This window comes from Lampris incognitus, chromosome 1 (genome assembly GCF_029633865.1).
Source record: "Lampris incognitus isolate fLamInc1 chromosome 1, fLamInc1.hap2, whole genome shotgun sequence".
NCBI classification, from domain to species: Eukaryota; Metazoa; Chordata; class Actinopteri; order Lampriformes; family Lampridae; genus Lampris; species Lampris incognitus.
Genome location: NC_079211.1, coordinates 31,951,975 through 32,009,081, shown reverse-complemented (window position 1 = coordinate 32,009,081; position 57,107 = coordinate 31,951,975). Strand labels below are relative to the sequence as shown.

Here is a 57,107-nt window from a genome sequence, read left to right as displayed (position 1 = left end):
TTTGTTGCACACAAATGTCACCCAACAGACAAGGTTTTTGTTGATCACAAGGATGTGCGCCATGACTGTTTTGTCTCAAGTTGAGAGGTTTGTCTTTAAACAAGACTGTGACCTTTGAGATTGCGAGATCTAAATTCGGTGCCTTGTATCGTCTGTAGTATTTTTGGCTGGAAAGAAGCTGAATTTAAAAGGAGCAGCATGCAACAATACAGCTAGGAAGCTGGAAATGAGAAAAAATAAAAAATATTTGGACCATTTTTTATTGAAAATGTACATCAACGGAATCAAACTACAATAAGATATTGAGCAATTTGTAGTGTGGAAGGGTATATGACTACAAGAGGTGATGGCAGATGTTAGAAAAATGTATGGCAATTTCTGACACCAAAATGATACTTTTACTGTGAAAGTCACGTCCAAAGATCATATTTCATAAACAAGTCTCCACTTCAATACACAAAATATATCCTTATAAATTATATAAATGCACGAGTATTTCTCTATCTGGGGTTCAATTCAACTCCATCTCATTGTAATATTTGGCAAAATGGGTTCTGAAATTATAAGACAGTGCAAATATACATTAATAATATGCAACAATTAAATAGTACAGCGATAGATGTGAAATAGACCAGAAAAACATATCTATTAAGGGACAAAACAACATACTAGGCAAGTCATGACCACAAGTGATGATCATAAGTAACAAATAAAGGAGAGTGCATGCAAAATACAAAGAAGGCTGCTGTTTGTTAAAGCACAACGTGTAAAGGGCATTAAATGTGACCTCCATGGTATTCAAGCACGAGTCTCGAGATGGCATTGTTTCTCCAATTAAATGCTTCATATCAGAATCAGAATCAACTTTATTAACCAAGTGTGCACCCACATGAGGAATTTGACATGAATTTGATATGAATATTGCTTTGGCTTATGCATTTTTCTGACATAAAAAAGAAAAAAAAATAAGTTAGTGATTTGAGAAAGTTACCTGCACACCAGAGAGACTGGGTATTGCAGTTCAAACTGAACTGACACACATTAAATGTCATTACAGTAAAACGTATTGATGCATGCTCAATAATCCAGGTAAGGAACGCCCAGAATGTTGAATCAGCTCATCGGGACACAGATGTGACCAGATGAACTGATTCAATTTTCTGGGATTACAATAAACCATATAATATATGCTAAAGTGAGTTACCATTCCTCTCAATGTTGTATTTTTAGGTGAATAAGCCTTAATTTTTCAGGTGTGTTTTTTCTGTGCGTGTAAAATTTTGTAATGATGGAAGGCTTTGCATTGTGCAGGTCACACTGCAATTTTGTTTGCTGATAAAATATCCATTCTGCACACCATGGAGCAGCACAGAAGCCTATTTATCTATCTATCTATTTATTTATTTATTTGATTTTCCACTTTTTGTCAACTGTTGATTCCACAACATTCATCTCTATACATGCTAAAGACAGAATTGACGATTCAGCATTCAATTTCACAGGATTCCTCAACGTGCTTGGATTAGCTTGATTAGGTGGTCAAAAATACCATGCGAGTCCACACAAGGCCATGTTGAACAGATCAGATGAGATGGAGTATTAAAAAAAATTTTTTTAAAAGTGTTTATGCAGTGAGAGAGACAAGAAGAGGTATAGGGTGCTTAGTTCTTGCTGAAGCTGCAATCCCCTCTTCAGGTGGCCAAAACAGATTAAAAGAAGCTAGAGAAAGAGAAAGAGAAAGAGAAAGGGAAAATTGCAGGTTAGAAGAGATGCCCAAGCAGAAGTGCTTCAGTTTTTTTTTTGTGTTTTGCCATTCACGAGTCAGATTGAGAAGCGCAAGTGACATCAGACAGCAAGAGGAGGTTTAAGCTTCTTCATTGTAACGCCTGGCAAAAACTCAATGCTAGTGTATGCCTAAAACGATGACAGCATGTCATGATGACAGTGTGTTGCTCACTTCTGATGCTGCTCAATTTCATCCAAAAATTAACACACTTCAACAGCTTCTGTGTTTATCCAACACTATCAAATGACACTGCTTCTGTCTATATTCTGTTGACATCTCAAATAGGCAAAAATAGTCACTTACAATCTCATCTCAGAAATTAGAAAAAGAAAAAAAAAAAACGGAAAAAAATCGCATTCTTCAGAAAGTAGAAAGTAAGATTTTGTTAGTCATGAGATCCGCCACAGCCGCACAGCACTGGTAGACAAGTAAGCAGAAACTGCGCAAAGGAGCACAATTATCGCAAAGAAAGCACATTAGGGTTAGAGCATCTGTGAAATACAGACACAAACAAATTATATCTTGTTAACACATATTAATGCAGAGATAATTGTGATTAAGAAACCCAGAAAGGCGGGGGTCCAGAAAGCCTCTTGTCACAAGTGCAGTACTCAATACCCACAAAGGCTGGTCCCTTAGCAAAGCTCGAGGGTTGAGGACCTACTCAGTGCAGAGCCAGGGATTACTGCAAAGGAAAAGTGAATACACACAGACCAGTGAGTGAGGGATTAGGGAAGGAGGGAATGGCACACCCGATGACGTACATTTTCACCCTGCCACTTCCTGTGGTTCCAAAGTGACAAAACAATCAGAAAATAGCTGTGGGTTGACAGTCAGGACGGCACCCTTTTGAACAATCTTCAAGCCTATAGAAAGGACCCACGATTTCCTCAAAGTTCTCCATTTCAACACGTCAAACTAACAAATACACTTGAATAAAGTTTGAGTACAAACAAACACTTCTGAGCAAAATATTTGAAGATGCAAAGGGAGGCTCAAAGAAACTTCCCTTGAAAACCCCACAGTCCTCTAAAGATTCAAATAAACAAGTAGAGGAACTCGTTAAAACAGATTATCAGCAGTGACATTTAAAACATAGTGGCTCAAATGTGGGACACCAACTGGAATAATCATTCCTATTAAGAAATACAGCTGTTCACAAAAAAGTCTCAGTCATTAAGCACCAAATAAAGAATATTGCAATATTGATAAAACACAATGACTATGGCCACAATTGCAATATTTTGTGAAAATTGGCCTTTATTTTGTTGTTGTTGTTGTTGTGTGTGTGTGTGTGTGTAACACTGATAAAAAAAACACAGTATCGGTCCCTGCAGGAATATTACTAGGTTAAATACCTTAAAATATGCCTTCAAACATATAGGGTGAAAAAAAAGTAACAATTGCACTAGAAACACACACACACAAAAAAAAATCACATTTGAGGAAAAAGTGCAAATGTGAAGGCTAATACAAGTATGAACATGGCACATGACGATGAATAAGGTATGGGAGGAGGTGAAAAGAAGAGATTAACGTCTACTGATGTGTAAGGCTAATATGAACATCAACCAAGAAGAGTGCTTATTCTGATCAATAAATATCAATATATAAAATCAGCAATGAAAATCAACTTTTTAACATTAAACTGATGATGCATGAGTTCAATATTTTCTAGATTTTAGTTTCAGATTGCTCCTTTGAGCCATTTGTAGGCATTAAAATCAAGCCATAGAAAAGGATATCTTTTTACTGATTCTTAACATCTAAACATCTTGTAGAAAGAAAATCTCACAACGGAACTGATAACTATGTAATATTAACCATGTTTCATTTAAAAACATAAAACACGGCTGTAGATTTGTTAACTACTTGCAAGTAGATTTTTTTTCTGAAAAAGCTGTTATAATGAATAAGGAAAATAATAAATTATTGAATTAATTCTGGACACAGCATATGGGACTTTTTTCACCTTTCAATTGTGGCTGCACTGTATTTCACTCTGCCAACAGTGTCAACAGCTCAATTCTTTCAGGTCTCATGACACTGGATTGTCAGACCAGGCTGGGCTCCAATCCTAATCGGGTTTTTTTTCTAGATAAAAGGTATTTGCACCAATTACTTTCAATCCAGCTCGACACGAACAGCGGCTCAGTCGCATTTAATCTTTATTATTTCCTTCCCTGTCTAATCTAACCCATTTACCAAAACCCGGTTTGCAAATAGGGGCCTGCCTAGTTGATGCATGTTTCACCTTAGCCTCCACACATCACCTATCACAACAGTAGTCATGTAGGTTGAAGTTAAAAGCACGCTCATGCAAAGAATAACAGAACACATTGATAAAGAGAGACCGGGGCCCTGTTTACACCTGGCATTAACATGCATCTTGGGTGATCCAATCACAAGTGGACAGCTCTAAGTACATCATTTCACACCTGGCATTAAAATCAACTGTATTGTTTATAAGGGTGGGGATACCTGCAGTCAATTTAGACTGAAAAGGCCACTTAAATGAGTAATGAAACGTATCTGTCAATAAACATTCAACCCTCTTTGATTTTCTTACCTAGATTATTGAGCATGCATAAAGATACTGACATTAAAATGTGCCTCCACATGCATCTCGAGTGACCGTGATCAGATCTCACTTCCCCACTCTATATGCAAATAAATACATCATTTTCTTTTGCAAAGATGAAATGTGTTGTTTATTTTAACCAACGGCAAGCAGCAATGCACTTCCCGTGGTGCCTAGTCCGCCGGAAATTAAAAGTAGTGCAATTCTTTGTTGTTTTGCACTTTATTACGACGCCATTGGCATGCGAATGAGTACATATACCTCCTCTTACGCAAAGGACGTCAGTTGAGTAGGTGGTCCTTGAATGTGGCCAGGAAGATATTTGTGTACACACTGCTAAAAGAATGTGGCCATATGCGGCCCAGACCACCTCCGAATGGGGCCTGAACAATCGGCTCTCAATGCGTCCTCAGTGCATCTTCAGTGCATTCGCCTGTACTTAGAGCTATCCACTTTTGATCGGATCACCCAAGACACATGTCAACATTAATGCCAGGTGTAAACAGGGACTAAAGGACTCTCCTTAGGTAGGGGGGCTGAATAACGGCTTGTACAAAAACATACGAAAGACAAGCATCAGTCAGCACAAACAAACAAAAGGAGGAATGTGTCTCTGTAAAAAAAATAATTCCATGGACAGTAATGGCTGGGTTCTTCCACTGACCAGGGACATGTGTAGGGTTGTAATAAGGTAGGTGGGGGGGCATGAGGGCACTGCAGGGATGATGGGGTGATAAATCATTCACAGCAGGCTGAGGAGAGGGGCACTTTTCTACAGGAATCCTGAACTGGAAACGAGAGAGAAGGGCTGTTATTGCTTTCTTGGAGTTAAAACACAATCACTACACACAACTTTACATCAGTAACATCACATTTATATCACATTAAGATTAGTCACAGTATGCTTAGAACATGCATTAAAGGCACTTAAACTGAAAGCAGCTTCCAGAGTGTACAGAGCAACCACATTTAGATGAATCAGCTGAAGCAACAATACATGTACGACTCTTCCATATTCTTATAAAAACTGGTAAAGATGGGCTGAATCCATGAAATCAATATAAACTACATACAGCTTTACATCAAATCTTTCCCCTAAAGAGGTCCTAAAGCTTAAATTGTTTATCAAACTAATGTCATTCAAGTCTGTTTTCACTAGCTTGGGAAGCAGCATGTTTTAGTCACTTTAAACAGTGCTTAGGCTGAGGAGTTGACAAACTGCAAGACAGATGCCTTTTCTTCTCCCCCCTTCCCTCCAATACCCTCCCCTGTGGATGAGTCTCAATAAATCAAATATCTCAATGTGGATTTGGCTTTTGTATCTGCACAAGGAGGAGGGAATGTAGTCATATGGCTGTGGGATCAACAAAACATTATCATCCTTATAGATAAGGAGGGGCAATGATGCTGCTGGCTGCAGTACTGTGACCCTGTAAGACTCTGCTATGCCCTGAATGCTTCTTTGTGTGACAGCAGGGCTGGGCAGCGAAGGACTTGGATGGATCACAAAAGCAGATTGTTGTGGATTCAGGGGACAGATGGGTCAGTATATCAAATGGGGGTGGTGGCAGCGAAGGTGGAGCTGAGGGGAGGGGTGGTAATTATGCCAGTGATTTAGAAGTTGGCACAGAGACCACAAACACTGCCAACTCAAGGGTATGATCAACTCTACCACTGCAGCAGATGTCACCAATGAGTAATAAAGGCCTGTAATAAACTGTCAAATACCTAAATTACCGTCCCCATTTTTCATACCGTGTTGCAGAGAATTTATTCATACAACTTCAATAATCGGGACATAAAAATATATGCGAATGTACATGAGAAAAGGTTTAAAATATATCAAAGCTTCTTTGGATTATTCTTTAATCTACTGCAAGCATCTCCTGCTCTGTGATTTATGTTTGGTTACATTGTACATACACTGCACTGTAATGAACATGTGGCTAATATCTTTCACAGATAAATTTCCTGACTGCTGCTGGAAAGATCAAGGAGCAAGTCTTACCAGAAGAGATGTCACATGCAGCATACAGCAAGAGCAGGATGAGTTAACTGGAAAACATTATGGATGCAACATAGGTGACACATGCATTTACAAGGGTGCATTCACATCAGCTCAACATGCAGTACCCAATGACTACTGAGGAAAATGTAGATTTGTGCTTCAAGATTTACCACGGACAAATGTTTTTTAGAAACAGGAGACTCAAAACTCGCAAAGCCACATTTGGGCTCACTTGTGTTGACATTAGTTTTGAACAGTGACGCAAAGGCAATGTGAACAGAGGAGAAGAAGAGCCCACAGCCACCCTGTTAAAAATATGAATGTCAAGTCACAAGTAAGAGAGGAAAAGGCTTTATATATTGAATATTTTAAAAAAGGAAAATATAAATCAAAGAGAACCTTCTCAGTGCAAAATGTCTTCTTCCTTTCTAATGGGTGGGAAGGGTCACATCAGCTTGAACACACAACCAGGAGTAATTACCAACATGGCAAAACCAACAATGTCAGTAACAGCTTGGGAACCATACTGAAGGAACATATGCTCTAGACAAAGCCCCACGTCTAACTAAGATACAATACAAACAAGAAAAACACTAAGATATAGCCCTACATACCCAAATCTAATGGGGTGAGGGAGTCATCACTGAATATTAGACCTATATCAATGTCAGGCCTATCCTGAAAATCAGAGGTTATGTAGATGTGGTAATCTGTTTGCTGGATTTACATGAAGAGAGAACTAGTCAGTGTCTGTGTGAAAAGACTGACAAGGAGGGTTTTTTGTAAAATGTGTATGGCTAGCCAATATATTTCCCATGTAGCAATTAGCATGCATAAAACAAGACCTCAAAAAGAGGTCTCATTCACCTTAAGGTACTGTTAGGCCTTAATATCAAATATTTTTGTTTTCTAAATAATGCAATGGCTTAGGATAAGAAAATACATATTTTAGTTGTTGTTGGGGGGTAACATTTTCTAACAACCAAGAAGCCATTTTCTGTCCCTCTTTGGACTACAATGACTTTATATTCTGGTTTCTTTTCACAACCATTCCTTGCTTGGTGTAAATTCAGCATCATTTATATTTAGTGGCATCATACAGAATAAAAAAAAAAAATTCTCCACCTCTCACAATTGAAGAGCAGAAGGTAATAAATAGTTGGACAGACCTGGTACATACTTCACATTCCACAAAAATGATAATAACTAGGGTCAGCTAAAGCTGATTATTAATAAGTAGTGAGAAAGAAACCACTTAGTGCTTGGTGATATTAGTGGGACATACCAAACTTATGCAAAGTATGCAAAGTGAACAGAGAGCTTATGAGCATGTATTTTGTCAGCATACGGCTGCATATTTGAAATGAGGTTTGATGCACTTCATATGGCCTAAAAAGACATTAAGTTTGAGACATAAAACACTTTATACACACATTGGTAATTGTAGCTAGATATTGACGTGCTACCCCACTACAAACCTGTAAGGTCAAGGGTTGAACCAAAGAGATTCTATTGTTAATAGTGCTCAAAAGTTAACTTGGCATGGCTTCTAAACATGTTGGACTGCCAAAGTAATGACGGGTGAGTCTTGCTCTTCTTAAGTTCATAGTATCCAAGCTGTTCCAACCTTCATACAAGTGGTGGTAGGTATGTAGCTAGGCACCTGTGTGAGGACAAAAACACAGAGGAGGACAACACTTACTTTTTCCTCTCTTTGTCCCTCTTGAGTGTGGTAGAGCCCCCTGCCTGCTGGGCTTGGTTCTGCAGGAGCTCCGCAGCAGTCTTTTTCTGTTTGAACATGTTGAGTTCATCATCCAAGGCTTTCTTCTTGTCCTCTAGTTTCTTCTTCTCATCCTGGTGAAGCTTCTTCAAACGGTCAAACTTCTCGTGCAACTATACAGCAGTGACAGAGGGAGTAGAACTCATGAGTTGGACAAAATAGAAGCTCAAATCAGCTTTTGAAGGACAAAAAAAATTAGTGATTGACATGCCAATTCAGGTCATGGTAGACTTCAAATATGCAAATAAGCCCACACAACGGTGAGCAGGTCCACACACACATACAAATACAAATACATGATTATACATACCTCTTTCTCTGCTTCTTTAAGCTCAGCCTCCTTCTCTTTGACCCTCTGGACGAACATCTGCCTCATCTCCTCTTCCTTCTTCTGCAGCTCGCCCATGAACTCATTTCTTTTGGCCTCATACGTTTCCTGCAGACTGTGGGGAACAGGAAGGAGAATGAATGAAATGAGCAATGTGAAAATAACAAGGGCGTGATCATTTTCATTGGAATGAACACCTATTTGGCAGGAACACAAAGAAAAACTGATAATGAAAAAAAAAGGATGATAGGAGAACTGATGAAAGGTTAAGAGGGAGGTATTTAGTGGGAAACCCAATACAGTAAATGAGAGAGAGGCAAGTGAAGTGACACCCACAACACAAGAAGAAACATCTGAAACATTAAAGGTACAGATTCTACACAATCCCATACTGTAATTGCAGTTTTAGGTGGCTAAATTAAAGTGATTTCAAGGTGCATTGAAATATTGCCAAAACAGCCAGGGCTGTGAACTGTGTAAGCTTTGCCTTTTGGTAAATGTGTTTAGAATCATTTATGTTCGATACAAAAACTGAAAACAACAGAGAATTTTCCTCAGCTGTTGGCAAGTGGTTGTTTGTGAATACAGGAGTGGGCCTAGTGTGAAAATTGCAATGAAGCAGTGAAGAGTCAGTTATACTCTACAATATTACAACTTCGTAGACAGTGCTAGGTAAACAACATACATAGTTTGTACAAAATTATGTTGAGTAATGCAAGACTTTACAAAGTCTAATCGCACCCAGGTATGTAAAGGAGAATAAAACAGTAAGTGCTGACAGACTGATCTGAATTTGTCTCTTGATCCCTACAATGCCTAGGCAAAAGTGCCACAGTCAATTTGTGAGAAAGTAGACCACAGGCTTCTACCTGAAGGGCTTGCTATCAGGGTCTGTATCCTTAAAGCCCATCTCTTCCAGTTTGCAACGGCGATAGAGCTCATAATGGCGTGTGTGTGTCTGCTCTCGCAGGTCCTCCATGTTCACCCTTATCAGCATCTCTCTCAGTTTCACAAAGTCACAGTGATTCTCGTTTTCCACTATGAGAGAGATCACAACAACAAATGCCAATTTATACAACATGATACATGGCTGCTAATCTGTTAGTGGGGTAGTTAACCCCTTCTCTACATTTTCTGAGCTGAAAACATGTTAGTAAGTATGGGTCTAGGAGGGTAGAAAGGCTTGTCCTCATGATGAAGTAAAAAAAAAAAAGTGATGCATCGCATGGCTGCTTTTTGTTTATACTTTTTTTTATTTCTAAGGGAAATGCACATTACTTTCAAAGCCCTCTGAATTGGCTGCTTAATATGGGGGGATCAAACATGCAACGAACATGGGATCCAGCGTATTAGACCAATAAAATATGTGGCAACACACAGCAGCATTAGCCAACTAAATTCTCTGGGTAAGGGCGTCCAGGTAGCGTAGCGGTCTATTCCGTTGCCTACCAACACGGGGATTGGCGGTTCAAATCCCGGTGTTACCGCCGGCTTGGCCGGGTGTCCCTACAGACACAATTGGCCGTGTCTGCGGGTGGGAAGCCGGAGGTGGGTATGTGTCCTGGTCACTGCACTAGCACCTCCTCTGGTCGGTCAGGACGCCTGTTCAGGAGGAGGGGGAACTGGGGGGAATAGCGTGATCCTCCCACATGCTACGTCCCCCTGGTGAAACGCCTCACTGTCAGGTGAAAAGAAGCGGCTGGCGACTCCACATGTATTGGAAGAGGCATGTGGTAGTCTGCAGCCCTCACCTGATCGGCAGAGGGGCTGAAGCAGCGACCAGGATGGCTCGGAAGAGTGGAGTAATTGGCCAAGTACAGTTGGGGGAGGAAAAGGAGGAAAATCCAAAATGAAAAATTGTTTTCTGGGTAGACTTGTGAGAAACTGGGACAAGGGGTTCTACTACAGCACTGCCACCATCAATTTAACCCACACCACCATCACAGTTCTCTAAATCTACACTTTTTTTATCCTTTTCTAAATGTAAGTAAGCAGAGACGTGCTAAAAACAAGTTCTTATTTAAGCTTTAAGACTGAAAGAAAAATGTCTACAGTGATTGTAGGGCTTCACAGGGGATAACACTGGCACAAATGAATGTTTTCACATGTAACATCAAAGCTAATCAGTTGGATATGTCATAATTACACAGACTGATTCATGGGCCCATTTCTGTAAACGGCATAAAAACACAAAGCAGAAGACTGTTTACACACTGTAGCATGTCTATGAGAGAGAGAGAGAGCGAGAGATCGAGAGAGAGACTGTCACAGGCCAACAGACCACAGAGCCCAATGTCAGAAAAAGCCTCAGGTCATAATGATTGTATTTAAACTCCATGTGCTGGGTTTGCCCAGTCTTTGTACACAACTCCCCTCCCCCCCTTCCTACACACAGACACATACTAGATAAGTGAACCAGACAACAGCTGAGATATGCCAGGATATAGCAGAACAGAAGTATCGTACTGATCAATACTAAACCATCTAAATTTTACTTTTTTGTGCTGCAAAGGAATAGTGTTAATGTGACGTTAAGCACAGAATCATTGGTAAACTACATTAGTGGACATGTTATTTGTGTCCATGATAAACCAATTGTGATGGCAATATTCAAAATCTCTGCAATAAACAGCTACAGTCACTGTTAAAAGCTGCCATAAGCTAATGCATAGTGCATGAGAGCAAGGAGAGGGCTGCAGATACATATTATGTAAGTGGTAATGGCGCTTCTCTTTCCACTCCACTGTTGTAGCCTACCTTCATCCTATCGCCTCCAACCAAAACCAGGGCCTATCTCTCACCCCCACCCTTATCCAGTCATATGGAGGAGGGAGAGAGACAGTACCCAATGTCTTTCATTTTCACCACTTTCTCATTTTCTTCTGTTAACCATTTTTGCGTTTTTCAGTGCATTCACACCATGAAACGCTTCATTTCAATGTTTTAGACAAGTGCAATGCAATTTACATTATTCTTGTTTGAATGGTAAACCTCAACCATATGCTTTTGCTGTTGGGAGCCAACAAGGGGTGAGTGGTAAGGTCAGCAGCGGTCCTAAAGGGAGGGATCTCCCTCTCATTTCCTCTACGGGATTGTGACTCCCAGCTTACCCTGCACCGTTCCCCAGGGATACTGCCGTGCCTTCACCATCTTGTTCCCGATCTTCACCTCCTCTGTGCTCCCCACTACAGCGAATGGCAAATGGCCCTGTGGAGCAGAAAGAAACGCACTGTATACGGGATGCCACACTCGTCTCTCTCTCATTACAATAAACAAGGTTATTTGTTTTACCGAAACCTTTTTTTTTTTTTTTTTTAGTTTGCAGGATTGAGTACACACATTGAGAAATGGAAACGGATGATCTGCTGTGGCGACCCCTAACGGGAGCAGCCAAAAGTAGTAGTGGTAGGGTTGAGTATACACACTGCAGTGGAATCTAACAACGAATAAAGCTCAGCAAGAAGGACACCACCATGCTGTTTATAGAACCCAAGGATGTGGTGGGTCAATGGCCGTCTACGGGGGGGCTACAGGAAAGACAAACGGAGCAAGAGCTGAGAGATGGAGGTCAAATCGAACCAGTCAACAATACTCAAGTCAAGTCAAATTGTATTTACATATCCACTAAATTACAATTTAGTACCGGAGGGTTTTACAGTCACGTAAAATTCATGCTTTTCCTCCGAATGACCAATGCCCTTTCCCACATAGCCGACTTCCTGCAGTGTGAGCTATCAGACTGTGCTGCTCTGATCACGTCACTCCCCATGTGGTGTGACTTCCTGACCTCCAGAGAAGACACAGATGGCGCTTCTCTTGCTACAATATCACATGTTGTTTATGACTTCATGAGCACCAATAATTAATATCAAAAAAACACAAGCAGGCGTCTGGGTAGCGTGGCAGTCTATTCCATTGCCTACCAACATGGGGCTCGCAGTTCGAATACCCGTGTTGCCTCCAGCTTGGTCGGGCATCCCTACAGACACAATTGGCCGTGTCTGTGGGTGGGAAGCCAGATGTGCGCATGTGTCGGTACAGGGGGTGGAGCAGCAACCGGGAAGGCTCGGAAGAGTGGGGCAACTGGCCGGATACAACTGGGGAGAAAAGGGGGGGGATCCCCCCTTCCCCCACCAAAAACAAAAAACAAAAACAAAAAAAAAACAAAAAAAACCCCAAAACAAAACAAAAACACAAGTCACAGGAAAGCGAATCAGTTCATCCGGACACAACATTTAGTTGGAGAAATGTTTTACCATTCATCCAAGTGACTTCATCAGTCTCAACTGACTGCAGGTATCCCCCAACTTTATAAACAGCACAGTTGCATAACAACCCGAAACCAACGACTGGTTTCATATGCAAATAGGCGTGACCATTAAATAGAGTTTCAACGGCCATACTTACTATTCATAGAGGATTGGGGAATAGTTGCAATCACAGCATTGTAAGATGGCGACAGATGTACTCTTAGTTGGTTTCGATCGTTATGCAACTGTGTTGTTTATAAGGGTGGGGATACCTGCAGTCAGTTGAGACTGACTGAGTCACTTGGATGAGTGATGAAATGTTTCTCCCACTAAACAGTGTCCAGATGAACTGATTCACCTTTCTGGGATTGGCTAACCTGGATTATTAAGCATGCATAAAGACAACACATAAACAAGATGTCATGAACTCAGTTGTATTTCCTCAACACTAAAACTTGAAACTGTGTAAACTGAGCATCACTATCTTAAAGTTCTTCACCTCTCTTTCATATATGGATAAACGGAAATATATGCTTGTGACTTTGGGGCAAAGTCAATTTCAACATGTTACGGTTCAACGGGTGGCCTCAGAAATAACTGAAATATACAACTGGTAAAGAAAGAACATTTTGAGCCTCACATTCATAGTTGAGTTGATCTCTGCCACCGTCTCATCATCAGTGGGAAACTGGTATATCTGGACCCCATTGCTGACCAGCTCACTTGTGATTTTGATCTTGAACTTGGTCAGCTCACTCTTAGAGATGGCATCCGATTTGGCGATGATTGGAATGATGTTGACCTGTGATTGGGCAGTAGGAAATATTGATGGATAAAAGGATGACACAAAGACAGTGTTGACAGTAATGCTTACAGATATGCTAAATAAGGAGTGGCGCTGAGTTGCCTTTTGGCTGCTATTTTCCACTTCTCAGTCTGTGTAGTCTAAATTTGGGAGAGTGGATGACATGTTTTAAAAAGCAACCATTACACTGCAAAGCAATTACTCTTGTCTTTTGTCCAAAAACCTCTGCCTTCACATCTCCCCTACATCATGCCCAGGATAATAGACTGCTGTTAGGTAAACCAAGCTGTAAAGTCCAGGGATTTTGTGCCAACACACTAACATTACTGACTTTAACTGAGGCCCAATCTGCCACATCCAGTCAACCCGGATATGATGAATGGGTTAACCTTGACTGGCTAACCACACTGTCACCTCACATATAGCTCACACTTGCTGCTACTCCTGGAACAACTAGAGAACATCTGGTCAAGAGAGAATATATAAATAGTATGGGATGGACTCACACACACACACACACACACACACACACACACACACACACACACATGCACACACACATGCATACACTCTGGTCTGTTTTTTTTTCTTCTTTTTTGTATGCCCAGGGTTGGTAGTGGTATGAGAAACAGTTTTGTTGAAAAAAAAAAAGCTCAAGATGTTGTGGTTCTTTTTGTATCCTACACAAGGTCTAGGCCTAGATCTAGCTTCAGGGAAGTTTGCAAATCAGCCATACGTGTGTTTCAGAAAAATCACACAGCCTTAAAAATGAAGACAAAAATAGCTCAGTGCAGAGGGCAGGAGGCCTCTCCATCGCATGCTTCACATCTCTTATAAAAGCTCGCCAAACATGGTTTTAATTGTCAACAGTCCAATGATTATACCAACACTTCCTTTACCCATGTTTGGTGTGGTCCCCGTGGAGAAAAAAAAGGGAGAAATAGAGACTGACAGCAAGCAAAAAGAAAAAGAAAAGAGAGATCAGGCAAAAGAGATCCCTTTTGCATCAGTGGAGCATCCCCCAACCGTTCACTCCTACACAACACCAACTGTTTCAGCGTGCCCTGCCACCCACTCATCCCTCAACATTCCCTCTGCAAACCTCTCAGCACTCTGTCGGGCCCATCTGACCAGTAGTCACTATTAAACACAGCTGTTGTGGGAACACTAATGACAATGATATTTAATAATGTGAGTACTGATCAATCACTGTCAGCAACCCGGTGCAGATTAAAAATAGGGCTGGGCGATACAGACAAAATCAAACATCACTTCTTTTTTTTTACTGTATACCTCAGTGTTAATAATGTGACAACATTTTGGTGACCACTATTTGTGCTTTCATACAATATTTACTGTAGACGCATATTTTTTCCCCTTCATTATAATCAAGGGCTTTCCTTCAGACAGGAAGGCACCAAGTTCTGAGTATCTCTCTGCATGTGTGCTGATAATTACTTCCGAGAAGACTTTTCCTCTCTCATCGTCTTGTGAGATGATTGCCCTGTCTATATGCTAGCTACTCTTGTAGATGCAACAAGCGCCATCTTATGTCTCAAGCCAAACTCGACGGTATTTAATGTAAATTCATTTACATTGTTTTCATATTGCTTTTGGACCCAGTAAGTCTATCATGCTATCGTGAATGAAATTGATACAATCCAGTCAATTTAAATTACATCCTATGTAGATTACTCTTCACTGTATAAAAAGAATTGCTCCTTTACATTCGAGTAGCCAGTCCATCAGAATTACTGTACACCACTCACTGGTCTCCCTTGCCCATAATTGCAAGATTAAGGCGAACTGAAATATTCACTCTACAAGTGCCGACTTTGAGAATTTATTTTGCTGTAGGAAAATCAAATTCCACAGAATTCACTCACAAAAATATTTTGAAAAAAATTATCATTAGTAGGTGGCATGGTGGGGCAGTGGTTAGCACGGTCGCCTCATAGCAAGAAGGTCCTGGGTTTGAGCCCCGGGGTAGTCCAACCTTGGGGGTCGTCCCGGGTCTTCCTCTTTGTGGAGTTTGCATGTTCTCCCCGTGTCTGCGTGGGTTTCCTCCGGGTGCTCCAGTTGCCTCCCACAGTCCAAAGACATGCAGGTCAGGTGAATTGGCCATATTAAATTGTCCTTAGGTGTGAATGTGTGTGTGTGTGTGTGTGTGTGTCAGCCCTGTGATGGCCTGGCGGTCTGTCCAGGGTATCTCCCCGTCTGCCGCCCATTGACTGCTGGGTTAAGCTCCAGCATCCCCGCGACCCTGAGAGCAGGATAAGCAGTTTGGATAATGCATGGCTGGATGGATGATCATTAGTAATGTGGATATGATGACCATGCAGGCAGAGGCATTTATTTGTTCATTTCACTCAGTTGCATCCATTCACTCAGTTAAAAACAGTCTAATAAGATAGACGGTTGTATCACTTTACTGTAATGCACCCTTTAAGACCAGGAAAGGACAACATGTAAGTTATATCACCATATCACAATAACCAAAATCCCAGATGATATCTAGTCTCATGTCACGATATCGTGTCGATACACTGCCCAGCTCTAATTCAAACACTCACTATACAACACTGCCTGCTGAACGTGCACACAGGGACAGGCTCTGCTCTGGATCGGGCCATTGCTAGAGCTTGCAGGTGGATACAGCTGCCCTGGCAAACAGTGAGGCGGTTCATTGTTTGTAGGCCAGGGGGTCTATGCAAATATGCCTTTTCGGGAAGCGACCTCAGAAAAAGCAGACAGCAGTCACCTAGACGACTGCATTTCACAGCTGACCTACACCAACACAGAATGAATGCAGGAGCCTATTTGCATGCAAGAAAATGGCACAGAAGTTTATGACCCATATCTAGAACAGCTGCAGAAATTAAATGCAGCCGACAGTAAACAAACATCGCACCAGTGAATTCATATCTATGACCTGCAATGTGTGTCCTTGTTCAGTAGGATTTCAGTAGGGCTTTTCTGCTTTGCCCTTCTACCCACTAGTCTAGTAAGTAAAAGTAGAAGCAACATTTATTAACTGTCCGTCAATTAAAAACATTACACTCACAATGCGCCAGCCAACTGATTTAATCAAGTGTGTGTGTAAGTGGTGAAAGGAAGATATCCTTCGAGATACATTATTGAACCACGATAACTGTTGCAAAATGTGAAAGTAAAAAAATGTAGAGAAAAGGATAGGTTACAAAAAAAAAGAAACGTTTTGCTCATTTTATTTGACAAACTGTAAAGGGCCATTTTGTTTTTGTGAATATACACTAGTTTTAATTGATTGGAATTAACTTCAGAACTCCAAGCAGCACTATTGGCGGACACCAAATATCAGGATATCTAACTGTGGAATGGTACAGAATGAACCTGTCTCAGAGAGATAATCACACCCACAATCCACATAAACAAATGAGTTCTACCAGAAATGGTTATAAAGATATCTTCTGTGATTTAGGGCGCATTTTCTCACCTTGCTATCAAGTTTCTTCATGGTTACCAAGTCCAGGGATTTGAGGGAGTGTCCCGTGGGAGCGATAAAGTACAGGCAGGCATGGATGCGTGTGTCGTGGTAGTTATGTAGCGTGCGTTTGATTTTTAGTTCCTCCTGCAGATAGGCTTCAAACTGGGCATCAATGAATTCCACAATGGACTTGTAGCTGTCAAAGAAAGGCAAGTTTGAATTGTTAAACATATACCAAATGGGACAGAGAACAGCTCATGAAAACAAAAGAAGGTTTGTGCAGGATTCTTCTGAGTGCAACATGTACAGTTATATATTTTCATGACTTCAGTTTAACCCACTTGTTAGCACATCCACTTTGGTCAAACAGAAGTTATGCTTTGCATAATACTCTACTTTATGAGCCAACATCGTTTATAACGTAGGCATTATCCCCTTGCTGAAGGATTTATGGTAATTTGTTCTCTAAATGTGAAGTGACTGAAGCGAAGAGATAAGTGAGTAAGTTTCAATGTAAATGTAAAGACTCTGCTGAACTCACAGAAAACCTTTGCTTTACTAGAAAATCATCCATCAGAACAGAAGATGTACAAATGTACTCTTCATAGACCACATTAGGTTTTAATAGGAACACTGCTGCCAAACCAATTTTCATCCAGAATTGGGTGAATGCAAACACACACAACACCAACACACGCACAAACACATGAAACCCTCTGGCTTTCAGTGGCTGATTCCATGACTGCGACTGTATGTGCTTATGCAAAATGTAGCTGGCTGACATCTTGGTCTGCGAGCCACAATTTGATACAGGTTTTTAAGTGTGAACCTTAGAGGAGTCTTGCAACTAGCACAATGTTTCACTTAGGCTTTACTTCACTGGCCTGAGAGAACTATAGCTCACATGACATCATCCTGATGAGAAGAGTTCATCATCAGATGTTGGAGGGCAACATCAGGAACAAGAGTGTCCTATTGTTCACAATAGTGGAATATTCTAGATAGAAACCTCCTTCCAAGGCAGCCCAGGGAATAAACTGTGCAATGCAAGGAAGGGAATTGAAACTTCTGAAATGTCGGAAAAAAGAGGATAAAAAGCCAGACCCCAACCCTTCAAAAAACTCTCTTTGAAGCATTTGAGATCTGTGACCAGATTAAACCAGCATTATGTTACCAAAACTACATAGTTCCCCATTTGAATGGCATGAGTCCCATTGCTGGAAAAGGCTGACTTAATCCGACACTAAATCCACCACAAAATCATGATGTTTGGTTGCCCGTTGTTACTGAAAGACAGTATTTATCAGGTGGTCTTATAGTTTTGTTTTCGCTTTTATGTTTTGAAGTGTTTTAGTGGATTTAGGTATCAGAAAACCCCATCTGGGGATAAAAAAAAAAAGGTTGCTGATACCCCGTGTTATCACACAGTCTCCTGGGCAAAATCTAATAGCACTGCATTCATTCTATCTGACATCAAATAGACTATAATAACCAAGGAGATCTTCACAGTGAGCGATGTAAAAATTGTTTCTATTACAGGGGAATGTAGTCAAGGTGAATATTACTTATTTTAGGAATTCATATACGCTATTCTTGCCATTTGTGAGCTAAAACGTCTCTCATAAAACAAGGACCCTGAAAAATACCAAGTACCTAGCCATAAGACATGGAGAGTTCTCTATTTTAAAATGATTAGCGACTGACTCCATGGACTTCATTTTAAGTTTGACCTCTCACACCTTAGTACATTTCGTCTTGAAGAAATTACCGAGACCCAGAATATTTCCAGGTGTTCTCACAGTCACTTTTTCCATCTTTTATGACAAGCAAGAGGGGTCTTTGATAAACACACATTTTGACATATGATTTGCTAGAGATATACAGGACTCTATTGTGCAGTCAATTTTGGAACATTACACTATTGAGGCTTACTTGCATGCTAAAGACAAAAAGAGGAAGTCCACTAGTGTTGGCGTGATCAGATTCTCAGATTCTCAAAGCTCAGCTGTTATCATGTCTGTCTCCCTAGTGCAACTTCTATCATTCGGTCATGTCAGTCAGTATGCATTCATTAGGCAGGTCTGAACATTGCCGAATAGGACTTTGCTTTTATTGTTATCCAATAAGCTAGACCACATCCTGAAGTGGTCAGACTCATTGGATTGCTATGCGGGCCAAATCCGATTGGGGAACGCTCAAATCACTGCACCAATGACTTGCACACTGTAAGGCTTTTGGTATGACCTAACAGGTTAATAGACAAGGGAAACTTGTCAAGATTAAAGTGGACAGGGGTGAATGTTCCTCAGCACAAAATGAATTGTTACTGCCCATTAAAAAAGTAAACCTGCATATTAAGATACAGCAGAACTTTCGTTTCACCAAGACTGTAGAAAGAAGGGTTTCAAATCTAAATTAAAAAAAAAACACTACCCATAACACTAATGTTACGATTAAAATGTGTGCAACCTTGAAGTTCATTAAAAAAACAATGTAATTTTGATCTTTCTATGAGTTTGTGGAGAAATGTCCTTATTCTTTCTTGAGAAATGTAAAAGATGGTAGTCACTTCACCTGTCTTCTTTGTTGATCTGGTCTCCGAAGCCTACAGTATTGACAACAGTCAGTTTGAGGCGCACATTGCTCTCTTGGAGTTCGTAGGTGTTAGATTTGAGCTGAACTCCTGGCTGGTTGTGCTGTGTGGGCTCACCCTCAAACTTGGTATTGAACAAAGTATCCATTAGGGTGGACTTCCCCAGACCAGTCTCCCCTGAGAAATACACAGAGAGAAACACACCATTTGATGAGGCATGTACCATGCAACTCTTGTGCGGTGCAGCTGGATTAGCACTATTCAGTCAGCTGCTGTTTTTGTTATTTTGGATGAAATCATCTGAATGATCTGTATCTACAACCACCTGACACCACCCAACATTACAGAATCGGTTATGTTAAGATGGTTAAATAGCTGTGGATTTATACACCATCAGAATGTAAATAACACTGACAAATACAATTTATTCCCTCATAAATTTCACCACTTTAATCTGTCAGTCTATATTCATTTGCTTTATAGCTGAGAAAAAATACTTGATGTAACAAAGAAACATGGTAAGAAATGTTACAATATGATGTTGCATTAAGTAAGAAACATTACCTAGCTACTCCAGATAACAGACAAATAATCAAATGCTACCACTTGATATCTAAGCTCCACATTAACAGAGGAAGAAGCAGGCCACTGGTTCCCTGGTGGACTGATGCATTCTGACATCCATTTACAGTTGGAGGGTGTCAGCTGACTCAATCAGTTACCCTGCTCATCCTGAAAGTTAACCTATTTTTGCTCAAAAAAACACAATCTACTCTCTTAGCATACTAAGAGACCAGCCAACATCCAAACAGTGCACAATAAATGTTTTGCTGGGAGGGCTTTTGTGGAAAACACAGAGCCAGTCTCTTTGCTCCCATTTCCTGTTTCTGAATGCGCCACAGGTCACTGTGAAGAAGTTTTTCCATCTTTAGCACAACTTGGAAACGTCTCATTTGGAAGAGATCCAGTTTCAAATTGAGAGTGAGGGAAAAGCCTAATGTCCCAAGGATTGGTTTCAATCAAACCCTTAAAAATAATTAAATAATATGGCAATCTTGTTTGAGGAAATGTCTGTCATAGGACTTAAAAAAGACATATTAATGTATTTCATCCGAACTTGTAAAAATTTTGACAACATCAAGAATTAAAAAAAAAATACAGCACATCACAGTTCAAGGCCTCAGGTAATGTTTATGCATTACGCAACTGATGGCTTTGTGACCCAAACATGATAATTTGCAGACTGCAACCAAAGATGTTGCTTGGTTCCTGCATCTCCCTGAATCACTCCAAATCGAGTGCATAGACACAAGATACTGAAAACATTAATACTAAATTATGGCAATAAAATACATCTGAAACTGGCTCCAGTGTGCATGTGGATCCCCCATCCAGAAAGTTGAACAGATAGAATTGTCATATTTGGAGGTTGGTTCAGAGCCATGCTCCACAAAACCTGCATGCTTTCATTTTGCGAAGTGTCCAACATTTGCATGGCAATGTCTTTATGCATGCTCAATAATCCAGGTAAGAAAATCAAAGAAGGTTCATCAGTTCATCTGGAGACCAACGTTTATTGACAGATACGTTTCATCACCCATATGAGTGACCTCTTCAGTCTCAACTGACTGCAAATATCCGCACCTTTATAAACAATACAGTTGCATAACGACCGAAACCAACGACCAGTTTCATATGCAAATATGGGTGTGACCATTAACTAGAGTTTCAATGGCCATGTGTACTATTCAAAGAGGATTTGGGAATGTTTGCAATTACAGCATTGTAAAATGGTGACAGATGTACTCCTAGCCCCCCCCCCCCCTTAAAGAGGCCATCTATGTTAAGAGGGAACGACCAACCTGGATGGGGGGACCATCTTACAATGCTGTGATGGAAATATTCCCAAATCCTCTGTGAATAGTACACATGGCCATTGAAACTCTTGTTAATGGTCACGCCCATATTTGCATAAGAAACTGACAATTGGTTTCGGTCGTTCTGCAACTAACTGTATTGTTTATAAGGGTGGGGATACCTGCAGTCAGTTTAGACTGAAGATGTCACACAGATGAGGGATGAAACTTAACTGTCAATAAACATTGTATCCAGATGAACTGATTCAACCTTCTTTGATTTGCATGGCAAACAAACACCTGGGGACACCGATTCCATCCCATCTTGAAACTAAGCAACTTAGTATTGGAAATAGAACATATAAGTGTGCAATTTACCTCAATGTATTGCTTTGCACTACAGAAACATGGTACACTACAAAAGGACATTACCAAAATAATCAGTTTGAATTTGCTTTATTCCTTTCTTTTTTGTGATTAAAGTTCATTTTCGACCGGAGTTGTCACTGCTTTCCCTCTTCTTTCTCTTTTTTTGTGCAGGCATGTTTAAGTTTGCAAAAAGGTGTTTATGACATGCTAACTCATTTGTAAGGAGTTTAGGTGTGTGTATAAGAGTACAGAAGTCTTCTCCACCTCTTCCTTTTTGCACACATAAAGTTACACAGAAGTAGGCGCGGTTAGAAAAACACCACACCACCACCACCACCCGAGAGCAGACAAAGGAAGACCAATTCTGGCCACTCAATTTCATTTCAATTGTTCTGGGGACACTTCACTTGCTCTTTAAAGCAGGGTGTCTGAAGACACTCTGCTTTGTTTATCTACCACATTTACTACATGGAAATATTTGACAAGGTGTGGCAGACAGTACCAAAACATTATAAAAACAAAAGGTAACGTTCTGCACTTGAAAATGATGCTCATAAAACGAAAAATAATAAAGTATATTCTTAAATGACTAAGAAATGGACACAACATTTCCTAACTGAACCCATGACAGATTAATACCTGGCAACAGTTTTTTCAGGTAATCCATACCAGTCAAACATGATCCAGTCAAAAGTGATCAAAGTAGGCAAAACACAAAGTAAGATGGTTTACATCTAATGGAAAAGCCTCACAAACACAGAGATGAATAATTCCCATTTCATCTTGTAAGGGTAGAGCAAAAGCATTGTGTGACATGTGATACTCACCAACACAGAGGATGTTGAAGCAGAAGCCGTGGTTGACAGACTTATTAACCAGTTGGTCAGGCATGCTGTCAAAGCCAACATGGCCTGAAAGAGGGACAGCGCGAGCACCCTCTCCCTGCAGATAAAAGTTACACATACATATTTATCAGACATACATCCGTATTTATCAAACATTACATACACTTGCAATGACATTAATCATAGTGTGACTAGCACATTTCTATTGACTTTATTTTGTATTTTTGCTGTATTTTGCTTTTAATATTATTAACGTGCAAACAGTTGGGTCTAACGTTGAATAAGTTATGTTCTCAACTTGATAATGTCATATGGACTATTATTCAGTGATAAAATGGGAACCAGTTTCCACCAATCATGTAACGGTTGAGTTACAGACTCAAGATTCATTTCCGGTTTCCTGTATAGTGACTGTCTGCTTGCTGAGAGTTCAAAACCACACACACACACACACCCACACACACAGAAGATGGTACTGTTCATTTGAAAACATCTCACATAAATGTATTTGAGAAAGACATAGAAAATAAAAGTACATTCCATAACCTATCAGAGAAGAACAACAGGCACTCTAACTACTCCAACATTGAGTGGGTGGGTGGTCAGCATTTCCATGTCCATGTATTCTAATCATAACTACAACTGCAGAATGAGGTGTTGGAAAAGCAAGGAATTTAAACTGCACAGCATGGCCAAAGGTTTTAACCAACTAAACCTCAACAACCCAACCATTACGTGGCTCAATATAACACAATTTTGCTTGAGAAAGTAGCGTATGGGTTTGAAGGCATTATTTTGAGGCAGGCCGTGGAAAAACATTTGGTATAAAGAAATAATTAAAAATAACCAGACAGTTGTGAATCACTTGGATAGCTGAAATCGGGTTTGAACAGCTGTTTGATGCTTGAACTGGACAAATAGCCCACTCTTCAGCTGCATGTGCAACATTCCAGAAATCCTTCCTGCTTTCTTCCCCAAGTCACACATGGCCAGCGTCACGGCGGTTTCATTCATCGAGTGGCAAAAACATATTACACTACACATCCTTGCTATTCTGGGGCATTTTCTGGGTTTGGTAGCCCACTCCATCTTTTTCCACCCCAAGAAGAGAAAATCCATGTAACTCTTACACAGAAAATTGTAGGCCTGTGCCTATATAACCTCAACGAGCAAGAATCTTTTTCTTTTTTTTTTTGTGCTCTGATTTCCCGTGCAACTAAATCAGACAACGCCCGGCCGAAACTAACGGGACCAACACGGGTATTAAATAACCTAACGGGACTGAGCAGGATCGCTATGCTGGAAATGGGGACGGTGAGGATGAATGGCCTTAGACTGGCAGTGGTAACACTGCGTGGTGGTGGTCGGTTCTGGCTTTAGTACGAATTAGCGCAAAGTGCTTCGATCAACGGCTCACAAAATAACAGTTTTTAGCATACGGCCAATGCCGATGAGAGAAATCAAGCGCACACGCGGCAATGACAATGCTAACAAGCATTTTCACAATTAGGAAGCATTAAGGTGTATCATTTTAAAAATTTTAAAAACTTAAATACTCATATTTCGTGAGCCTAATACAACATTGGCTTATTCCCAACGAGGCAGAAACATTTCTACGCTTTGTCAAAAGCAGACTTGTCATCACAAGCGGACCATAATTACACCCATTTACATCTAATACCGGGGTTAAACTAAATATATTTTTTGACAAATACTTTGATCATCAAATTCCAAAATTAGCGTGTTAATGATGACGAAAAGCATCCTTGATATAAAAACAGGCTACTCACTGCTTGCCTGGCTATCTCGGTAGACGCCATGGTTGTGTGTGGGACTGAATCTTTCACTAGCCAGGAAGCTAAGAGGGATACTGAAAGATGGCTCTATATCAGGAATGTACCATTTTCCCGCGGGTTCTCTTCTGGTTTAATGAGTAAGAGACCACCGACACATCTCTTTATATCACTTTAAAATCAATTTGAAACGACTTTGTTGGTACAGTAACGCGCCGCAATTCAATAAAGAAATAGCACGGCGGAAATTAATTCTTAAGATGGCAAGCGACCAAACTGAACCAATCTGACTCCCCCTATCGACTGTCCTGATGGATCCATCTGGTAGTAGGTCAGCGCCACAGATTCATATCATATTTAAGGTAAATTATTCTTTAAGGGGGAGTGTGTGTATATACATGGTACACTCTGCTTAATGTCTATATTCAACAATATAATGAAAAGTATATGAGTGAAAGCACACAAAGTTAGGGCGATGTTTAACTTATTTCAAATTGGTGTAGTGGCGTTGAAACTAGATGTTGTAGTAGACATTACTTTTTTTGTCGTAGGGTACCAATGGAAACTATCAAATCCGCAAATCCGAAGAAGAAGATATTACTATATTGCTAAATTAACTACAGTGGCGTCGTTAACTAGATAATGTTGCTCAAAGCAACACCACAAATGCAGAGCTGAATGATTGCAAACACTTTAATAGTAGGCTTGTTTAGGGTTAAGCTTTCAAGTTGTCAATCAAATTACTTTTGCTTATTCAAACATAAAACCTGTTCTATAATGGAAATGATACTGGATGAAGGCACCGCCCATTTGTGCGAACTGCGCGACCAATGGAGGACTCGGGTGTGGTTTAAAAAACAAGCCGCGAGCATCCAGTAAGGACGTTCGTACCAAAACAAACTGCCGCAGCGAACGAGCAGGCGGTCTGTGTCAGTTAATCAAGTTCTGTTCTCCACGGTTTAAGGTAACGTTACTGCTGCTGTAACTATTTCACCGCCGGCTTAACTCTTTTAATTCATGTTGTTTGACAGCTAGTTTGGTGACAGTTCATCCTCACTGTTTTTGTGACACGCTTATGCTATCTCAGGCTAACGTTAGACTGTTGACACCTGGCGTGTTAACGCATATACTTGGCGTGTCATTAGCCGAGTCACCCTGGGTCCCACAAAACATTGCTCAGTAGTGACAGACACTTATTTGTGATAGAACTTGAATTTTAAAATCGAAGTAAGGCGGTCTGGCTAGCAAACGATGGCGCTAGCCCAGTTAACTCGGTCGTAGTCTGTGCCTATGAACTTTGGTAGCAAAGCAGTGTTTGACTCTTACCACTTGCCGTAACGTAAATTTGTCAACTCTCGCTTGAATTGTCTTTACAAATGCCTTTTTTTAAGCATTCAACCACATGATCTTGTTAATAAGACTTTTAAAAGCCGATGGAACACCGGCAAAAACCGGGTAACCAGTCTGGCTACCCGCCTACATGGTTAATTAAGGACATTTCAGATGCCACCAAATCACACTCGTACCAAAGTTATATGGATTGTGTCGTTCATTTCAAGCCCCAATACAATGGGATCACTCGATCAGGGCCTTCCACCTTGACAATAATAGGTTTTTGCCTGTGAGCCTGAGCAGTTTCCTAGACGGATATCAAAGGGAATTTAACACTATTTTGGGGTAAATTGTATTTGTAGTTGGTCTGGTACTATAATAAACAAGTTCACTTTGTATGCAGGTAATATAGCCACCATGAGCTTTGCAGAGCGAAAGAATGCAAGTCTTGGAGCTGCACTGAAAACGGGACCTCGGTTTCAGTCTGTTTCAGGTACGCAATGGAATCTTTTCTTCTTTTTTTCATTTGTATTGCCTAATGTACTAGACTAAGCATATGTGGGTGTAATTCGTGTTAATCAACTTCTCTATTCAGTGTTGTGGCACTGACCCCCCCCCCATATAGACTACATAGATAACGCATACTTAAACATTCTAAAACTCGTTTTCTGCCCAGAAAATGTGCTGAAAACTCCTACAACTGCCAAAAAGATCAATACCTCACTGCAATCTGGTCGAAAGGCTTTGGGGACTGTCAACAAGATCGCCTCAACTCCTGCAACAAACAGACAAGAGAAGAAACAGATTGCCTCAACTCCTGCCACAAACGGACCAGAGAAGAAACAGACACAGGTCAGAGGACATGTTGAACAATTTCAGAGGAGAGAAATTGGCTCCCTTGCATCAATATGGAGATGTTTGTTTTTTCCTGCACCTGAATCATAATCTTTATCATCACAATATGTCCCTCTTGCAGGAAATCAAAAGAAAATGTGTTTCTCAGAACAAAGTGGAGGAATACCCAGAAATTGAGAAATTCATCCCATATGACCCACTTGGTAATATCAACTCCTTCATATTCACTTGTAACTTGCGGACCGCTGATCTTAGGAGTCTGTACTGTCACGGGATGAGTACCTGTTGTGCAGTCATGGTCCATAACCGTTTAATCTATTGATCATCACATTAGCCTTGGGTTTTATTCGGGGAGTTTCATTTTTCACAATGGATTCTTATGTGGCGCAGTGGTTAGTGCTGTCGCCTCACAGCAAGACGGTCCTGGGTTAGAACCCTGGGGTTGCCCTTACAGTCCAAAGACATGTAAGTAAGGTGAATTGGCCATACTAAATTGTCCCTAGGTGTGACTGTGATGGACTGGCGGCCTGTCCAGGGTGTCTTCCCTGCCAGCTTCCCGATGACTGCTGGGATAGGCTCCTGCGACCCTAAGTAGTGCCGATAAGCGGCTTGGGTAATGGATGGAGTCTTGTGCGTATTTACTGGATGCAAAATGGAGAAAATTGAGTGGGAGGGTATTCTAGGCTAGGTAAGCACTTAACTGAGATGTATGAACAACAAGAGCAAGAACCCAAGTTTCCTTGGTGGAAAGTTTGGGGTTCCAGGATTTTAATTGGGGAACACGGAAGTCTCGCTAATCATCTCCTTGGATTTCTCTAAAACAGATCGTGTGATTTTTGCCATTTGGGGGTGGTCTTAATTGCATTAAACCATTTTCTCCTCGATTTGGGTTCTGTTTCAGAGTTTCAGAAACACGGCGTACCGGCGGATGTGGTTCCTCTGAGTCAATTGGCGTTGGCCGGACTATCTTATGTCCCAAACACCTGCCCTCAGTCCAAGGAGGAGCCAGACATAATGGAGCCATATCCCATGCCGTCGCCGCCCATAAAGATTCCGGGGCATTCAGGTAGAGATCACTTTAATTCAAATATTGAAGTGAAGACTACGTTTTTGAAACTAACTGTTACCTTTCCTCTACATAACTGCTGTAGCGGAGTTGGACGCCTTCCTGCAAACTATCAACGAGTTGACAGTCGACTTCCCTCCAGAGTCCGAGTGAATTTCCCCAACTTATTTAATGGTGTTGTCTTTAGATATGTTTACTGCTTTCTCTTATTTAAAATAAAGTTGTCCCCCCCCCCAATGGCTTGTTTTTTATAATTTCATGTTTATTTGGTCTATATCCAGGCACCATTTGTTTGTGTGGGTGAGATTTGTGACTGGCTGTGAAGTATTCATTTCCTCGTTTTTGAGGTAGGTCACGTGAGGGTTTCTAACAACTGACTTATTGCCAGAGATTATAATGAACTTTGTATCACTCCCAACAAGTAAAGGAGGAAACGGCCAACACAGCTCCGAGATCAAGTCCGACGTTATTTGCGTTCATGGCGTCCAGCTCATAAAATGTGCCGAAGAGAAAAGTGAGGCTCTTTGTTGTGTTGAGTCATTATTGGAGTGTGTGCTCTGATAACCACGTCGGCATGTGCACCGGTGAGATCGCAGATGAGCGCACCCTTTAGTTGATTCAGCTACTGCTTTTGAGAGCCTTACGTTCCGTCAAAAATACAATGGGTCCTTTCGCTTGGATCAGATTTTGGTAGATACTTTCATATGTATGCATAGATTTAAAAAAAAAAAGAGGAACTTGATCCGTATGCCCTCAAGTTACTGTTGCTTAAATCTGAGAATGCAGTACGTAGACATAAAACGGGATAAGAGTCAAGTGGACGGAAACTATCACTGAGTTAAAGTTGCCAATACGACTCGGGCGGCATGTGCGAGCTCGGCGATCGGTCTTCGACTGACGGTTTTGCAGCCGAGCTCAGCGGAGACACGACGGTGTCCGAGCCCAAGCGAAGTGACTGTCAGGCGGCTCCGAACACGAAGGGAAGGCGCGGCAGGAGCGCTGTCCTCGGAACCGCGGTGGAGCGCCTGTCCCGATACAGCATGCCCGTCCTGCCTGGGTCCGGCGCCCCGTCGCGTAGGTCGCGGCTGCAGAGGCAGCAAGAGGTTTTCGACACAGGCTCCCTTCATAGACCTTCCGCGGAGGCGCCTGAAAGAGGTTCCCTCACACCCGCGATGCGTAAAAAGTACTTAAAAAAATTATTGTTGAATAACCCATCGAACAGTGGATTTAGCAGCGTGCTTTCCTCGGAGACGTCCAGCGCGTCCTCGCGGGATGAACTGGACGCACAGACCACCGACTGGGCTCTGTATCCGGTGGAGCACGCCTGGATGTTGTGCGCCGTGGATGGGAACTACGAAACCATACTGGAGTTCATTTCGGAGGATCCTCATCTGTTGACCAGGAAGGATTTCGTCAGTGGGTTTTCTGTTCTACACTGGTTGGCCAAAAAAGGACAGGGCGAGACTTTGATAAAGCTTTTAAAGTACGCTGAAACTAAGGGGATTGCCATGAACGTGGATTTGAGAGGCAGTGGGGGGCTCACGCCGCTGCACGTTGCCACTATGCACGGCCAGAACATGGTGATTAAAGTTCTCGTCGGCGCCTTCGGTGCTAATACCGATGCAATGGACTACAACGGGAAAAGGGCCTGGCAGTACCTGAAGGGAGACGCCCCGCCGGAGATGAAGGAGCTTCTCGGTGCTTGGGATGAAAACAGTGGTGGGTGTCAGCAGAATGTCAACAACAACAGTGCGACACACTTGCCCGCCTGTGAAGAGGAAGGCGAGGGAGGCAGAAATGAAGTAGACTGCCAAGATGGTACTGCAAGAAGCGGAAGCTGGCGTTTGGGCTCTTTCAAGAAGCTGTTCCAGCCATTTGCTTTTTTTAACAAAAGCTAAGGGGTTTGCACGGGACAGTTTCATATTTGTCCGTATTTTGGTGTATAACATGTATTCAGTCTTTTCATCTATTCACACGCTGTAACATACAACTTAAAACAAGTGGCCCTTAGTGTATAACGTCTCACTTTGATCATTAAAAGTCTTCCTTTGAGACTCTGATCGCATTTACAAACCCAGTTTGCTGCAATTCACTGTATTACCGGTACCCTAGATTTCAGCAATTTGGCGATAACGGTGCACTTTACGTAAACACTGCACAACATATCTGGAAGTTGGGTCGAGCTTCCTGAACTTACTTCCTGAAACACTGTATGGTTATGCTGCAATGCCTTACTGTCAAAAGACCCACCAGAAAACTTGGCAAAATGTACTGTTATGTACGCAGATTTTCTACAATTGTTTAAGTAGGCTTGGACACAGAACTAACTGGAGCAGGATTTTGCCCTCTATCTGGCCTCAGCATCTCTTCCCTCCCCTCATTTGTAGTGTTACCATAAAAAAAGATTGCTTCCAGAGAAACATATTTCCGGTTTGATCACAATCTTTTATTGTAGAACACAAGCATAACCAGAGTATCTGTACAAAAAGATGTCTGTTTCACATAGCCGATGCGTTCCTCCCCAGGTATGGGCCCAGCAGGTGGAGATCTTAGCAGCCGGAAGACACTAGGGGTGCAGGAACGCCAATGAGCCACATGTTTACAGGCCAAGCTTGGTCCTCCTCCAGTGTCTCCTCTTGGAGTTGTACCTGGAAATTAAAGACAAGTTTCCACACGTGATTAGTAAGAAGACCTTTTCCATTACTGCCAATTTATCTAAAGTTATATATAAAAAAAACAACTACAAAACACACAAACCTACAACTCTGTTCATAAACCACAGAAATTCATGGATTTATGGTTGTACTAACTAGCATTTCAATTTCCATTTACCAGTTCAGTTAACCAAATGCGTGTTTACTGTTACCAACCCAAATTTGGATCCCCTTGACATGGACTCCAGTCTTACAAAATTAAAATAAGCAAGTTTGAAATTCTCAGGAAGACATTTAAGAGGTGCATTATTTCACACCAATCTATCATGGTTAGGTGCCAAAATGGGCATGCAGTGTTTGTCCTAAGACATCAAGGCCAATCTGTCCAATCATTAACATGGATGGGTTTTTCCCAACTGTTAAAAACTAACTTAATCAAGAATCAATGAAAAAGTACACCATAGTGCTTTTTTAATTGAGGGGGATTCGCCTGCAGCCTGTGTACAAGATCCACAAGGAGATCCATTCTAACTGGGGACAAAAGTGACTTCATCACTCCTTTTAGCCGCATTTTCTCTCCCACCCATATTCTGACAAGTCTTACTCTTGATGCCTCCAGCTGTTCCTGCTCTTTAACCCCTTCAGGGGAGATATCTAAACGTATCCTCTTCAACTGTCCAACCAGTGGACTGCGTCCTAGTGCACGAGGTGGATTAAGAAAATTTAGCTAAACAAAGTTGGAAAAACTTCAGACTACATAAGGAAGGCAGAAAGGCACGAACTGATGAAGCCTCTTGGATGAGAGGGGAAACGTCTTCACAGATATATACCAAGTCCAGTTGGGCTTGATTCAATTCCTTTGGTTAAGACTACATAAGATTTCTAAAATATTTATACAGTCATATTTTGGTTTTAATTTAACTTTACTTTATTTGGCTGTATCTCTGGGTAAGTAAAGTATTTGAAGTATTCTTTTCCATATGTATATTTCATAGACCAATTTGAACAGCATTTGTTCAAATTGGTCTACAGCCCATACACTCAACTATCAATGCACATCAAGTCTCAAAATTCTACCAGCTCAACTAAAAGCAGATAAGCAATGTGAAGAAACATCATGATTCAACATCATTAAAATCACCAATCGAAAAAAGCAGGGAATTATTGACATTGTAACTAATGAATATTCAATTTCAGAATTTATAACAGTATAAAAAGTTCCAAAAATAAAAAAGACATTACAATAGGAGGGATAACCTTGATTGGGGCAAGACCATAGGCTAATAAAAATAGGGAAAAACAATTCAATATTAGCGCTTGGGATCAAATTTCACTCTCCAGTGTATTACTGTCCCAAGCCAATGCAGTCCAACAGGCCTCATTATTAAACTGTCAAAGCCAAGCTTGCACTTGCAGTATGTCTCGGCTACAGCGCAAGCTCATCACCAGTACTGTGAACAGGGATGAGTGCTCCATAGGAGTGATGCTCTAAGCAGGGTTAATGACAATACTCCACAAAACTGAAGTACTGCAATTGCAGACCTGCTTTACATAGACCTTTTTTTTCCCCTCCACTGACCGTGACAATGATTCAATGATTCAAACATGAGTCGGAGAAATTTATAAATTGACATTTGGGGAGATACTTCCATTTAAGCATTCAAACTGACAAACCATAATCATACTTTCATATCAAATAATCCCCAACACCAACGATTTCACCGCTATTCCAGTTTTTAAGGGTCTCCACAATATCACCATGACAAGTCTCCTCACTACCAGCGCTCTCTTGACACAGACACCCGTGGGTAAAAAAAAAAAGGCTCAACATTCAGGGGTGATTCTATTAGTCAACCAATAGTCTTTGCTAAGGCCTTTGACTCAGGCGTGTAACTGCTTGGTTGGAACAAAGACCTGCACCAGCCCTTTCTGGACCATGTTGCCCATCAAACACACTAAAAACAACCACGATTAAAATTGGTTAAAATAAATAAGTTGCAGTCTTTGAAATGGGAGAGCTTCTGTAAATCCTCGTCTGGGCGGTTCTCGATCACTTTTAAGTAGTCACAGCCAGTCCACGCGACGTTAACTATCCACACTGATCTCAGATTGGATCACAGGCAAGGACACTGGAACTGATCATCGAGGCTTGTAATATTAACGTAACGTCGGAGTATATATATATCATATACAAAGCCAGTCACTGAATACAAACCCCATTAAGCTGTATCGCAAGCACGATCTGGCTGATTTCAGCATGGTTATCATGCGACGCCAAAATTCCAGAAATGAACACCGGTTGCTAGTGGAAATGTCACTGGGATTGTTCCGTTGTAATCAGAACCGATCCAGTCATTGTCAGTGTACAAAATGAGACCACGGTTTCTGAGGTGGATCAGTGGCGCACATACAGTAAGTCTAACCGCAGAGATCCCGTAAAAGCTACACCCACTTGGTGTAGAAACAGCATTTGCAAGATGCCTGACCCACTGAGAAACTCACCTGATCTTGTTGCCAGTCTTCATTCGGATCCACTGAGGGATGGGCCGGTTCTGTTTCTGCTTCTTGGCGAGAAAGCGCTTGATCCTGAAAGTCTTGTGGGACGACTGAAATCAACACATGCGTTATTTAAAACCAAGTAACCACAAATTGTATGATGCCCCAATTTGACACACTAATAGGCTCAACTGGGAACTGAATAACTAAGACATCAATATGCCAGCATCCAAAATCTGCTCAAGTTACGGAGATACGAGTAAACGACATGCCTAACGTTAAAAGATGAATGTATCGGCTAACGCCAGGGCACTTTTCTACATTGATTTCAAAGACCTTCACACAACATACAAAGTTCCTAGGTACCACTATATAATTTACTGTATAAATATCATCACGTTGTGGGTTTAATACTGCTACTGACGGGGATGTCATGAGATTTCCATTTACCATTTTGTCAACAGTCCTTTCCCCACAATGGCGGTGGTCGAAAAGAAGGAGGGAAGGGAAACGGAAGTGATGTAGAGGAAGTTATCGAATGAACGGTGACCAACAGTTTTGTAGTTTCCAAACAGCGACGCTCGCTGGAACTTTTGTGGAGAACAAAAACATTTTCACCAGTCTGCATCTCCCTCGAAACTACATTAGGGCAAATCTAGTTATTCTCTCCATTGTTTGGGAAATAAAACAGAAATGGAGTTGCTCACTTCTGTGTACTTCAAACTGAAAGGTGATCTACTGTTTAGAAAGAAGCATTTTAAATAGTACATTCTTGAGTCAATTTGTCAAACATCAATCAAGTTGCATTTTAACATCTCAGTAAATTGGCAGCATTCTTGTTTTTTTTCTAAATACGTACGAGACTATTTGGACATAATTCAGGCCTTTTTTTGTTTTGGTGGAATAGATCAATGGTACTGAAACTCCCACTCAATTACTGCAATATTTAAATGAATTTATAGTTTAAATACATTCAAATGACTTTCCATCGCATTCACCGTCAACCAACCTATCTTGTGTATTGATTCATAAAAATAAGTAAAGAAGACTAGTAAAGAAGGAAATAAGACATATCTATTAAGAATCTTTTATTTCCAGTTGAGAGTGGCTATGGCAGCATCAACAGTAGCGATACGCTTTTTGTACAATTTAGTTAATCACAAATAAAAGGGAGGAGAATCTCAAATTAGAACGGTGAAGGCCACAAGATGATCACTCAGATTAAAGGCTGCTTGCAGATTAGAATCAAAACATGGCTCTCAGTTTCTGCATCATCAACAATGGCTATTTCTCTTCAATCACTGTATGAATGAACAAGCTAAACAAATGGTTCTTTGCTTATGAAGGGAAAAAAAACAACTATGCTCAAAATATGTCCTAAGGTACATAAAGAAACAGTTTTACTAGTAAGGTTGCCAACCTTTTTCTTTGGAGCATTTGTATATTTTTCTAAGATAAGCTATTTCCTTAGGCATAAACAGTCAATCAAGAACCAATTAATGTTCCATGTATGAAGAAACCCCCCCACTACAATGTATCCTCTACTTGACATGTAAATACAGTGTAGCTTTGATGATTGGCTTAATGTCGATATAGTCTTACACGGTAGCTATGCACGGATGTTCCCTGCAGTTACATTTTGAGTGGCATCAATGGAAAACTACACTGAAAGCTCAATTTATTACTTCCAGTGTGTTCAATGCTATACAGCTGAGAAAATACTGTAATAAGGTCACTTGGATTTCATGTGGTCCCAGAAAGCTTTGGCTTATCCTATTGTGCCCTCAAGCCAAACTCCTACAATATTCATGAAGTGCAAGGTTACCCTTACCTTTCTTAAACGAAACTAAACAGGGTCACAATCAGGCACTAAGAGGTACCACTGTTACATCACAGCCTCTAACTGATATTGGGAGCACTTGGGCTGCAACTTTTCTTGAAGGGGCACTACACATGGCTCTGTGGTGCCAGAACGCTGCTCCGAGCAATGCAAGCCTATCTCCCTCTGCTCACCTGACCTAACACTGCCATTTGTCAAAACTTCATCAGTCATCTCCTTTGTCATGGGGTCTCTTAGACTCAGTATCTGGCTTCCTGTCCCCAGTGTGGGATTCTCCCCCTCCACTGCTGCCACCACCCCCTGACACTCGATTGCGGCTTCTGGCTCCTGGCTGGTACAGCTGAATAGCAGGCCGATCCTAAAGACAAACAAATAACCCAAAGAAGATTATCAAGGATGAGTTTAAAAATGAAGAAAAACAAACCTGATGATGGGAAGAACTTGACTCATGACCTTGTTTCGTAAACGATCTCTTTTAACACTCTCCTCTTTTCGGTTTTCTTTAGCTGGCTTCTCTGGTCTTTCTGTGTGAGTGGACTCTCCGGTACCCTCTGCCTTTTTCTTCTCCCAAATACGGTCCTTCTCTTTCTTCCCCTCTTCCTCCCTCTTCCTACAGGTGTTCTCTCCATCTTGTCGTTCCCTCCTCCTTCGCCGATCCTCATCCTGTCGTCTGATACGCTCTTTCTCTTTTTGCCTTCGTTCTCTTTCCCTGTCTCGTTCCGTCTCCCGGTCCCGGAACTCTTTACGCCCTTCTTCATCCCCTCTGAGTGTAAAAAAGTATGGATCAATTCACTTTCAATTGAGCAACTTTTGTTTTTCAAAACAAGTAAAAATCGACAGTATTGCCTACTCACTTGCGCCCTCGGTCTTCTTTAGTCTCAACGTTCTGACGCCTCTTTGATTCCCCACTTCCCAAGATTCGGTCTTCTTTCATTGACTTCTCTGCTCTTTTGGGCTTCTCCTTTGGTTTCTCCGGATCAGCATCATCCCCTCTGATTGGTTTCTTCAGGAGCTGAACGGCAGTAAATAAACAATCACAGTGGGATATCAATCAGATCTTACTTTATTCAGACAAATAGGTAGGTCCATATTAAAAATACCAACAAAAATACAACACAGGACAACAACACAAAAATATAGCTAACAGCAGTTTAAAAGTCCACAATGATTAAAACCTATACAGATATTTGTTACAGTGTTTCTAGAAAAAAAAAGGAGTACCTTGTGTCACTTTGTGTAGGCTCAGTTAAAAGCATTATAATTACACTCTTGGTATCAATTAATCGACACATAAATCTATACATAAAATTCCTCAACACAGCATGAAAAGTCGGAACATTACTAGTCACAAACATATGACTTGCACTTGTCCATCTTGGAAGCTTGAGCAAGATTCTGAATGCATCATTATATGCTACCTGCAGCTTTTTTTGCTATAATTGTTTGCTATAATTGCACAAGTGGGCTGTATACAGTGGCGTACAGTAGGCCCTAAAAAGAGCAGTTTTAGCATCATCTGGACACATATGAAATTTGCGTGCCAGCATATTGGCTTGTGCATACAGTTTGCAACACTGGCGCTGCACATCATCGTCATCACATAGATCATTCCTGATGATGTGACCTAGATATCTTACTTTGTTCACTACATTTAGTGCTTGGTCTGCCAAGAAGAATGAGGGAAAATTTTGCTTCTGATCCTCCTTGGTTTTAGCTATCATGACAACGCTCTTTTTCCGAGTTAAAATTAATGTCATGCTGTACACCATAACTTGAGCAAACTGAGCAGTTGCTGTAAGCCAGCACTATAAGGAGACAGGACGACTACATCATCAGAGTACATCAGATGGTTAATAAGACTATCCCCCACCATACAGCCAGTCTTACACTCTTAACTTTTTAGAGAGATCATCTGTATACACATTGAAGAGAACAGGTGACAGCATTCCACCTTGTTGGACCCCATTGGTCACTGGGAAGAGTGCAGATATACTCTTACCCCACCTAACTAGCATGGTTTGATATGAATACCAAAAATGCAAGATCCTTATCAAGTAAGAGGGGACCCCTCACTCTTGTAGTTTAACAAACGATTTAGCATGATTAACTCTGCCAAAAGCTTTTGATGCATCCAAGAAACACATAAATACTGTAGTGTTATGTCTTCTATACTTACTAACAACTTCTTTCAGTGCATACATACACAAATCTGTGCCATGTTTATTTTTAAAACCAAATTGATTGTCAGTAGCTGACATGTATTCTTGAAGCCTATCCAAAAGAATTGATTCTAATACTTTAGAAAGTATGCTAGCCAGAACAACTGGCCTATGATTTTCTATGCTGGATATTTTACCGGTTTTGTTGATTACTGGCACTAATAAGACAGACAACATACGAGTCAGGTAGTATGCCATGGATTAACAATCCAGAAAAACACATAGCAAGTAACACTGAGATTCTATGGCTAGCATACTTCAGATTTTTGGCAGTTATTTGGTCAAGGCCACATGCTTTGTTCACTGACAATTTCTCAATGGCATAGCACAATTCATCAGGTCTAATAACCACATCATCGTTAGAGACATCACCAACATTAAATTTATCCCTCTTTACACAATTAAAAATATCCCTATAGTGTTTTCTCCACAGTTAAGCAATATTTTCAGGCCCAGTAATTCCATCAATGCTGGATGACAAGGGCATCTTACTATTATCAATAACCTTAACTTCCTTCCAAGAAGTCATAGACATCATTCTGCTGAAGCTTTTTGACCATGGAATTTGCTCTCATGGCCTGCTCATTTCTTTTACTAAAACGTACAGCATATTTAAGTCTAGCGTTAGCGTGTTCCTTGTGTTCACACTCTGGCCCATGCCTAGCTTTTCCTGATATGACCCAGTTTTTAAAAGCTTCTTTGGCCTCTACATGTAGTTCAGCTACATATTCATTCCATCCTGGCCTGACATTATGTTGTTTAGACCTTTTTTGGCAGAATGACTTACGGCAATTATTTAGACAATTTGCAATTTTATCATACATTATACATAGATCACGCTTGTGGTTTTGGTTCTTACAGTTAATGCTGCCACACAGAATAGCATCAAATGGTATATCCATATTACTTAGGCTCTTACCAGTCAGTGAATTATAATGCTTTAAGTCATCTTCTGTAAGCCTAGACCAATCTACTTTCCCACTTTGTTCATGGCTATCATAACAGGTCAACTCAGGTAGACTCTCCACATTTAACATCATAGACACAGGTATGTGATCTGTTGTGGCCAGACCATACAAGATCTCCACTTTCTCCAAACATTCATGAGCATCGGCTGTATATAAACAGTGATCCAGCCAGGATGTTGTATGCCATGCTTCACTGGTATATGTGTAGCTATCTACTGGCAGCAGCAATTTACTAGAAAGAACCAACTTGCAATCTTGACAAAACTGAATTAGGTGTTGAACAAATAAGGAATTGTTATTGGCAATATCAGCATTCATGTCTCCCACAACAACTATAAACGTATATGCACTTTCTTTAATATTTGCACTAATAAAAGTGAGCCTATTAAGGTATTCATCCTCAATTTGGTAACATTCATGAGTGTAAACATCTAAAATTATAAAGACATTCTCTTTTCTCTGATTGCTATGCACCAGTCCACCTCTAATCTAATCACACTGATCAGTGGATCATATTTCTTGTGCCAGAGAATGGCCACTCCCCCAGGTATTCTGCCACATACTATCCTCATGCTTAGGTGGACTCCCCTGCCCCATGGAAATCATTATTAACAGAATTAAGTTTGTCTAAATCTTGTTTAGCTAATAATGTCTCTTGTATACACAAGGTATCAACTTTCTCCAGAAGCGTGTCTATAACATTACGCTGCGCTTTGTCCCCTGCGCTCTGACCAAGGCGCAAGCCATGCGAGTTATGTGGCACAACTCTCATGAATTACAAACTATATTTCTGTGTATACTGTATTTTCAGGACCTCCCCACCACCAAACAATCAGAATCACCTTTATTGACCAAGTGTGCCTATGCAGGCAAGGAATGTGACTAAGGTTCACAGCAGCTTCTAGCACTTGCATACATCACACACACACACAAACAAAAGAGGAAAACAAAAAAAAAAAAAAAAAAACCCGAAGAAATTAATGCAGCAACAAACATTGGAACATTGGAGACAAGCCTCAAACAAGTTGATTTTGTAATTGCTTTACTGTGCAGTGCCCACCTTAATTTTTGGTTCTTCCTTTACTTGGTCCTTATCTTTCTCTGAGGGTTTGTCAGTTTTCTTCATCTTTTCGGCCTCTTTGCGGTTCCTTCTGTCCTCCTCCCGCCATTTGCGACGCTCCTCATCACGCAGGCGCTTGCGCTCAAGCTCCCTCCTTCTCCTCTCCTCTTTCTTTTCCTTTCTGAGCCTCTGAATGTCATGAAAAACGTTATTAACTCAACCTTTCTCATGCAAAGGTCAATACTTGCAGCATCATGATACAGAACAGTTACCTGTTTGTTTTTTAGAAAGTCCAGAAGAGGGGTCGTTTTCTTAGCTTTGAAAAGGGAAAATAAAGGTATTTGAATTATTTGAAATAGGGCTTCACGGCTTAATTCCTTCTAGTGCTGATAAGAGTGTTGTAAGGATACCAAATTTAGTGAACTTTGTTTTTACATACCAACAAGTTCCTTTGACTTTGCCTCTATTTCTTCCAACAGAGTCTCTGGTGTTGAGGTAAATTTTTCATGATCTCCATTATAATATTCCAGGAACTTTTTGTAATCGGGATCTAAAAGAAAACAGCAGCGTTGTCACGTACTGCAGGGATACTTCTCTGCAGCTTTAAACAGTGTCTTTATATTAGAACAATTAGGAAGCATACAACTGTATGTATGAAACATACATCAATAAAAGCTGAAGTATATTTGACCTATGACATGAGATATAGTACACTTTAGGGCTGTCCCGAATGCTATTATTTGGGCTACGGAGCTTCGGTCGTAATCAACAGCAAATATTTGGAGCTTCAGCAGTGGCAGGGGTGGTGATGGTGGTAGTGGGGGGGCCCTCAGGAAGGACACAGCCAGACATTTCTCCATTCTCGGCTGAGATGGACGGCATAGCCGTACAACACGTGTCTTTCAGTTTAATTAAAGACATTGTTAAGGATTCTGTTGTTCTACAATATTGTTGTTTGTGTTGTTATTTGTTAATAAAAACATTTTCCAAAAGGTTTAGTGTATTTGACGCATGTTTGTAATCCCGACAGATTTGGTTGAACAAGGTCCTATGCACTTCTTGTGACATAATAAAAGCGTGTGACATTTTTTTCTTCTTCCATTCGATCCATTATCCAAACCGTTTATCCCGCTCTCAGAGTCGCGGGATGCTAGAGCCTATCCTAGCAGTCACTGGGCGGCAGGCGGGGAGACACTCTGTACAGGCTGCCAGTCCATCACAGGGCCAGCCGGCCGGCTGACACACACACACACACACACACACACACACACACACACACACACACACACACACACACACACACACACACACACACACACACACACACACACACACACACACACACAACTAGGGATGATTTAGTATGGCCGATTCACCTGACCTACATGTCTTTGGATTGTGGGATGAAACCGGAGCACCCGGAGGAAACCCATGCAGACACGGGGAGAACATGCAAACTCCACACAGAGGACGACCCGGGATGACTCCAGGACCTTCTTGCTGTGAGGCAACTACGCTAACCACTGCACCCCACATTTTTTTCTTATCATGGATAAATTATAGACCTACATAAATTCTCATAATAATAGGCTCCAAATCTGAGACAATGCCCGACAAAGTGCAATGTAATAGAAGCACAAAAACAGCCTACTAGTGCCAACAAATTTAGGATTTATATTTACAAGATTCATATTTATTTATAATTTCTTTATTGTCATTTCTCAGTACTCGCAAATTTTGTCTTCTGCATTTAATCTTTCCTTATACATTAGGCAGCCGCAGTGTAGCACGCAGGGACCAACTCCAGTTCCAGATTTCAGTCAGCTATTAGTCTATAAGTCCATAACGTTTTACAATCTGAACCTAACAAGTCAAACAGATACAAAAACACCCAAATTTCTGTTACAGCAATACTTTTAATGAGACAGCCGTAAAAGTAGGCTTAAAAGTGTAATACTCCGAAATTTTTCTGACAAAGAAATCACATATCACTCAGAAATATTATTTTTACCAATTACAGACACGGTAAAGAATGAAAAATAAATGAATGAACTGTAATAAATAGAACACGGTAGCGCATTTATAATAACAGCACCACAGCTGAGCTCTTCCAGCATTTTGTCTTCCCTGTAATGGCCAACGTGAACTGAAGCATGACGTCACTGCTGTGCGTGAGAGGGATGTCACACGCCCAACATGAGAGGTTATATATTTCCACATTTTTACAGTGTAATTAAAAAGTATAAATATAGTATAATAATGTGCTGACAAAATATATTTTTGCAGTTCACAAAAACAAATATCCGAATCCCAAAATTGAAAACACAATACCTACCCAACGAACGAATATTCGGAGAGCCGAATATTTGGGTCCAGCCCTAGTACACTTTACACTAAATGTATCATTCTGGCTGTTTTTGCTGTGATTAGTCATGTCTCCAGTCATCACTAAGTGCATTAAGCTGCATGTACACTAATAAATAATGCATTTGATTTTTACGAAGTGATTGACTCCACTACAGGGAATGTTGATGTTCATGAATTCATGAAGGTAATCCACTAAGAGTTTGTGCTACAAGAAAAGATTGTTTGACTACAATGAAAGATTATTGGATTTCATTAACACATTTTATGTGGAAATTAGATGGTACTTCGTTAAATATATTTGATATTATTCTTACCTTCGTCTATTGTGCCACATTTTGCATCCCTTTTTTTACTTCTTTTCTTGGCAGTCTTTTGAAAGGGTGCAAACTCCACAATTGCTGGGTACTCTTGCCCTGTTAACAAATAACCGCATATTCATATCACTGTTGGCAGATTGAGGCAAGACTATTGCCTTCAAGTAATACTCACCGTAATCTGCTTAATAAATGATCTCCATACCTCTGTTATCTATGAATACATATCCATCAAATCGATCTCTGAAGAGGACAATATCCTCCTGATTTTTGAAATTAATGTACGCCCGTGCAAAGAGGTGGGGGTAAAGGCTAAAAGGAACAGAAAATATTATTAAGCGTAATATGTACAGCTGTCTTTCAGTTTGACACCTAGCTTAAAATTGACAACTGCACGTACAAGTAATGTACTGCACCTGGTGTCGTTGGAGAAGAACTCTAGATAGTCCACCTCCGGAAGTGGCTGTAATTGTTCCTCCAGTTCCTCCTTGGTTAGACTCGGCGGTAAACGTCTGATCACAATCTAAGGGGTGTTATTAAAGAGAACTGAAACATTCATGAGCAGTGAGAGTTAAGTGTAAGCAGGTGTGTGAACACAAAACTGAGAAAATCAAATGCCCGTAGAGTGAGTGGGCCCCAAACGGAATCCTCCAGTGGTATTTAGCTTCACAAACCCCAGTTAAGTTTGATGTTAAAAGCTTGTCCTGAGGTGTCAGGCTCTCGTCGAATAAGTTGGTGGCTAACAAACGTTAGCTCTAGTTAGCAAACGTTTGTCTACCTGAACTCTACCTTTGTCATGGCCTCTTTCTTTTCCTTTGGCTTCTCTGTCTTTTCTCCATCTTCACATTTTAGTTCCACCTTTTTCTCTTTCGGGCGAGTGTTTTCCTTGTCTTCCTTCATGGCTGAGTGGTTATTTCATTTCCAGTCAACTTGTGTTTACTTTTAAGTGAGTTAGCGATTGCGCTGTGAACGCCTTGACCTACTTCAACTTCCTGTGTTGTTAATGGCGGTTGGCAAACATGGGTGCACTACCGCCTACCACTGGTCTGGAGTGTGAATCTGACTTTACAGTTTCTCTTTTTACTCGTACTTTTCCCCTTCAACTCCTATCAATTAATGTTAACAACAGTTTCACAAATTGTATCTTATAATCTCTCTCCGTTTTTAACCAACCTGATAAATTATTGTTTTCAATATGATCAGTACCACGTAATGACCGGACAATGGCGCTGTGATACCGACAGAGACAGCGTCCCGGAAGTGAACGAATGACCGTCAATTCGTCAATAGGACAGTCGACACTTCACTATCCCATTCTTGAAAAGCTTGCGAAATAAATTGGCGAAGGTACCCCCAGTGCGCCTCTTTCACGGGCCATCGTTGACTTTCTACACGTTGTCAATATGTGGTATGAGATATTGCCTGGGTTCGCCGTCATGACGGTGTGTATGATCATTCCTGGCTTTGCGACCGCACAGATCCACAAGTTAACCAACGGAGGAAAGGTGAGGGGGCGATACTTAAACTGAGGGGCAATTTGTATTGGTTTGCGCTAATTGGTGTTTACCAGATGCGACACTAATGCGTATGACAACTGCCGACCTGTCTGCTGCTGTTTTGAATCGATAACTTAACAGGTGTGTGCTGGCCTCACGTAGCTGCTCATGCAAAATGTTACGTCAGGATTTCCTCTTATCTTTTATTTAGGAAAAGAGAATTGTACGATATCCCTGGCAATGGCATTTGATGGAGAGAGACCGCCGAGTGTCAGGAGCAGAGTACTATAAATCCAAGGTAAATATCTACTTGCCGCCTTATGCCTTTAAAACATAGATTTGCCAACGCCAAGTTGTGATCGCATGTTTTTTCCCCCCTTTCTTTGTACAGGGACTTGAGAACATACGCTGAGAGGAAAAGCACCACAAGACTCTCATGAGACCATTTTGTTCCAAGTTATTTGCTGTATATTAATAAATGTTCAGTAATCGGTTTTGGTGAGTTTTACTTGACTGTCGATAATAACAAAACTAAATACATGTACATGTGTGGATTGAAGAGGTTATGTTGCTGATACAAATGACCAAACATTTTAACTGAAAGTAACAAGTAAAGGATTTCCTTTGTATACTAGTGGACATTTGGTTAACCACTGAACTGGCTGGGGTGAAAGTGCATGCAGAGAGAGCAGGTTGAATAGTGTGAATCAGGATAACTTGTGTTTTACTTTGAACTCCTACACAGGAGGTTATATAATAATACTACACATAATATTACTACACATACTACAGAGTATGACACACATATGACAAGATGATGGGGGCATTTATTAATCATTCAGTTAAGTGTTTCCATGAACATTTACAGAAAGAAATTCAGGATGACAGGAGCTTAACAGCTCATTTTCATCTATATAACATCATACAAAAATAACAAGCAGATCAACTGCAACTGCTGTAATGTACTTACTATGAAACTACAATTGTTCTTCCACACAGTACATTCCACTAGAACAGACCCTTACATGGTCCCCTTTAAGAAAAACAGAAAAGCCCAAGACCTAAAATCAGGAGTCACAAGGGGACATTGCCTCTGACAAGTAAGCTGAATGAGCTGTAGATCTGCAACATTCACTTTTCCTCTTTGCCTTTAGTTTTCCTGTACACCATTTCCCTGAAGCTTGAGAGGATCTTGCTCTCTCGCTTTCGCCTTTCTTCCTGGTTGAAGGATGCAAGGGCTCTCTTTTCATCAGCACTGTAGATCTGGTTTTCCTTTCTCAGACGCACAGCCTCCATACGACGATGTCTGGTGGGGTGTTACATGTATTTTTTAGGATAGCAATTGTAATGCCTTATGATTTTAATGAACGCTGCCTGTAAAAGGCTGATTTGTATCATAAACAGAAGTAGTGTAATTTTTTTAATGAGAAATACTAATTTCCATTGGCTTAACAGTAAACAGTTTCAACAATTTTGGTATCAAGTTATTAAAACTATTATATGTAATATAAAACATAGTAATTATGTACCTGCTACCACTCATCACAAAGCCAGACTTCTCAAAGTTTGCAATCTCCTCGCTGGTAAGCCCAATTTCTCCTCTTCTTGGGATACGTTTGCCTGCTTTCACATACTCTGCCATTGCAGCACCTTCACCTGGCAGCAATGCGTGACCAAAGCTGTAAAGAGAAAACGTTTTTGTTATGAGTCTTGGGTTAATTTTCTAAGATGTGAGGCAATTATACTCCTTTTGCAACAAAGTAACGACCAGGAGAAAATGCCTGCGTTTGTCATTAGTGTGAAAGGATTAACATGGATCATTCAACACCAGTCACATTGCTCAGCTTTGGTACGAAAGGGGGAACACAAGTTAACCCAACCCAGGTTTGGCCACTACTGATACTGCTTAACCCGCAGTCTAGTGATAAAGACAATTTACTTCTGCGATACTTGAATTCAACAGCATACACATTGCACCTGACACCACTTTCATCTGTCTGGTAGTTTTAAAGCACAAGTGTCCCTTCAACATGTAAACCTTTGGTAAACACTAGTGCTTAACAAAGAAAAGTGGAAAAAAACCCACTACTTTTCAAAATTAATCACATGCATTATGGTGTGTTCGCACTGTCTGCCATGTTGAATCCCCACTGTAAACAAAAACGTTTAAAAGGACACTTTTTAAGAAATATCTTTAAGTACCACTCTGACAGTGACATGTATGAAAGTAAAGTTGTGGAACCAGGTGAATGGCAACAACCTGGTAATAACCTGTGATCATAGTCTGGTATAAACTTTTTTTAAAAGAAACACTCAACGGTAGGGAAAGTGCTCAACAAATAAGGAGCAAAATAATCCAGTCAGTCAAGTAAATTCTTTATGAAACTGCCTGTTTCATGCCATAAGCAATCATCAGCTGTCAATAAAACTACTCAAGGAAAGGACATACCATCTACCGCCTCATCATGCACATTGTCCAATGGGGGAGGGAGAGGTGCATTTATAGTCTGGTTGTCAAAATATAATGAAATGAACGATGCAATATATTTGTAACGTCTAAAACTCATGCTGTATAAACTGTTTACGATACTAAAACAATACTGGGATTGGTCTATTTACTTGGATTAAAACTGTGACCAGATGCAGATTGACAAAAAAGGATTATACTGGGCAAGTTTATGAGTCTGACAAATATACCCACTCTAAAGGTCTGTCATCCTGGGACAGATGAGTCAGCGGGGCTTCAGGGCCCACGAGGTGTTCGTCTATGCAGGTCTTCTCCACCCACATTACCCCATTAGCATCCTCTTCATCAGACTCCACACTGCTCGAGTCACTGGACTGCTTACTAATCTTCTTTGCCTTCTTCTTCTTGGACTTTTTGGACCTACAAGAAAGTGTTTAAAGTGCTTATGTAAAATCATCTTGCCCCTTTCTCAGTGAAAAGTTCACATGCTGTACAGCTTACTTTTTACTTTTCTTTTTCTTCTTCTTCTTCTTTATTTCTTCCTCTAAGATAGCACATTGGGATTTTTCATTAACTGCATTAAAATATCTAAAACACATCTTCAATTTTTTGAAAGGAACAGACGATTGCTTGCCTTCTGAATCTGATTCTGATTCACTGTTTTCCGAGTGCTTTTTATTTTTCCTTTTCTTGGATTTCCTCTTCTTCTTTTTCCTTTTCTTGTCCTCTGTAAATATCACACATGATTTGAGAAATTTAAAAACAGATAAGATGATGCTGTCATCTTGCAAGTTCAAGATCTGTGAAGAGTGAAACATACCCTCCGAGCTAGAATCTGAAGTGCTATTTTTCACATCTTCCTCAACAGGTGTGAATTCATCCGAGCTTGGCGATAAAGAGAATAAAGAAGAAATAAGATAAATCAAAACTATAAAATCTGTCAGTTACCATCAATGATTTGTTCTGGTGAAGAATTCCCATAGTTACTTACTCTGGTTCCTTCACTCTAGGCGAGTATCCCCAGACCTCGGGTGAACCTAATTCACCAATCCTCTCCCTCTCTTGAAGTCGCCTATAAAGGGGTAGATGGGTTAGCAATAAGCCCATTATGTAACCTCAGCACTTAGTAACGTTCTGTTACTCTGAAATTCTATTAGCATTTACTGCGAGTTTCAGATCTCAGAGTAACAGATACGCTGGGGAGCACTAAGGTCACATGGCTGGAATAATAATAATAATAATATCTTTATTTATATAGCACTTTTCTAAAACAGTGTTACAAAGTGATTTACTTATACACTTAAATAAAACCAGATAAGGCAAAAATAAAAGTAAGACCAAGAGACCAATGTAAGAGTAAAAATAAAAACTATAAATAAATAACAAATATCAAACATTTGTAAAAGCTTTCGTAAAAAAAGTTTTTAAGGCGAGATTTAAAAGAAACCAGAGACTTGGTTTGTCTTAGTTCAACAGGAAGAGAGTTTCATAGTGTGGGGGCTCTAACAGCAAAAGCCCGATCACCCTTTGTAACAAACCGAGACCTGGGAATAACCAGCAGGGCTCCATCTGCGGATCTTAATAGTCGGGGGGCATATACTAGGTCAACAAATCAGAAAGGTATGTAGGAGCAAGACCATTTAAAGTCTTAAAAGTGAGCAATTAACATTTTAAATTCCATTCGAAATATAACAGGGAGCCAGTGTAGGGAGGCAAGGACAGGAGTGATATGGTCATGCCTCTTCGTCCCGGTAATGAGCCGAGCAGCGGCGTTTTGTACCAACTACAGACGGTGGAGGGAGCCCTTGCTGATACCAGAATAAAATGCATTGCAATAGTCATGCCGAGTTCACACAAAACGGGGTTCAACTTATGCAAACGTCTAAGTATACTCCAACGCAGTTTTTAAGGACCTGGCGATGAAAGCCTCTTGTCTCTGTCGTTGGGCATCATCCCGTTGTTGGTCGTAGTACTCGTCTCTGAAACCTCCGCGCTGATCAGACCAGTGGTTGTTGTATCGCTCTCGGGATCGTGAACGGCTGCGACGGGGACTTGCGATGCGGATCCTCTTGATGTTTCTTGCCTCACGGAGTCGGTGTTCTCGCTCTTCCCGCTCCCGTTCCCTGTTACGGGGCTTTGGGAGCTTGGGACCAAAATAATCCGGAGACAGACTCCTTTGCCTGTAACTACCACTACGACTGCGAGATCGACTCCGTCTTCTTGGCCATGGGTCTTTGCTGTCAGAATCGGATCGCTCGGACATCGGCATGTTAATTCGTTTAAATATAACGTAAACTAGAAGGAAAAAAACCGTCAAAAAACGAATCCTGTTAATCAAAGTACAAAGAAAGAGACGGACTGCCTTGCTATTCCTCCATTACGTGTTTCGCGCATAGCAAGCTCTCGTAAACAGGAAGTGTCCGTGAAGCGTCCGTCCCCAAATAGAATCCTCGGCCACGAAGTGGTTGTCGAATATAATTCCGCTTGTCATTCGCCGCCGAAAATTTCGCGTTGATTTACAACAAACTGATCGTATGCACTGTTATTTCCGCATTTGAAATCGAAGGTGTGAGTTGATGTTCAGAGGGGGATTGGCGTCTTGACGCCTAGTCTGGTTTCACCGGACAACGAAGATTTTGCTTCCTGAAAACTTTTGGGTGTACTTTATGGATTTTGGGCTGCTGATCAGGAAAATTACCTTAAATCTTTCCTATCACATACCGTTTTGTAGATACAACATATTTTTGTGATCTCCTGTCATATTTTAAGTCTATTAGTATATGCACACAAAGCAAGCTGTTTTTGGTCAGTCCAAGCATGCCTTGGCACGCACTCAGCGTATGTGCTATGCATGCCTGGGCACACTTAGTCAGGTTAGATGCTGGCAGACAGGCTATAAAAGCTGCTCACATTTCTAGATGTTGTTTGGGCGCATGTTGATGCACATGTTCTTCAGGCTATAGCATAGTGAGTTTACTTACCAATAGGATTTATTGTCTTCAGGAAGATTTAACACAGCAGAAATGTCTCGTAAATGTTGCAATAGCTGCGATACATTCTGTTACATCTGTGGCGAGTATACGCTTAAGGCTCAAAGACGCACCATGACTGCACTTATTAAGAAAGCCTATGAGCTCTACTTCGGATGTAAAGTTGGCGACCAAGAGAAACCCTGGGCTCCTCACATTTGTTGTGCAACATGTGCAGTCAACCTGAGAGCTTGGCTCAGAGGTACTCGGAAATCAATGCCATTTGCAGTCCCAATGATATGGCGAGAACAGACGCATCACGTGACGGACTGTTACTTCTGTCTGATCAATGTATATGGCTTCTCTACTAAAAATAAGAAATCTATTGAATACCCCAATCTGCCTTCAGCCATGAGACCAGTGCCACATGGTGACAGTTTGCCAGTACCGAAGCCACCAGAGACATGGAGCCTAGATGAGGCAGATGAAGATGCCACAACGCATGAACCAGATGTGGAAAACGACACTGATCCAGATGTTGAACCCTTTATGCCTGGTTGTCCTCATCTGATAACACAGCCAGAATTAAATGACCTGGTCAGGGATTTAGATTTGTCAAAAGCTAAAGCGGTACTACTTGGTTCAAGATTGCAAAGATGGGGTTTGCTGTCAGCAGGTACAAAAATGTCTATCTTATTCTCTCTCTTTTAAAAAAAATTAACCAAGTTCTCAGTTGAATGAAACTCGTGCGTGATGGTGACCCCTTGCGGCTGTTCCATATGACAGTCATTTGTGGCAGTAGCATAAATTAGCTGCATCGACAAGACGGATACGCTTCCTTTTCATTGTCTGTTGCCGGCGAAGTTGCCGTGTTTGGTAGTGATTTTTCTCGGTCTGGACAGAAACCTCAAAGTAGCAGGTAAATAATATTTTTCGTACGTTGGAAACTAAACTAGTCCGGTATTGGTTGTATTTATTAACTCGTGCTGTTTATTTAGCACGCTACATAACTGCTCAGCAGCTAGCTTAACTCGGAAGGCCGCGCATAGGAAGAGCTAACCTCCAAAATACGTTAGCTTTTGTCAGTTAACCATTGATTGATATTAAATATTTAAGTTGCTGATGCAACATAATTTCCAAACTAGCTTCATATTTATTCGACATATTGTGTGTTCATTTTGCAGCGTAGTGGCACTTGCTCAACTATCTTGAGTGTACGAGCTAAACGTTAGCTAAGCTAAGTGTTTTTGTTTGCATATCGGCATGATTAGCTAAAATAGGTGCAGACTAACATGGTCATCTAAAGGTGTCTCCTAAGTTCCCACGTCTGCGCTGCAAAACGACAAATTGTGATTGCTTGTTGTTTATGTTAGCGTTAAATCAGAATCGCAGTAATAAAGTAATGCAGCATTATATTCGATTGTAGGTCATCAGAATATAATTGGTCTCAAACCGGGGTAAAGTTAGTTTTAATGTGAAAATTGGACTTTCAAGGGAATTTAAGGGGCCGTCTTCAAAGTTCAGTTTTTGCATTACAAAACTGAAGTAGCTTCCCATATAAATGTCCAACTGATACAAGATCAAGTGTGTTAGAAAGTGCATGACATCAATCACAGCAAATTACATTTCTGCTAAAAAAAAAATTCTCATAAATTTGTATACTACAAAAAAAATCAATATTTTCCTGTATATGGGGCCCACCCATACAAAACCAAGTGTGTTAGAAAGTACACTAGGAGGGTCAATATATGGCAATTACATTTTGATGGAGTTGCCAAGGTAAGAGGAAAAGAGAGGCCAAAGAGGAGGTTTATGGATGTGGTGAGGGAGGATATGTCAGGTGGTTGGCGTGATAGAGGAAGATGCAGCGGACAGGAAGATGGCAACGGATGCTCCGCTGTTTTGATTCCTAACGGAGCAGCCCGAAGAAGATTTATATTACAAAAATGGCCAACTCGTACGAAACCAAGTGTGTTAGAAAGTGTACACCAAGTGGGTCAATCTAAGGCAATTGCATGTTCTCCCGAGCTGTCCCGGTCGCTGTTCCACTTCCTCTGCCTATCCGGGGAGGACTGTAGACTACCACATGCCTCCTCCGATACACGTGGAGTCGCCAGCCACTTCTTTTCACCTGACAGTGAGGAGGCGCTCCAGGGGGACGTAGCATGTGGGAGGATCACGCTATTCCCCACCCACAAATGGCCAATTGTGTCTGTAGGGATGCCCGACCAAGCCGGAGGTAATATGGGGATTCAAACCGCCCATCCCCGTGTTGGTAGGCAGCGGAATAGACCTCCACGTTACCTGGACGCCCTAAATCTTTTGATTTTTCATATATTTATGTATTTACAAAATATATAATGGCCTGGCAGCCTGTCCAGGGTGTCTCCCCACCTGCCGCCCAGTGACTGCTGGGATAGGCTCCATCCCGCGACCCTGATTAGGATAAGTGGCTTGGATGGATGGGTTTTTATTACAATGACTGTCTAAATATATTTGGAGCGGTAGAGCCACAGATTTGTTATTTTTTATGCTTATGCACTTTAGGTTGTGTGATTTGTTACTGACTGGAGATCAGTAAGATTCGTATTTATTTTTATTTTTCATGCCAGGTCTGTTGTTCTGCGGTGCTTTGTTGTTGCTTTGTTTACCATTGTGTTGGTCATACTACAGAATGATTTATTGTTGTGTTTAGTGGATAACACGGAAAACAATGAACTTGGAAAAAAGGCTGCATACTACATTGTAATCTCAATATTGGCCTAAAAAAAATCACAATTACATTATTTTCCCAAATCATTCAGCCCTACACATTGCCATTGAAACTCTAGTTAATGCTTGCAATAATTTGCATATGAAACTGGTCGTTATGCTACTACTGTATTGTTTATAAGGGTGGAGCTACGTGGAGTCAGTTGAGACTGAAGAGGTCACTTTGATGAGTGATGAAATGTTTGACTCAAACGTTGTATCCAGATGAACTGATCCAAATCTCTGTGATGGGCCAATATACAGGTAGCTATTGATTTTTTTTTTGTAATATCCAAAATTGGCAAATCATTTTTTTTTCAAACATTTAATTGCTGTAGATTGACCCAACTGTCATGCACTTTCTAATACACTTGGTTTTGTATGAATAGGCCCTGTATATTTTTTGTAATATAAACATTTATGAAAAATAAAACAAAATTTCAAAAATGTAATTGCCGCAGATTGACCCTCCTGTTTACAATCTTACAGTTTCATTTAGCAGACGCTTTTATCCAAAGTGACGTACAACTGAGAGGTAATACAACACAAGGAAGGATCTAGTCAGCAGGAGGAGGAGGAGGCGACAACGCAAGTAAGTGCCAAAAAAACAGCTTCAAGCCCGATAGGACATAGGTATCAACAGGCAGTGCGCAAAGGCCCTGCATAGGGTGCATAGAAGTGAGAGGGGAAAAAAATTCTCCTATTGTACGCTTTCTAATACACTTGGTTTTGTATGAGTAGGCCTTATAGAAAGAAGGGTAGCTATTTTTTTGTAATATTTAAAAAAAAAATCAAACATTTTTAAAAATTAAGTTTGACATTTACGTATATGGGACGCTACTGAAGATTTAATAATACAAAAACTGCACTTTGAAGACGGTCCCATAAGGTCCCTTTAATATCCAAATGAAAACTAACTTCACCTTGGTTTGTCTCAATCAAGTGCATACAGGAATTGGCAACATGATCCAGAAAGGGCCGGTGTGGGTTCAGGTCTTTGTTACAACCAAGCAGTAACACACCTGATTCTATTAGTCAACCAATAGTCTTTCCTAAGGACCTTGATGTGTAGACTCAGGTGTGTAACTACTTGGTTGGAACAAAGACCTGCATCCACACTGCCCTTTCTGGATTATGTTGCCCATCCCTGGAGCATTTTCTGTGCCATACTTCATGGATTTACTCATGTCACTGGTGTGTTTCCCTGTCCTGCTGCAGTGCATTTTATTCATATAACTTATGCTGGGTTTTAACTACCTACCAAATTCAAATTGGTCCAAGTTTTTTCCCTGACCACCAACATCAAAAATCTTGTCTTTCATTACCTTATACATGGTAAAGGATTTGATGCAGTGCCTTCTTTGTTTATGAACTGTTCCAGTAGCCCTGCATGTTAAAAGGATTTTGTGTGCTCCTCATGATTGTTAAACCGTTAAATGTATTTCCAAATCCACCACAATGACATGGTTATTATCTCAGCATCTTCTCTAAAAGCCAGGAAAAGGCACTTTGTATATAATCTAAAACTTATTTCTATGTGGTGGCAAAGCTTAACATTATGGGGGGGGGGGTACATGTCATTAATCAAACTTTTGGGGATGTGATGTTAAACAACTAAGTCAGGCTACTTCCTTTTTTTGTTAATGCTGACTTCTTGGTGGGGGTGTAGTGAGTCATTTACTTTGCTTCTATTTGTACCATTCACCTGGTTGAAATTACTGGCCATGTGATTATACATTAAATGTGTATACACACTTATATTACACTTTGTAATATATGTAAAATATTACACTCTGTGAATTTCAACCACACTTTCTGTTAAAACACATCTGCACTCTTCATGCTAGGACATATTTGCCCATTTTGATTTTTGCAGTGCACTCACAACAAATGTGATTGTTTGGTTTTCTTTTCCACTCTACAGGCATGCCAAACCTCAAGTTGATATCTGCAACTGACACACAGTATTCAGCATCAGTGCTGAAGTCGATGAATGAGCAACGAAGCCATGGATTATTTTGCGATGTTACCATAATTATACAGGACAAGAAATTCAGAGCTCACAAAACTATCCTGTCTGCCTCAAGTACCTATTTCCACCAGCTATTTTCAGTGGCTGGGCAAGTTATTGAGTTGAACTTCATCAAAGCTGAAATCTTTGAACAGATTCTCAATTACATTTACAGTTCCAAGATTGTCCGTGTCCGTTCTGACATGCTTGAGGAGCTCATAAGTGCTGGACAGATATTGGGTGTGAAGTTCATTGCAAATTTGGGGCTACCACTATCTCAAGTCAAGGGCTTGCCTGGTCTGTCCAAAGAGACAGAAAACAAAAGTGACACACACACAGAGATAATGCCAATTATTACAGAGTCATTTTCAATATCTGCAGAGGAATTCAACCAGACTTGTAAATCTGCTGATGTTGACGAGGACTCGGACAGTGATGTGATGTTTGTCTCAGAAACAAATGGTCAGGCCAGAGCAGCAACTGAGAAATCCACAAACTCTGAGATCATTGATTTGGAAGCTGCTGACCTACAAGATGTGGCATCAAAGAAAAATGACAAAGCCACTCTGACAGAAAAAAGCGTAGCTTTTGTAAAAACCGAAAGTGCACAGCCTCCAAATGTCATAAACGCTCCTAAAGTCTTGCCAGACCGCAGCCCGCTGAGTAGCCCAGAAACTAATCACAAAATCCCGTCTTCCCCTGCTAGAGGCTCCTTGGGTAGTGCACCCACGACCCCAGCCAGTTCAAATAGTTTTACCCCTGAGCCCTCAAACACCTCACTGCCCTCTGAAAACACTGATATGACAGGGGTCCAAAAGAAGCAAATCTCTACATCAGCTCAGCAAGGGGATTTCAAAATAAGACTGTCAGATGTATCATCTGTTAGCCTAATAAATGAAGCCAATCCTGGCATTCCCGCATCAATTTTACCTGCCAAAAAAACAATAACACTAGATAAGGCAGCAGAAATTGACTCGATTTCCTCAGGCTGTAAAGTGTATGCCAACATTGGGGAAAATACCTATGATATTGTGCCACTTAAAGAAGACCCAGGTGAGGGAGGATCCAAAGTTGGTAAGGGGAAAAGATCCTTAATGGCCACCCCTTTAAAACCCTTTGATAAAATACCCCTGTCACCAAAGGGTAGCCCTAACAAAAAGAAGGCAAAACAGGAGCTGGAGGATCACTATGAGCTCATTATGGACGGTAAGACGTTCTATGTGTGTGTGGTCTGCAAGCGTCCCTATGTTTGCCTGACCAGTCTTCGCCGTCACTTCAACACTCACTCCTGGGAGAAAAAGTACCCCTGTCACTACTGTGACAAGGTCTTTGCCCTGGCCGAGTACAGAACTAAGCATGAGATCTACCACACAGGAGAAAGGAGGTACCAGTGCCTGATTTGTAACAAAATGTTCATGAACTACCAGGTACTGTCCACCCACTGCAAGCAGGTACATAACCAGGATCCTTCTGGGCGAAAAGAGAAGGACGACGCAGACAACAACTTGTACCGCCTGCTCCCATGTAAAACCCTGCAGATGAAGGCCTATTCGTGGACCACAGAAGAAATGGGGATCCCTGTCATCACCGAGGATGGCAACGTACAGCACATAAACCCCGCGGGTGAAGAGGTCCACTCTGCCACTCAGAGCAAAATGTTGAACTGGAACGACATCTTTATCGAGCCCAGTACTCGTACCCAGCCGGCGAGCGCCATGAACTCAACTCCGCAGGCCGCCTCCGAATTTGACTTTATTATACCAGAGACCTACTGACCAACACGGCTCAACTGCTATTCCATTATCCGTGCCTTTTCAGTGCTTTTCTCTGTTCTTGAACAATGTTTCTTGGGGCACATAACAACAATGTTGTCCTTCTTAAATGCTCATTACTTTAGTTGGTTGAACTTACACCTTGCTCACAAAGGTAGACAGCTTTTTGTGTTAGTTTTGATTCTTTGTACCACTTAAAGATAATTAAATTAGAAAACATCACAAATAATGTTTGTTAAAGTACTATACATCATACATTTTATACAGTAAAGCAGTAAATACTAACAGCTAGTAAGGTGAAACCAGTGAAAGTTAAAGAAGAATAAGATGGATCAAGTCAATTTTATTTGTATATCACAAATTAAAAATGGGTGTGTAAGAAGACTGAAAATGGGTGAAAACCTTTTTTCCCCAGCAGTATCTGTAGGAAGACCAAGTGGGAGAACATGTTTGTAGCAATTTAAGAAATGACAATTTGGCTTGTTTTTGTAGGCAGGGCATTTCAGTGCCTAGTGACTCAAAGGGCCACAGATGCTTTGATCACTTTAATTCTTCAGCACGGAGCCTCCAGTATGACCAGTGGGGTGCTGCCCAAACGGTCCTCGGCTGTGGTTCGTTCCAAGGTGCAACCTTTCCAACTGTTTATGATGTATTCTGTTTCATGTTATGTTGAAACATTGATGGTATTCAGTTATTTTAATTGCGAGTGTTGACACTGAAGCCATTTTTATCGAAATAGTTTCAGCATTTTAAAAGCAACACCATAGTAAGTAAATGAGAAAAAAAATATCGAAATCTGTAGAACTTGAGTATGAAACCATGTTGTTTTTTGTTTTTTTTTATCCTTCGAGACATTTTGTTGTTTATAAATGTTTCATCAGCTAATGCAATAATGGCAATCGAGCAAAAAGAAAAAAAAAAGCTTTCTCACCTTAGGACTCGTGTTTCATGGTTCTCATTTTTTATTACTTTGTTCTCTTTTGAAATCACTCATTCCACGTATATTTTCCCTGCTATTTCTTACCTTTTTTTTCCAAGAGAAATCTGATGAAATCTGATTTCAGATCTATTTTTTACAGTTTGTGATGTTGAATATTTGCCATATGACTTTTTGCAGAAAAAAGTGTTCAGTGATTAATAATTGTGAGTGGCTGCACAAACCTCTAAGATGTATTTACTGTCTATTCCAATACCTTGATCTGATCATGCTTGCCCTTCGGTTTGTCATCACAGAAAGTTGAATCGGTTCATCTGGACACGTTTATTGTCGTTTTTTTTCTTTTCTTTTCTTTTCATATGCTGGCCATATTGGTTTTTCCTTTGAAATCTAATGTTTATCATCACCAAAAGCTGCCTGCTATGTACTGCAGGCTAGAGCCATCACCAGTAAAGCGATGATGGGAGCAAAATGAATTGAGAATTATTTCCATCTGTATAAATAGCACTTACATAGCCCAGAATCTTGCAGCAGAGAATTATTTAGTGACAGTTTTACTTTTTATTGTATTGTTCATATCTGGATGTAGTTTGTCAACATAAGTAAAGAAGTAGTGCTAACATCTTCTCTACTACTTCATCATTAATAGAAAAATGCATTTGTTTTGAATAAACAAATTAATTGTGGTGAATGATGTGTATGTACTATGTATGTATGTATGTAGATAGATAGATAGATCATGCTTAAGACCTTTTTTACTTCAACATTTTCCTTTTCAAAAGTTACACTGGACAGTGAAGATTTTGCTTCCTGAAAGCTTTTTGGTGTATTTTATGCATTTTGGACTGCTGATCATGAAAATCACCTTAAAATTTTCCTATCACATACCGCTTTGTAGATATAACCCATTTTTGTGATTTCACTGCGCAAATATTTCCACACGTTTTGCTTCCCGAAAAAGTTTAGAGATTATGATAAACAATGTCAAGCTAAACACAAAAACAGTTTCAGGTTTGCTGTATCATGTAGGAATTTGGAGAAACAGTAAAATAACTGATTGACTTTAACATGTT

At 40.7% G+C, this 57,107-nt stretch overlaps 8 protein-coding genes across 17 annotated transcripts; 4 read left to right on the top strand and 4 right to left on the bottom strand.

Moving 5' to 3' along the window:
* Positions 1-251: 251 nt before the first annotated feature.
* septin6 (septin 6) lies at positions 252-24,506 on the bottom strand. 6 transcript variants are annotated; one of them, XR_008812419.1, is made up of 12 exons: positions 24,458-24,506; positions 22,650-22,764; positions 19,579-19,774; positions 17,014-17,200; positions 13,374-13,535; positions 11,594-11,690; positions 9,353-9,521; positions 8,466-8,598; positions 8,078-8,268; positions 6,775-6,803; positions 5,032-5,155; positions 252-2,471 (listed from the first exon to the last, which is right to left on the bottom strand). XR_008812419.1 is itself a non-coding variant. In XM_056300915.1 (11 exons), exons 1-10 carry the CDS (start codon positions 24,485-24,487, stop codon positions 6,779-6,781), a joined length of 1,305 nt encoding a protein of 434 aa, XP_056156890.1. In that variant the 5' UTR covers positions 24,488-24,506; the 3' UTR covers positions 252-5,155; positions 6,775-6,778. The 6 variants fall into 6 exon arrangements, 4 of the variants coding, with proteins under 4 accessions (XP_056156890.1, XP_056158071.1, XP_056157737.1 ...); XR_008813438.1 differs by having other exon boundaries at positions 252-5,155; positions 6,775-6,829; XM_056300915.1 differs by having other exon boundaries at positions 252-5,155.
* Positions 23,732-27,948, top strand: pttg1 (PTTG1 regulator of sister chromatid separation, securin). Of its 3 annotated transcripts, none has more exons than XM_056272875.1 (6): positions 23,732-23,981; positions 26,196-26,285; positions 26,469-26,644; positions 26,769-26,850; positions 27,549-27,713; positions 27,799-27,948. In XM_056272875.1, the coding sequence occupies exons 2-6, from the start codon at positions 26,210-26,212 to the stop codon at positions 27,864-27,866; spliced, it is 567 nt and encodes a 188-aa protein (XP_056128850.1). In that variant the 5' UTR covers positions 23,732-23,981; positions 26,196-26,209; the 3' UTR covers positions 27,867-27,948. The 3 variants fall into 3 exon arrangements, with proteins under 3 accessions (XP_056128850.1, XP_056128695.1, XP_056128772.1); XM_056272720.1 differs by lacking the exon at positions 23,732-23,981 and adding an exon at positions 24,491-24,600; XM_056272797.1 differs by lacking the exon at positions 23,732-23,981 and adding an exon at positions 25,343-25,424.
* A 203-nt stretch (positions 27,949-28,151) lies between these two features.
* Positions 28,152-29,779, top strand: sowahd (sosondowah ankyrin repeat domain family d). The gene has a single exon (XM_056293658.1). The coding sequence runs from the start codon at positions 28,580-28,582 to the stop codon at positions 29,609-29,611; it is 1,032 nt and encodes a 343-aa protein (XP_056149633.1). The 5' UTR covers positions 28,152-28,579; the 3' UTR covers positions 29,612-29,779.
* Positions 29,780-30,137: 358 nt separating this feature from the next.
* On the bottom strand, positions 30,138-33,382 carry rpl39 (ribosomal protein L39). Its single transcript, XM_056288703.1, has 3 exons — positions 33,314-33,382; positions 32,870-32,973; positions 30,138-30,361 (listed from the first exon to the last, which is right to left on the bottom strand). The coding sequence occupies exons 1-3, from the start codon at positions 33,314-33,316 to the stop codon at positions 30,313-30,315; spliced, it is 156 nt and encodes a 51-aa protein (XP_056144678.1). The 5' UTR covers positions 33,317-33,382; the 3' UTR covers positions 30,138-30,312.
* A 562-nt stretch (positions 33,383-33,944) lies between these two features.
* Positions 33,945-42,618, bottom strand: upf3b (UPF3B regulator of nonsense mediated mRNA decay). Its single transcript, XM_056285814.1, has 10 exons — positions 42,421-42,618; positions 42,048-42,154; positions 41,837-41,943; positions 41,632-41,730; positions 39,390-39,500; positions 39,223-39,266; positions 38,951-39,139; positions 35,558-35,715; positions 35,157-35,466; positions 33,945-35,061 (listed from the first exon to the last, which is right to left on the bottom strand). Exons 1-10 carry the CDS (start codon positions 42,529-42,531, stop codon positions 34,909-34,911), a joined length of 1,389 nt encoding a protein of 462 aa, XP_056141789.1. The 5' UTR covers positions 42,532-42,618; the 3' UTR covers positions 33,945-34,908.
* Positions 42,619-42,891: 273 nt separating this feature from the next.
* Positions 42,892-43,621, top strand: ndufa1 (NADH:ubiquinone oxidoreductase subunit A1). Its single transcript, XM_056281959.1, has 3 exons — positions 42,892-43,136; positions 43,339-43,425; positions 43,519-43,621. The coding sequence occupies exons 1-3, from the start codon at positions 43,035-43,037 to the stop codon at positions 43,537-43,539; spliced, it is 210 nt and encodes a 69-aa protein (XP_056137934.1). The 5' UTR covers positions 42,892-43,034; the 3' UTR covers positions 43,540-43,621.
* A 313-nt stretch (positions 43,622-43,934) lies between these two features.
* nkap (NFKB activating protein) lies at positions 43,935-48,035 on the bottom strand. Its single transcript, XM_056281945.1, has 8 exons — positions 47,508-48,035; positions 46,586-46,666; positions 46,415-46,479; positions 46,229-46,321; positions 46,096-46,138; positions 45,829-46,014; positions 44,657-44,806; positions 43,935-44,433 (listed from the first exon to the last, which is right to left on the bottom strand). The coding sequence occupies exons 1-8, from the start codon at positions 47,861-47,863 to the stop codon at positions 44,259-44,261; spliced, it is 1,149 nt and encodes a 382-aa protein (XP_056137920.1). The 5' UTR covers positions 47,864-48,035; the 3' UTR covers positions 43,935-44,258.
* A 1,335-nt stretch (positions 48,036-49,370) lies between these two features.
* zbtb33 (zinc finger and BTB domain containing 33) lies at positions 49,371-56,718 on the top strand. Of its 3 annotated transcripts, XM_056290385.1 has the most exons (4): positions 49,371-49,482; positions 51,458-51,578; positions 51,804-51,906; positions 53,239-56,718. In XM_056290385.1, exon 4 carries the CDS (start codon positions 53,241-53,243, stop codon positions 55,098-55,100), a length of 1,860 nt encoding a protein of 619 aa, XP_056146360.1. In that variant the 5' UTR covers positions 49,371-49,482; positions 51,458-51,578; positions 51,804-51,906; positions 53,239-53,240; the 3' UTR covers positions 55,101-56,718. The 3 variants fall into 3 exon arrangements, with proteins under 3 accessions (XP_056146360.1, XP_056146369.1, XP_056146378.1); XM_056290394.1 differs by lacking the exon at positions 51,458-51,578 and having other exon boundaries at positions 49,421-49,482; XM_056290403.1 differs by lacking the exons at positions 51,458-51,578; positions 51,804-51,906 and having other exon boundaries at positions 49,429-49,482.
* The last annotated feature ends 389 nt before the right edge of the window (positions 56,719-57,107 follow it).

Excerpts from the sequence above, each read along its gene's own strand:
- septin6 (XM_056300915.1), bottom strand. The coding sequence starts at position 24,487 with ATGGCGTCTACCGAGATAGCCAGGCAAGCA. Across the intron at positions 22,765-24,457 it reads CCGAGATAGCCAGGCAAGCA|GGAGAGGGTGCTCGCGCTGT; the intron begins GTGAGTAGCCTG and ends TTTTATCTGCAG. Across the intron at positions 19,775-22,649 it reads CTTCAACATCCTCTGTGTTG|GGGAGACTGGTCTGGGGAAG; the intron begins GTGAGTATCACA and ends TGTATTTCTCAG.
- pttg1 (XM_056272720.1), top strand. Across the intron at positions 26,645-26,768 it reads CAGAGAAGAAACAGACACAG|GAAATCAAAAGAAAATGTGT; the intron begins GTCAGAGGACAT and ends TCCCTCTTGCAG. Across the intron at positions 26,851-27,548 it reads CATCCCATATGACCCACTTG|AGTTTCAGAAACACGGCGTA; the intron begins GTAATATCAACT and ends GTTCTGTTTCAG.
- sowahd (XM_056293658.1), top strand. The coding sequence starts at position 28,580 with ATGTGCGAGCTCGGCGATCGGTCTTCGACTGACGGTTTTGCAGCCGAG.
- rpl39 (XM_056288703.1), bottom strand. Across the intron at positions 30,362-32,869 it reads AAGACTGGCAACAAGATCAG|GTACAACTCCAAGAGGAGAC; the intron begins GTGAGTTTCTCA and ends TTTAATTTCCAG.
- upf3b (XM_056285814.1), bottom strand. The coding sequence starts at position 42,531 with ATGAAGGAAGACAAGGAAAACACTCGCCCGAAAGAGAAAAAGGTGGAA. Across the intron at positions 42,155-42,420 it reads AGAAAGAGGCCATGACAAAG|ATTGTGATCAGACGTTTACC; the intron begins GTAGAGTTCAGG and ends AACACCCCTTAG. Across the intron at positions 39,267-39,389 it reads AAAGTCAAAGGAACTTGTTG|CTAAGAAAACGACCCCTCTT; the intron begins GTATGTAAAAAC and ends CCCTTTTCAAAG.
- ndufa1 (XM_056281959.1), top strand. The coding sequence starts at position 43,035 with ATGTGGTATGAGATATTGCCTGGGTTCGCCGTCATGACGGTGTGTATG. Across the intron at positions 43,137-43,338 it reads AGTTAACCAACGGAGGAAAG|GAAAAGAGAATTGTACGATA; the intron begins GTGAGGGGGCGA and ends TCTTTTATTTAG. Across the intron at positions 43,426-43,518 it reads CAGAGTACTATAAATCCAAG|GGACTTGAGAACATACGCTG; the intron begins GTAAATATCTAC and ends TTCTTTGTACAG.
- nkap (XM_056281945.1), bottom strand. The coding sequence starts at position 47,863 with ATGCCGATGTCCGAGCGATCCGATTCTGACAGCAAAGACCCATGGCCA. Across the intron at positions 46,480-46,585 it reads CCTAGAGTGAAGGAACCAGA|CTCGGATGAATTCACACCTG; the intron begins GTAAGTAACTAT and ends TTTATCGCCAAG. Across the intron at positions 46,139-46,228 it reads ATCAGAATCAGATTCAGAAG|AGGAAGAAATAAAGAAGAAG; the intron begins GCAAGCAATCGT and ends GTGCTATCTTAG.
- zbtb33 (XM_056290385.1), top strand. The coding sequence starts at position 53,241 with ATGCCAAACCTCAAGTTGATATCTGCAACTGACACACAGTATTCAGCA.